The following is a 72,089-nucleotide window of genomic DNA, read 5'->3' as shown; positions in this document are numbered from 1 at the left end:
CAGCGACAATGAAGGGTCGGCGATATACTTCCAAGTCAGGATGGTGTGTGACTTGGAGGGGAACTTGGATGCAGCCAGTGAGTAGCTGAGCCCTACAAAGAGAAAGGCTGTGGGCCCAATCCCTAGCCTGTTCTGAGTTAGCTGATCTTAGTGCTGCGATGGTGAAGGCACGACAATCGGTTCCAGTATTGCCAAGCTAGGAAGGGAAAAATCATTCCTCAGAAGTCTGCGCTGGTGCAGGGTAACCGGATTTAACAGCATAAACATCAGTAGCCAGTTTACAGACACCCAGCTCCCCTAATCACAATTAAAAGACGACACGTGGAAAAACAGCATAACGGCAGGTTTAATCCTGACCACCATACAGCGACCCCTGCTGGCTGTATGGACTTCAGCTGAGGGCGGCATTCAGGTGATGCCTCCTTGGTGCAATCACAGACAGGCACATATGAGGAGATTTTCCTAATTCTGTGCCCAGGCGGACTGAATATTGGGCAATTAGGTAGGTCTGAACACACACCTACAAAGGAACCCACTCGATTTACCTGCATTCATTTACATGGAAAGAAAATCGGGTGGGTTCCTTTACAGGCGTGCACTCCACCGACCTGATTTCCCGATATGTGCCATGCCCGGAGGATACATCTCCTGTACAGAGTCCCCGGAAAATCTCCCCTCCACGGTCCAAGCTCACACAGAGAGGTATGTGGGCAAAGTACCAGAGGGCTGACAGCATCCCCTGCAATTGTACCCCAGTGTAAGTCACTGCATTAGGGAGCGGGGAGAATGTTTGTTTAATGAAAAGCTTAACTGCACAACTGCCTAAGATCAACGGCCGACCTGACTGTAATAAACAATTACTGGAAACTTTTGATTAACCGGCCCCTAAATAACCGGAACGCTCTATCCACCGGCAAAATTCAGGAGTCGGTTCAGGTAACTTTTAGTTACTTTTTTTACTCCATTTGTTGCTGTGCAAGGGTGTAGCTGAAGCTGTTGCTAAGCTACAGAGACGCTTGCAACTTGTGCCGATTGTTTTGAAGTTTGTTGCTTTATACGGAGCTCTGAGCTCCGTACTTTTTACTATAGCGTTCGGTTATCCGGCATTGTTGATGAACCGGCAACATGTCGGTCCCGTCCGTGCTGGATACCAGAAAGTTTCCTGTATATGATAGGTGTATAGGAAAGGGATAAACCGTTGGCCCAGTCAAGCCCAGAATCTATCAGCAACATTGTGCCAGTACAGTTGTGCTGTCAAGCCACAAAGAGTCTTGATCGGAACTGCGCCATAAGAGCAATGCTGACATTCTGCATTAATCTGAATAAATCTCTCTGGAATACTAATCAGCTTATTTCTCCTATCTGAGTAATACTGTGCCAGACAGCGTTATTACATGAAACATGCTCTTTGAATGCACAAGTTTTTTTTTAAAGCAGTTTTGACTATCAGTTGCTACACATGGTTACTGGAGGACATTAGGCCATTGGGAGATGCTAAACTCCTTTGTTGGCACCACAGCACACATTCCCCAGACTGTTGAGTGCTCTCAGCAATCACCACAATTTGTGAGATGTATGTGCCTATTAGAGCTGGCTTCATTTATGTTATGCCATGTGTTGTAGAGATCTCTCAGCCTTGGGGTCACAGCCGCCAGAGTTCTGATAGCCCAGCCCTCAAAACCAAGGGTAACTCAGTCTTATTCACGCTTATACTGCTTATCAGCTGGTTTGTTGTTTGAATTCAGTGGGTCTGGAGGTTATTTTTTTTTTAGCATTATTGCTTCACAGAATCACAGAATCACAGAAACTCCACAGTGCAGATAGAGGCCATTTCGGCCCATCGAGCCTGCACCGACACATATCCCACCCGATCCCCGTAACCCCTATACCAACACATATCCCACCCTATCCCCGTAACCCCACGTATTTAATCCCCCTAACACTAAGGGTCAATTTATCATAGCCAATCAACCTAACCCGCACATCTTTGGACTGTGGGAGGAAACCGGAGCACCCGGAGGAAACCCACGCAAACACGGGGAGAATGTGCAAACTCCACACAGACAGTCGCCTGAGGCCGGATTCGAACCCGGGTCCCTGGCGCTGTGAGGCAACAGTGCTAACCACTATGCCACCGTGCTGCCCACATTGGTGAATAAATCCCAAATCAGAACAACAGAGTCTGTCAGCTTCAGCAAACTGAGATATGCACAGATTAATGGGCTGTCACATTGTGGTTTTGGGCTTGGAGGAATGTTGCTCTTAAGTTACATTCCGCTCACAAAGAAGTCATTCCGGGGTTGCAAATTAAAGCCAATCAAAGAATCTGTTGAGGGTAATAAAAACTGAAAATGCTGGAAATACTCAGCAGGTCAGGCAGCATCTGTGGAGAGAGAGAAACAGAGTTAACGTTTCAGGTCAATGACCTTTCGTCTGTTGAGGGTGGTGTTTCTTGCATACCACGTCAGTTTGAAATAATGAGGTCCATTGATGCATTCCAGAGAGGGAATTGGGTGTTATTTTAGAACAGCTTCATACATATGAGCACAGAGAGGATTAGCCAAGAAAACCCATTGCTAACTCTTTTATGCCAATTGCCAATTAGGATGACCTTGTCATCGTCAATAAGGGTTAACAAGTGCCCCACTTTTAAAGAGGCACAAACAATAAACTGTAAATTATAAGTAAATTAAAGGAAACTTAACAAAATAAATCAAGAAATAAAAACAGAAAATACTGGAAATACTCAGCAGGTCAGGCAGCATCTGTGGAGAGAGAAACAGAGTTAACGTTTCAGGTCAATGACCTTTCGTCAGAACTGGAAAAAGTTCGAGCTGTAATAGGTTTTAAGCAAGTACAGAGGCAGGGAAAGGAGGGAGGGGAGGAAAGAACAAAAGGGAAGGGGCCGGATATTCCGATCCCTGCGGCTGGGTACGCGCTGTGTGCCCACCCGTAGAGACATCGGAAATGCCGGTTTCAAGCAGGCACAGCGCATGCTCTGAAAACCGGCATTTCCGATCTGTCAAGAATGCTCTTGACAAATCGGACGCCTGCCCTGGAGAAGGGCCTCTGCAGGCGGACAGTTCTGCTTTCTGGAGACCCTCCGCCCGCTGAAAACCCTTAGAAATCTTACACCTGGTAAAAGCAAGCGCAAGGCCAGCTTTTACCAGCATAAGAGTTGAAAAAAGTTTTTTTTTTAAATTTCACTCATTTATCATTTTAAAATAAGGCACGATTATTTTTAGCCCTGTAAATAATTATTTTTTCAAAAAATTAAATTTTTGTTTAAAATATTTAATTTATTGTAATTTCAACTAATTTTAAAAATGTGATTTAAAAAAAAATTTATTTAATGTTTTAAAGTGTTTTTGCGGTGATCTCCATTCATGCTTTTGACAGGTCTATCTGTCAAGTGTATGAAGGGGATTCCCTTCTTTGATTGGCTCCCCATGGCCCACGTGATCCCAGGGACGCTTGCAAACCGCCTGCGCCTCTGGGATACCTGGGCCCTGTGCACTTGGAGTTGGAGAGGTCCAGGATCGGAACTATACGCACCTCAGGTAAGTGCGTAGATTTTTCCAGATCGGAGGCCTCCGCACGCGGGAAGCCTCCGATCGGAAAATACGGCCCAAGGTCTTTTCCTCTCGGTGGAAGGGAAGGGTGGAAGGCAGGAGAGATTAAATGACAAAAGCTTTAATTTGCTTTTAAATTAAATCAAGATGTGGTCAGAGGTGTCAATCATGCACTCCAGTCCCTGCGGTGTCCACCTGTCGCGGAAGGCCTCAAGTGTACCGGCGGACACCGCGTGCTCCCTCTCCAGGGACACCCAGGCGCGGACATAGCCACGGAAGAGAGGCAGGCAGTCGGGTCGAACGACCCCCCCGAAAACCCATTGCTAGGAGGGGAATAGTTGGTTTCATTGGCAGCTCAAATGGTAAAGCCCCTTATGCGGAGCGCTGGGGGGGGGACGGTCTGAGGTCAACGACTGGATTCTCCTCTTCTGGATGGAGGAGTTACGGGATAGGACTTCTGCCCAGCACTAAAGCTTCGCCTTGAATATGCATGGTGGGCTCCCAAAAGGATTCCCTCCACCAAGGGGGAGCCTGTTGGTGCCTGGCAAAAAATCAATGGCTGAAGATCAATTGGGTTCTATAGTGAGTGGCCGATCCATTCCACCAGATTACCGCCCGTGCTGTGAGGACCGAATTTGCCCCAATATATATCCCCCGAGGCTCCATGGTACACACCTATGTGGGCTGCAAAATACAAGACACGGGCACCTCTGGCATAATACAGGAAACTTTCGATTAACCGATACCTAAATAACCGGAAATCTCGGTTAATCGGCAAAATTCAGGAGTAGGTTCAGGTAAGTTTTACTTCATATTCTACTTGCCTTCCTCCATCTGTTGCTGTGCAAGGGTGTGGCTGCAGCTGTTGCTAAGCTACAGAGACGCTTGGAACTTGTGGCCATTATTCTGCACTTGCAACAGGGTTTGTTGCTTTATACAGAGCTGTCAGCTCTCCGTACCTTTTACTATAGCGTTCGGTTATCCGGAATTTTTGATGAACCAGCACCACGTTGGTGCCAGATAAAAAAAAGTTTCCTGTATATGAAAAAAGAGACAAAAAAAAGAAACTGCAAATGTTGGAAATCGGAAATAAAAGAAAATGCTGGGAATACACAGCAGCGCAGACAACATTTGGAAAGCGAAAAACACAGGTTACTGTTTCCTGCAGAGGCCATTCATTAGCACCCAAGAGTTCACTCACTTTATCTGATATATATAAAAAAAGACAAACCTAAAAAGTACTGCTAGGGATATCAGCGCACAGGTGCTTAATGCATTTGTGTAGCATTCCTCGCCGTTACTTGAACAGATGCATTAGCCCATTTATCTTAAACGGGTTAACAAGCCATTTAAGTGGAGGACAGACCAATGTTGCACAAACGGGTTAAGCATTCATGCACTAATATCTCAAACAGTAGTTTCTCGGCTATAAGTATCAAAAAGCACGTGTAAGGTTTTTTGAGAATGTTGTATGAAAGAAAAAGAAATACTTGCCTTTATATCGCGTTTTTCACGACCACTGGATGTCCCAAGGCACTTTACAGCCAATAAAGTACTTTTATTTTAGAAGTGTAATCACTGTTGTAGTGTAGGAAACACAGCAGCCAATTAGCACTCAGCAAACTCCCACAAACAGCAATGTGATAATGACCAGATAATCTGTTTTTAGTGATGTTGATTGAGGGATAATTATTGGCCAGGACACTAGGGATAACTCCCCTGCTCTTCTGCGACAATAGCACCATGGGATCTTTTATGTCCACCTGAGAGAGCAGGTGGGGCCTCAGTTTAACATCTCATCTGAAAGACAGCACAGCACTCCACTGGAGTGTCAGACTAGATTTTTGTGCTTAAGGCTCTGGAGTGGGACTTGAACCCACAAACCTTCCAGAAACTCAGAGGCAAGAGGTGCTACCCACTGAGCCACGGCTGACACTATGAGCAAGATCAAGCATGCATCAAGATAAAGCTGCTCAGCAATGGAACACTACACCTGATGAAAGGTGATCAACCTGAAACGTTAACTCTGTTTCTCTCTCCACAGATGCTGCCTGACCTGCTGAGTATTTCCAGCATTTTCTGCTTTTATTTCAGATTTCCAGCATCCGCAGAATTTTGCTTTCCTATTTTTACCTAGTCTGAGACCAAACGCTTCCTGTGGAGAGTACAGCTATATAGTCTACACTTAATTCGAAGATCCTTACTTTGAATGATCCCTTAATTCAAATTAAAGGTTGCAAAAATGACTCGTGATGTGTTTTAGTTTAAATTGCTTAATTTGAACTATTGACACTGTAATTTTAATTTTTCCAAGCATAAAACAACATCCAAATGAACAGGAGTAGACTGCAGTTAGAGGGTAAACCACATTCCACACTGTCTCAACATGAATTATATCACAGGAGAAAAAGCCAATTCACAGATAGATGTGGGAGGTGTGAAACCACTCACCACATTTATAATAACACAGGCTGAAACAAGTAATTCAGAAAACTTTCTTTCACCGTATTTAATACTGCATTTATGATCTTACAGAAAAATCGATGGTATGATGTTGAACATAAACATTACTGCACTTGTAACCATGATTGTGTAACCCAATAATGTCTGGGTGCTCTTATTTATTCTCACTTACTCTTGGAATAAGTTCTGGTGTCAATCAATTACCATTGAATATCCTCTATTCTCCCTCCCAGCCACCCTCATGGTTTCCCTAAATAATATTACTGATTTGTTTTATTAGAATCACAGAAAGTTACAGCACGGAAGGAGGCCATTTTGGCCCATCGTGTCCGCGCCGGCCAACAAAGAGCTATCCAGCTTAATCCCACTTCCCAGCTCTTGGTCCGTAGCCCTGCAGGTTAGAGCATCCCAAGTGCACATCCAAGTACTTTTTAAATGTGGTTAGGGTTCCTGCCTCTACCACCCTTTCAGGCAGAGAGTTCCAGACCCCCACAACCCTCTGGGTGAAGAAATTTCCCCTCAAATCCCCTCTAAACCTTCCCCCAATTACTTTAAATCTGTGCCCCCTGGTTTTTGACCCCTCTGCTAAGGGAAATAGGTCCTTTCTATCCACTTCATCTATGCCCCTCATAATTTTATACACCTCAATAAGGTCTCCCCTCAGCCTCCTCTGTTCCAAGGAAAACAGACCCAGCCTATCCAGTCTTTCCTCATAGCTAAGATTCTCCACTCCCGGCAACATCCTTGTAAATCTCCTCTGTACCCTCTCTAGTGTAATCACATCTTTCCTGTAATGTGATGACCAGAACTGCATGCAGTACTCTAGCTGAGGCCTAACTAGTGTTTTATACAGTTGAAGCATAATCCCCCTGCTCTTGTATTCTATGCCACGGCTAATAAAGACAAACATTCCGTATGCCTTCTTAACCGCCTTATCTACCTGGCCTGCTACCTTCAGGGATCTGTGGACATGCACTCCAAGGTCCCTTTGTTCCTCTACTCAGTGTCCTACCATTTCATGTGTATTCCCTTTCCTTGTTTTGTGATCGAGTGTCTATAGGGACCTAGCTAATTGCTCAAAGAAATCTGAGTAACACTAAGTAATGATGTTGATTACATTCAACAGAGTATTTAATGACAAGGTGAGAAGTTCAATTAACCATGAAGGAGACAGCATTATATTACAACACTGCTTTCACCTATGGGACTCGGATGAAGCAGATGAAGATCTAAGTATAATTGTGTCTGAACTGGGCCAATTCGGTTCCAAGTAAAAATGCCTACAGTACAAAGTCACCTAAATTTAGCACTAATGAGCCAATTGTGTTGTGAATGGCCACAAATAGAGAAATATTGAACAGGCTTACTCTGGAGGCTGGAGTCAGGTGTTTTGTCAGGATACTGGAGACTTGCATTGTAATTCAACCATTAACCTCAGTTAAAATTGATCGGGGGACTTACCCACTCCATTCCCACCTGGTCTGGCTGACTGCAATTACACCCACCGGAAGCCGGCAGGGTCCTTCTTTAAATATGCAGACCGGTCCCGGGTGACGTTATCGGGGTCTGAATGCCATCTTTACCTGAGGCGTAAGCATTTTCCCCACTACCGATGTCAGGCTTACCAGTCTATAATTCCCCGTTTTCTCTCTACCACCTTTTTTGAATAGTGGGGTTACATTAGCTACCCTCCAATCCATGGGAACTGTGCCCGAGTCTATAAAATTTTGGAAGATGACCAGCAATGCATCTACTATTTCTAGGGCCACTTCCTTAAGTACCCTAGGATGTAGATTAGCAGGCCCTGGGGATTTATCGGCCTTCAATGCCGTCAATTTCCCTAACACCATTTCCCTACATATACTGATTTCATTCAATTCCTCCCTCTCATTAGACCCTATGTCCCCTGACATCTCTGGAAGGTTATTTGTGTCCTCCTTTGTGAAGACAGAACCAAAGTATGTATTTAATTGGTCAGCCATTTCTTTGTTCCCCATTATAAATTCCCCTGATTCTGACTGCGAGGGACCTACGCTTGACTTCACCAATCCTTTTTTCTTCACATATCTATAGAAGCTTTTACAGTCAGTTTTTATGTTCCCTGCAAGCTTACTCTCATACTCTGTTATCCCCCTCTTAATTAGTCCCTTTGTCCTCCTTTGCTGAATCCTAAACTGCTCCCAATCCTCAGTTTTGCTGCTTTTTCTGGCCAATTTATATGTCCTCTCCTTGGATCTTATGCTATCCCTAATTTCCCTTGTTAGCTACGATTGAGTCACCTTTTTTGTTTTATTTTTATGCCAAACAGGGTTGAACAAATTCTGTAGTTCATCCATGCAATCTTTAAATGTTTGCCATTGCCTATCCACCGTCAACCCTTTAAGTAACGTTCCCCAATCCATCCTAGCCAACTCGCGCCTCATACCATCGTAGTTTCCTTTATTTAAATTCAGGACCCTAGTCTCTGAGTCAACTACTTCACTCTTCATCTTAATGAAGAATTCTACCATATTATGATTGCTCTTCCCCAAGGGGCCTCGCACAACAACATTGCTAATTAATCCTTTCTCATTACATAATACCCAGTCTAAGATGGCCTGATCTTTAGTTGGTTCCTCAACATATTGGTCTAGGAAACCATACACTCTAGGAATTCCTCCTCCACAGTATTGTTACTAATTTAGTTAGCCCAATCTATATGTAGATTAAAGTCACCCATGATAACTGCTGTGCCCTTATTGCACGCGTCTCTAATTTCCCATTGAATGCCATCCCCAACCTCAGCATTACTGTTTGGGGGTCTGTATACAACTCCCACTAACGTTTTCTGCCCCTTGTATTTCTCAGCTCTACCCATACAGATTCCACATCATCAGAGGTAATATCCTTCCTTACTATTGTGTTAATCACCTCTTTAACCAGCCATGCTACCCCACCTCCTTTTCCTTTCTGCCTGTCCTTCCTGAATATTGAATACCCCTGGATGTTGAATTCCCAGCCTTGGTCACCCTGGAGCCAGGTCTCCGTAATTCCAATTATATCATATCCGTTTACATCTATTTGCGCAGCTAATTCAATTTAAGAGGGAAAGGAAGTTATACAGGAGTGGTGACAAAACAAATAATTGATTCAAAGCATGAAAATAGTCAGCCAGATTTGCGTAAATCAGATATGGGAGGGAGATCCCAAGTAAAGCACTGTGGGATGTTTTACTGTGTTAAAGGCGCTATATAAATGCAAGTTGTTGTTGCTGTTTTGAGACTAAAGCCACTTTTACAAATGTGAGACCCATGTTAGCGCCGTCAGGTGGCAGTGCGGCCAGATGCAACCTGCCTTTTACCAGATCTTGGTGTCCACCTAATCGAATCCAGCAGGTTTACCTTTGAGTTGCAGCTGGGTGCATGTGACCCACGGCCATGTTTAGGCTAAAGAAATGAATTCAAATACCTTTCAATGTCTCAAAAATAAGGATAAGACATGGCAAGGTGTTTATTTTGTTAGCATTGCAGAAACATTATCTACAAGCCGAAGATGGAACTAAGGAAATACAAAAGGTTTTGCAAAAACAAACCTGCAAAGCGAAGTAAAGAGCAGCAATAGTGGTAGAAGTTTGGAACTCTTCCACAAACAGCAGTTGACGCTGGGTTAATTGTTAACTTTAAATCTGAGATTGATAGCTTTTGGTTAACCAAAGGTATTAAGGGATATGGGGCAAAGGCGGGTCTATTGAGTTAGGTCACAGCCCAACCATGATCTGATTGAATGGCGGAACAGGCTCGAGGGGCTGAATGGCCTGCTCCTGCTCCTATTGTTACTAATAGTGGTAATGAATGAGAAAGCAACTATTGAAAGGATGGATTTAACAGCAGAGGACAAGGCAGCAGAAGCAATCCCAATAGAAATTGGCAACAATCAGGGCAACAAAGTAATACTGTAAAACGAAACAGCTTAACAACCACCAGCTCGAGTTGAACAGGAAGACAGCGCACGCTTCTGCAAGTAAAGGCAGCTGCAGAGAATCACAATATAAAAATCTTGGGCAATCACTGTATCCCAGGTGGAAAGATTAAGGATAGCTGAAAGGGAGAAGTGAAAGTCCAGGCGATTTTGTAGAGGGAATAAAGTGGCTGCTTCTTAACACAACATATGGAGCAGGCTACTTGTACAGATGGTGAGTTATACTTAAATGCTTTGCAGCCCACTAGTAATCTGGGAGAACACGTGGGATCCTGTGGTCACTATATGGTTGAACTTGATATTGTAACAAAAGACAAATATAGCAGGGCAAATGTGGAAGTCATTATTTGGGGTTGTGAAAATAATTCTAGGAAGATTAAACAGGGAGCAGAGCCAATAAATAAAAGGGCAGAATGAAATTGAATTTTTAAAGACTATTTTTTAAGGATCATGGAAAGTGAATCCCCATGAGAAAAGTGAGAATCATAGAAGACCAGGACACTGTAGTTGAATAAGGAGGTCAAAAATAATTTAAACTTTAAAAGCATCTTTTAAAAGCTGAAAGAAACTAAAAAGTAATGAAGACTGGGAATAATACAAAGCCTTGGTAAAGTTTGCTAATATGTGTACTAGAAGGGGTAAGAGGACAATATGAAGGCCAGTTGTAAATAAGAGCAAGAGTGAGCCAAATAAATGTTTTAGCTGTTTGAGAAGCAGATAAAATGTTAAAACACTAGATAGATCATTTAAGTGATATGGTGGATAGTAATATTATGGAGGACCAGGAAATGGCAGACACATTAAAGGAATTCTTCACATCAGTCGTCACAAGTGAAGAAAGACTATGGATAAAATACAGAGCCAGTCCATCTGGTTTGAGAATCTGTGACTAACACAAAGTCAGTAATGTGTTATGAAGAAACTCAATGCAATAAAGATTTTCAGGCACCTGGATCAGACGGGATACACCCTGCAATCCTTAGGGAAATGACTGAGGAAACAAGGGGGCTCTGGTTAGCTTGACTCTGGCTAGTGGGTAGGGGCTTTTTCTCGTCCTAATTACATAACACAGCATGAATGCAGAGGCTGCTTCTGAGAACTAGAAGAAATCGCGGGGGTTATTTTCCGGCTCTGTGCTCTCTTATTGAAAATTCAGGTACGTACTGTATGTGGTTGCTGACCATTTAAAACAAGAGTTGCCAAATCCCATGCAGCATGAGCCTCGATTTACGATATGTACTCGCAGTGGGCAAGGCTTCCCACAGGCATCAGGGTTTATCTAAAGGGTACAGATGCCATGAGGAATACCAACATGTTTTTACAAGCAATATGACATGCATAAAATGATTTGAGGAGCTGCTTAAAATTAACCATTAGAGGGCCAGTAGGTCCAGAGAATTCCAGCCATTTTTTTTCAGGCCATACACTGAAACAGATCCTAATATTATAGTAATACATCTCAAAAGGTGAAGAAAACCTTCATTGCTACACTCTATATTACATCTTTAAATTTAAAAAAATTGAACACCTCTCCCCATTTTGTAGTCCCTTCTCACCCATTCTCTAGTCCTTTTTTCTCTCTCTTATTTTTATTATGTTAACTTTACTTTTACTTTATTTCTAGGTAGTATATCTTCATATCCTATATTTTTTTCTTGAAAAGATAACTTTACCTCTTTTCCTCTGCTTCCCAAAATCCCAAGCTCCAATATCCACATCATAAAATTGAGCTCCAATTAGTTGAAAATGTTTTTAAGAACATAAGAAATAGGAGCAGAAGTAGGCAATTTGGCCCTTTGAGCCTGCTCCGCCATTAAATAAGATCAAGACTGATCTTTTACCTCATCTCCACTTTCCTGCACTATCCCCATATCCCTTGACTCCCTTAATATTCAAAACTCTATCGATCTCTGTCTTGAACATACTCAACGACTGAGCCTCCACAGCCCTCGAAGGCTTGGTGTAGAGTTTGACATTGTTCACTTTTAGGCATGGAAGCAGCGAGTGCCACCTCAAAGAGTTCTCTGTGCATTAGACCCGGATGCCCAATCGCAACCCAGCGAGCTAACTCATTGGCCTCACACCAAGGGTTAATGGATGCGAGTTCCCATTGGTTCCAATTTACCTGCCGTTTCAGCGGTTGGATTGCCATTTTTATCATTTAATTAATTTCTTATTGGGACCAGGAGGTTGTTTTCCTGATGTTAAGCTGTTGAGCTGCAATTGTCACAACTGAGCTCTGATCCGGTGGCCTAAATTCCTGCACTGTTGGTATCGCGGTGCTGCTGACAACTGATGCTTTCCTTTGTGCTTAAAAACTAAGCAGCTTATACAAAGAATTCCTCTGTTGAGGCTCCTAATGAACAACACCCAGAAACACACCCTCCGCGACGTGCTGTGTCCATAAAAGGACACTGGCTGTCTCCCCACAACATTTCGAAAGTGCTCTCAGTTTTGTAAGAAAAAAAAAATTATTCTTATGATGTGTAAGGAATCATTTTCAAGCATTATTGCATAACCAGAGTCTCGTATGTTACATGGAAGTGGTTTGAAGCATTGAGTTTCACTTTGTTTCCTGAAACTGACAAAAAATAACATCTGTCTTTTATCAAACAGTATTAGGATCGTGATGGATTGGATTACCTAAATGTATCCGCATTCCCATAGAAACAAATTAATTTGTCAAAGTCGCTTTAAAAGACTGCAAAACAATTCATAGGTGAAGTGCACCATTTCTTAGACAATGGTATCATGGCAACTTGGTAATAAAATCACATGGCAGATATGGTTGAGGAAAGCCATTCGGCCCATCCTGGCTTCTCCATCCAAAAATTACCTCCAGTCCTCCTTTAGCGTGCAACTATTTCTTAAATGAAACCAGAGCTTTTGCCTCCACTACCCTACCTGGAAGTCCATTATATAGCGTTGATCGCTCTTTGTATGAGGAAGGACTTTCTGATATCAGTCCTAACCTTGCTTTTCGCTACCTTGAACCTCTCTCTGCCCCTTGTAATACTGTCACAGCTTAACTTGATTATTATTCCGGATTTATCTTTTCTATACCATTTAGTATTTCATATACCTCTAGCAGAGCCCCTCTTAGTCACCTTCTTTCCAGGTTGAATAATCCATGTATCTCAAGTCTTTACTGATAACTCATTCCTGTGAATCAGTCCCATGGTTCTTCTCTGTACTGCCTCAAGGACATAAGTATCTCCCTTGTGCTTCAGTGACCAGAAGTGGACACAGTACTCAAGGTGTGGTCTAACCAGAGTACTGAATAGTTGAAGCATAACTGACTGTCACTCTACTGTTTTGGCTGTATAGCTCAGCATTGTATTGGTCTTGTTGATTGCTGCCCTACTGTGAGTAGATAGGTTAATCACCAAGTGTGTGTGGATGGGAGTGGTGAGTTGCAGAGGGACATGTAGGATTGGGTGAGGAGACGGGACAGTGGCAGACGGAGTGCAATGTGAGGAGGCCATCCACTTTGGATCCAGGAATGACAAATCAGAATATATTCTTAACAGCGAGAGACTGGGTACTTTGGAGGAAGAAAGGGATTTGGGTGTCCAGGTACACGAATCACTAGAAGCTAGTGCACAGTTGTCAAAAAGGCTAGTGTAATGTTTTTTTTTATCTCAGGGGGCTGGCAATGCAAGGGGGAGGAAGTAATGCTTCGGTTGTACAGAGCCTTGGCCAGACCCCATCTGGAGTGCTGTGTTCAGTTTTGGGCACTGCACCTCAAGAAGGATATATTGGCTGTGTACATCGCAGATTCACCAGAAAGATACCAAGGCCGGAAATTTCTGTACCTGGGCGGGTCGGGTGAGGGCAGTCGGCGGGCAGGTCACAGCCCCATTCCTCATTTCATCCCACTCCTGGGATTGATTTTCCTTTAATGGCGCCTATTAAAGCAGCCCTGTGCGTTACCCGGCCCTATTAAATGGTGCGGGTCTGATGAGGTCATCGATGACGCGTTTTTAGCCGGGATATTTAAAGGAGCCATGGCCACATTGCATTTGAAGGTTCATCTAGGATTGTGCAGGCACTGTATTAGAGCTTTTGAGTGTTGCTAAGCCTTGAAAACATGACTGCACAATAGGCAGAGGGCTGCACCCAGGTTCTCAGATGATTCCTCCATATGCTTGTGGAGGGAGTAAGAGCACGCAGGGAGGTCCTCTTCCCTTCTGATGGGCAGAAGAGACCTCCCCAGGAGAGCAAATGAGCCTAGCTCGAGATAGCGGCGGAGGTGAACAACAGAGACGTGGTCAGGAGGACCTGGGTGCAGTGCTGGAAACGCTTCAATTATCTCATTAGATCAGGAAAGCCACCCTCAAATTCATTCTGCTGTGCCTCTCATCACATCCCCATCACTCTGTCTTCCCAACCCTGCTACTGCACGTCCTTACTCACACCGACATATCTTACACGTCCATCCCTCCCTCCCTATCTACATTATCACATCCCCACCTGATTAGCCAGCCCTCACACTCACCCTCATCCTAATGCAATCATACCAACTAACAACACACAAGGAGGCCATTTGGCATTGGCACCCCACTCCATCATAATCTCCCTCTAAAGATGTAACCCATCCATTCCTTACACTCACTCCATCACTCTCACTCAAACTTCTCTTCTTTCCCTCCTTGCAGAAGGAGGCCAAAATAAGAGGGAATGGAAGAGAACTGGAGGTGGGCCTCCATCATTTGCGACCCTCACAATAGCAGAGGAGTCCGCGTTGGAAGTATCAGGAGTCACAGATGGGAGACAGAGAGAGGGGGACATCTCAGCAACCTGGTGACAGAATTACATCTCATACAGCTGTAATGATATCAGCAAATAGTGATGGTATTTGCCTGTTTGATTATGATGCCTTACCAGCATGTTTGCCTGATTGATTACTTATGCCTGACCAGCAGAGGGCATGTGAGAGACAAGCAGTTTAGTTTTACTTTTGTTTTAGATGGATCTGAAAGATGGTGTCTCCTGAAATGCTGTTAACTGAGTTGAAATACTTTAGATAAAAAGTCATTCTCTTTCATAAATGTCTCGTCATTGAACCCACATACAAGTCGATACATGGTGTCAGAAGTGATTGAAAGAGATGAAGAGGAAAAATCTGAAGTTAAATCAGCTCTCCACATATTAGCAAGCCAAAAGAGAACATCGTTACTTACCATTAGAGAAGAGCTAACGAAGTGAAAAAATGGTAGGATTACACCCACCGGCGAAGCTTCAGTTGACAGGTAATGTGGCTGAAAATTGGAGAAGGTTCAAACAACGTTTGGAATTGTATTTAGCGGCAATAGGAGCTGACGAGAAAAGTGATAAAATGAAAGCGTCAGTGTTCTTACATGTCGTGGGTGATGAAGCGCTGGAGGTGTATAATAACTTCACATTCACTGCTGATGGAGACAAAATGAAGCTAGATAAAATAATGGAACAGTTTGAGGCCTACTGCATACCTAAACGTAACGTGATGTTTGAGAGGCACAGATTTTTCACGTGTACAGAAAACGGGTGAGACTATTGATCAGTATGTGACTGAATTGAGAAACCGAAGCAAAACATGTGAATTTGGGGGACTGACAGACTCGCTGATAAAAGACAGACTGGTGTGTGGTATTCCAGATAATGGTCTAAGGGAAAGACTGCTAAGAGAGCAAAATCTAGACCTGGGAAAAGCCATAGCACTGTGTAGGGTTACAGAGACTGTGAAGTTGCAGGCAAAGGAGCTGTTCAGTGACAGTAGCTGCAACGTGGATGCAGTGAGAAACAACGGACACAAACCGTTTAACAAAAAGAGCGCCAATGTGAAAAAAGAGGCGTGGCCAGCGAACAAAAATGAAAGGGGCAATCGAAAGTCATGTGGTCGATGCGGAACACAGCATACACCAAAAAAGTGTCCAGCGTATGGTAAAAAATGCAATAGTTGCAACAAAAACAACCATTATGCCCGTTGCTGTAAGAACCAAGTGCAACAAAGCAAGGTCCATGCAGTAGATGAAAGCGAGATAGAGGAGTTCTATGTAGATGTTGTGTCTGAAAACAAAAAAGAAAAAAGAGACTGGATGTTGACACTAAAAGTGAATGACATACATATTCCATTTAAATTGGATACTGGAGCACAAGTTAATGTGATATCAGAGACTGATTTTAAGAAAATTAGACCCAGACCAAAGATACATGGAATAAAAGTGAAAGTGACAGGATACTCAGGTACTGATATACCAGTGAAAGGAAGATGCATTGTCAAAGTAACACACAAGGACAGAGAGCACACACTAGCATTAATCGTGATGCCAAAGGATGTGCAAGCCATACTAGGTTTAAAAGCCTGTGAGAGACTGAACCTGGTAAAGAGAGTCCTCATTGTGGAAAGCGAAGGAGAGAGAGTCTATGATGAACTCATGAAAGAGTACAACGACCTATTTAAGGGTCTAGGCTGCATTCCAGGAGAACACATGATCAGAGTAGATAAAAGTATGCCAACGGTCATACATCAATGCAGAAAAGTTCCGTTTGCTCTTCAAAAGCAACTGAAGGCAGAGTTGGACAGGATGGAAAGCCTGTACGTGATTCAGAAGATAGATGAGCCAACTGAGTGGGTGAGTTCCCTCGTCATTGTGGACAAAAAGAATGGAAAGCTCAGAATTTGCCTGGATCCAAGAGATCTAAACAGAGCAATAAAGAGAGAGCACTTCAAGCTTCCTACACATGAGGAAATCATGTCACAGTTTGCAAATGCAAAGTATTTCAGCAAGTTAGATGCATCATCAGGATTTTGGCAGATGAAGCTGGACGAAGCAAGTTCAAAACTGTGCACGTTCAACAGTCCATTTGGCAGATACAGATTCCTAAGGTTACCATTTGGCATTGCCTCAGCTCCTGAAGTGTATCACAAAACTATCCATATGATCTATGAGCATCTGGAGGGAGTTGATACATCAATGGATGACATCATAGTGTGGGGAACCACGAGAACTGAGCATGACGAGAGACTGAAAAATGTGCTGGAAGCAACAAGGAAAACAAACCTGAAGCTGAATAGAGAGAAATGCCAGCTCGGGGTGACAGAACTGACATTCGTGGGAGATATCCTTAGCAGTGAGGGCATCAGACCAGATCCCAGAAAGGTGTCCGCCATTGAGAATATGCCAAAGCCACAATGCAAAAAGGATGTGCAGAGGTTTAATGGAATGATCAACTACATGGGTAAATTCATATCCAACCTCTCAGAAAAGATGGCGCCACTGAGACGACTAACTGAAAAGAACATAGAATGGGAATGGAATCATGAGCATGAGAAGTCATGGAGCGATCTAAAGAAACTGCTCACAGAGGAACCAGTTCTGAGGTTTTATGACCCAGCGAGACCCATCAAGATATCATCAGATGCATCACAGAGTGGGCTCGGTGCCGTTCTTCTGCAAAAATATGACTACTGGCAACCTATTGCATATGCATCGCGCTCAATGACAGACGCGGAGACGCGATATGCTCAAATAGAAAAGGAGCTGCTCAGCATCACATACGCCTGTGAAAGATTTCACCAGTTTGTGGCAGGACAAGCAATCAGTGTAGAGACTGACCATAAGCCCTTGATTGCATTGTTCCAAAAGCCACTAAATAGCTGTCCGCTTAGAATACAAAGAATGATGATCAGGCTGCAACGCTATACACTGAATGTTGCGTACACACCGGGTAAGCTGATGTATACAGCAGACACGTTGTCCAGGGCTGTTGACCCAAGTGAGCCCGCAAACACCAAAATGGATGAAAAAGTGAACGCCTACGTGGACATGATCACAAGTGCACTGCCCATAGCAGATGCAAAAATGGAGCTCATAAAGAATGAGACAAACAAAGATGAAACAATGAGACGACTGAGGAAAAGCATCTTGGATGGATGGCCCAACATGAAGCAAGACTGCTCACCTGACATGGCAGAGTACTGGAACTGCAGGGTGGAACTATCACTGGTCGAAGACATCATCTACAAAGGAAGTAAAATAGTTATCCCAAAGAGTCTGAGAAAAGAGATGCTAAAAAGGATCCATGGAGGACATCTGGGAATCGAAAAGTGTAAGAAAAGAGCACGAGAGGTGATGTACTGGCCACGAATCAACCAAGATGTGACAAATGAGGTGTCAAACTGCACAATATGCCTGAAATATCGAGCAAGCAATCCGGTAGAACCACTAAAGCCACACCCAGCGCCAGACAGACCTTACCAGAAGGTAGGCGCTGACCTATTCGTATGTCAAGGGAAGGACTATCTTGTAGTCACAGACTATTACTCCCTGTATCCAGAGGTTTGTAGACTGTACACCACCACTGCAGATGCTGTGATAACATGTATGAAAGCCATATTCTCCAGACATGGCGTGGCAAGCGAGGTCTTCACAGACAACGGACCCCAGTTTTACAATGCAAGTTTCCGACACTTTGCCAAAGAGTAGGACTTTGTCCACACAACGTCAAGTCCTCACTATCCACAGTCCAATGGACTAGTGGAAAAAGCGGTCCAGACAGTGAAAAGACTGATGTACAAGGCAAAAGACAGTGGAACTGACTTCTACCAAAGCATGCTTGTATACCGCACAACGCCGCTCGAGTGTGGTATGTCACCAGCCCAACTCCTTATGGGACATCGGCTAAGGTCAAACCTACCCATCCCGGAGAACCTCCTGAAAACAAAAGAGGGGGAGAAAGTGAGGAAGTTCAAAGAACAACAGAAAGAAAAGCAAAAGTACTACTATGACAGAGGAACACAAAACCTACCTGAACTCCACACTGGTGACCAAGTAAGGTTCAAAGGCAAAACAAACATATGGACTCAGAAGGGAACTGTCCTGAGTGAAGTTCAACCAAGATCATACACCATTCAGACAGATGAGGGTGCTGTTCTGCGAAGAAATCGTCGAGATCTTCTCATGGGACCAGCCACAGCAAGTCAAAAGACTGATACTGTTGAACAACCTGATCACACAGCTGAGAAACCATCATCGGAGGCAACAACTCAGATTCAAGGACAATCAATCAGAAAATCCTCAAGACACATGAAGCCTCCTGAGAGACTCATTGAGCAAATTTAAGGACTCTTGTTATAGAAGGAGGTAATGTTATCTTATTCTTTCTTCAAGTTCTAGTGTATTTACATATTTCATGTGAACACACAAAGCAAGGTTAAAAAACCTTGATAATGATAATGTAAGTTCATTAAGTGTTACAGTTAAAATGCAGATTAATACAAAGAAAACATGTTGTTAGTTAAAAGTAAAATACTTTTGTTTTAAGAAAGGGAGATGTAATGATATCAGCAAATAGTGATGGTATTTGCCTGTTTGATTATGATGCCTTACCAGCATGTTTGCCTGATTGATTACTTATGCCTGACCAGCAGAGGGCATGTGAGAGACAAGCAGTTTAGTTTTACTTTCGTTTTAGATGGATCTGAAAGATGGTGTCTCCTGAAATGCTGTTAACTGAGTTGTAATACTTTAGATAAAAAGTCATTCTCTTTCATAAATGTCTCGTCATTGAACCCACATACAAGTCGATACAACAGCCACATGGCATACATCAGTCACTCACATGGGGACTGATGTCAGCAGCCAGTGAAGATTCATCATGTGCATAATGGTATTATTATCCATTCTTAATATGACATTTCTAACTCATCTCTTTTCTGTCCCACAGGTCCATCAACAGCCCATCACCACTGTCCAGGAGGAAGAGGAAGATGACTCCTCAGAGGAGCCTCCAGCCTCTGAGGACACACCGTCAGCAGACATAAGCGCCCAGCACCAGCGCAGATACGCACATCTCGGTGGGTCCCACGTGAGATAGAGTAATGTTGTCACCTGGTGTCTCAAGTCACAAGTGAGCAAGAGGAGATGGTGGAGACAGGGACAGCAGTGGAGACTCCTCACCGGGGGGGGAAGTGGGGGGGGATGCAGATGCTCCCAGCTCTGCTCAGCTGCATGCAGACGCTGACCCTCGGGGACCATCTAGAAAGAGGGCGATCCTGGAGGGGCAGCAAGAAGTGCAGGAGGCTCTGGCAGGTTTTACGACTGCAATGTCTGCAAATGTGCAGAGAATGGAGGAGTCCATCTCCAACATGAGCACCACTGTGTCGCAGGCAATGGCGACTGTAGGCTCTTCCATAGAAAGGATGGCCACCTGCATGGAGCAGCTAATGCGCCACTCACAGGAGCACATGGTCTCTATGGAGAATAGATGGCAGAGGCTCATAGACCTCCTGTTTAGGAGGGATGTCAATGTAGACGTGGGTCCTCATGGCCACACTGCTGTGCCGCAAGGTGCTCTCCAGCTCCTTGCTAGCAGGGAAGTGCAGGTGGCCCATGAGAGGGATGATGGTGAGAAGGGACAAGGAAGTGGGGGCTCCTCGCAAAGCACTTCACAGTTCTCCCCCATTGCATCCCCCTCAGTCAGAGCCCCACATGCCTCCTGGGATTGTGATGGCCGAGTCTGCCCCTGCACAGTTGCAGGAGGAGCAGACTTTGGCAGGGCCCTCACAGGCTCCAAGGCCCAGAGGATGTCCGCCAAAAGTGTCTGTGCAGTCACAGCAGGGAAGTGAGCAGGCTGCCTCTACCTCTGCTGAAGCCACAGGGGTAGCACCTCATAGAAGCACATGTAAGAGAAAGATGACACACAAGTAGACACACAAGGGTAAGCGCTTGGGTGTTTTAGTAACTGTTTGTGTAAAGTTTCCATTACTGTGATGTCACAGATAAAAATATTTATTTTCGCCACTTTCCAGTCATGGGCAATTTTGTCTGCAACTTTGAAAGTGGCTTAGTGAGTTGGAGTGAATGGTGAGACATAACGTTACCTCCAGCAATGGTGGTCAGTGTGAAAGGAATGGTTTGGTCATTGTAGGGATGCTTTACGGTGTTGCTGTGGGGTGGTGCCAACCTGGCGCATCATGTGGCAGCCATATGGGTGTAATGCCTGAAGTTAAGTAAATCTGGCCATGATGAGCCCATTCCTGGCCTCCTGGGCAGCAATGTGCTCAGGTGCTGGTGGCATCTGAACCGCAGGTTCCTCCCGCTCCTCCTCCTCCTCAGCTTCCATCTGATGCTCCTCCTCCTCCTCTTCCTCTGAAGAGGCTGTGCGCTCAGAACCTTGCTCCTCATGCAGCGTTAATCCTCACTGCTGCTCTATGTTGTGCAGGGCGCAGCAGACCACGATGATTCTGGAGACCCTGGCTGGTGCTTACTGAAGGACTCCTCCAGATCTGTCAAAGCATCTGAAGCGTATTTTCAGCAGGCCTATTGTCTGCTCTATGACACATCTGGTGGAAATGTGGCTTTCATTATATCTCTTTCAACGGCCTCAGTACTTGGCCTCCTCAAGGGCATCATGAGCCCCGTCTTCAGTGGATAGCACTTATCTCCAATCAGCCAGTATGTTTGGAGGTGTGAAGAGCTGAGGGAGGGTGGACTGGCACAGGACGAATGAGTCATGGCAGCTGCAAGGGAATTAGGCGCACACATACATGATGATCTTCCTATGGTTGAAGACGAGTTGCACATTGAGGGAGTGGAAGCCCTTGCGGTTGACAAAGACTCCTGGGTGATGTGGGGGGTACCCTTATGGTCACATGTGTGCAGTCGATGATGCCCTGCACCTATGGGAAGCCAGCCAGAGCGGCAAAGCCGAGTGACCGCTCAGTAACACTGGCTTCATCAGTGGCAAAGTTGATTTAAAAAAAAATTAGTTTATGGGATGTGGGCGTCACTGGCAAGGCCATCATTTATTGCCCATCCCTAATTGCCCTTGAGAAGGTGATGGTGAACCGCCTTCTTGAACTGCTGCAGTCCGTGTGGTGAAGGTACTCCCACAGTGCTGTTAGGGAGGGAGTTCCAGGATTTTGACCCAGCGACGATGAAGGATCGGCGATATACTTCTAAGTCAGGATAGTGTGTGACTTGGAGGGGAATTTGGAGGTGGTGGTGTTCCCATGCACCTGCTGTCCTTGTCCTTCTAGGTTGAAGAGGTCGCGGGTTTGGGAGGTGCTGCCGAAGAAGCCTTGGCGAGTTTCTGCAGTGCATCTTGTAGATGGTACACACGGTATGCCAAGGCTGCAGTGTGTACCATCTACAAGATGCACTGGGGTGGGGTGCCAATCCATATGATTGGCTGACTTGTCAAACAGGGCATCGGTGACCTGTGTGATGCTTCTGTGGGCGGCCAACTGTGAAATGCCGCAAATGTCTACTGCAGATCCCTGGAAGGAGCCGGAAGCAAATAAGGTGAGGGCGCAGGTGACTTTGACAGCCACTGGTAAGGCTTGTCCACCCACTCCTCTGGGTTGCAGGTCTTGCTCCAGCAATCTGCAAATGTCTGCGATGACCTGGCATGATAGCCTGAGCCTCCTTTGGCACTGCTGCTCAGTCATGTTGAGGAAACTCTTCCTCTGTCTGTATACCCTGTGTTGGGGATATCGCCTTCAGCATGGAGCAGCCCTGCACTGATGCCCTCTGTCCTATGGAGTATTAAGTGGTTGAGGAGAAGGTTGGTGGTGTTGTTGTTGGTGCTGCTGGTGTGTCTGCTGCTGCTGATGTTGGGATTCATCGTGGTCCGATTCTGAGGACCAAGGTGAGACAGTATAAACAGCACCTATGCTGGTGTAATAGATGGCATGACAGAATAGAGATGACAGAAGCAATCTGTCAATGGCATGATAGGTTCTACCAATGAGGAGACAGTGGTGTAAACACTTGCAACCTCTAGAAAGCTACATCTGTGCTGACAATGCACTCAGCAACAGCATCTGCCTTAGGAAAGTAGCCAGTTATCAGGTGGGAGTATTTATTGTGCTTTCCATACTGTGCACTAATGAGTTCCATCAATGGCCACCGAATCCGCCACAGTTTCACAGACGTGGTTCCCGAGCTGTGTGATTCCCGTGGTCATCCAGTGAAATTGGAAAGTTAGGGTTAAAAAGACGCTTAAGGGTCTGACAAGGATCTAAATTAGCTCGGCCGCCTCTACTGTTTCTGGTTGCAGCAGCGCTGGCAAGCTCGCCCGAGTGAAAGGCGCGTGGAGGCGGGATGACGGCGGGATCCCGACCCGCTCTGAGGTCAAATCAAATCAAATCAACTTTTATTGTCATTGTTAGTGCACAAGTGCAGTACAACTAAATGTAGGCTTGCGGCTCCCGAGAGTGTACATTTAGATTAAGACATTTAGACATTCAACATACATTTGGCTTGTAATACATTAACATAAACATAACCATAATAAAGTGCATTGGCAGATGTGCAGGCTTTAGAGTTTATTTGTGGAGTTCAGTAGGATGACAGCCCTGGGAAAGAAGCTGTTCCTAAATCTGGTCGTACGGGTGCGAATGCATCTGTAGCGTCTCCCAGATGGCAGGAGGGTGAACAGACTGTGGCTGGGGTGGGTAGGGTCTTTGATGATGGACCGTGACCTCCGTAAACAGCGTTTCTGGTATATGTGCTCTATGGTCGGTAGCCGGGTGCCGGTAATGCATTGGGCAGTTTTGACTACCCGCTGCAGGGCTTTCCGGTCATAGTAGCTACAGCTGCCATACCATACTGTGATACAGTTCGTCAGGATGCTCTCTATTGTGCAGCGGTAAAAGTTGGAGAGGATCAGGGGTGACAGGTTACATCCCTTCAGCCTCCTTAGGAAATATAGGCACTGCTGGGCCTTCTTCACCAGAGAGGAGGTATTGAGGGATCAGGAGAGGTCTTCCGTGATTTGGACTCCGAGGAACTTAAAGCTGTCCACCCTTTCCACCACAGCCCCATTGATGTGGATGGGGGTGTGACTTCCGCCTTTAGACTTCCTGAAGTCCACAATGATTTCTTTGGTTTTCTTGATGTTAAGGGCCAGGTTGTTATCGGCGCACCACCTCACGAGATGCTGGACCTCCTCCCTGTAGGCTGACTCATCGTTGTTGGTGATCTGGCCTACTACCGTGGTATCATCCGTAAACTTGATGATGGTGTTGGAACCATGAACAGCCACACGGCCGTGGGTGAAGAGGGAGTAGAGGAGGGGGCTCAGCACACATCCTTGTGGGGCCCCCGTGTTCAGGGTCAGGGGGGGGAGGTGTGGTTACCTAATTTGACAGACTGGGGTCTGTTTGTTAGGAAGTCCAGGGTCCAGTTGCAGAGGGAAGTGTTCAGGCCAAGAGTTTGGAGTTTGGTGGCCAGCTTGTTGGAGACGATAGTGTTGAATGCTGAGCTGTAGTCTATGAACAGCATTCTGATGTAGGTCTCCTTACCATCTAAGTGATTCAGTGCCGAGTGTAGAGCAGTTGTGATTGCATCCTCCGTTGATCTGTTTGCACGATAGGCAAACTGGTGTTGGTCAAGAGAGGTGGGAACACTGGCTTTGATGTGAGCCAGGACCAGTCTCTCTCAACACTTCATTATGATGGGTGTGAGTGCAACAGGTCGATAGTCGTTCAGGCACGTCACAGCCATTTGTTTTGGCACAGGAATAATGGTAGCGGTCTTGAAGCATGTAGGGACTACTGCCTGGGCCAATGACAGATTGAAGATGGCGGTGAAGACGTCAGCCAGCTGATCAGCACATTCCTTGAGTACCCGTCCAGGGATGCTATCCGGTCCAGCAGCCTTTCGTGTGTTCACTCCGCGTAGAACACCCCTTACATCGGAGGTCGACAGAGTGAGCACCTGGTCTTCCGGGGGTGGCAAGGCTTTGGTAGCCGGCTCCCTGTTGTCCCTGTCGAAGCGAGCGTAGAAGTTGTTAAGCTCCTCCAGAAGGGAGGCATCGCTAACCGGGGGGCCGGTGTTTTTGCCCTTGTAGTCAGTGATGGACTGGATGCCTTGCCACATGCGCCGGGGGTCTGAGTTGTTGTGGAAATGATCCTCTATCCGCAGTGTCTGTTTCCTTTTGGCAGTCCTGATACCCTTTTTTAGGTTGGTCCTAGCTGCACTGTAAGCCACCGCGTCGCCAGATTTAAATGCTGCGTCGCGTGCTTTCAACAGTGAGCGAACCTCTCTGTTCATCCAGGGTTTCTGGTTGGGGTATGTCCTGATATTTTTATGGGTCGTGACGACCTCGACGCAGCTGTTAATGTAGAATAGCACTGTGGATGCGTATTCCTTGATGTCATTATGGGCAAACATGCCCCAATCAGTGCGTTCGAAGCAATCCTGAAGCTCCGATACTGCCCCCTCTGGCCATACTTTCACTGCTCTCATTGATGTTCTCCCTCTTTTGATGAGTGGTTTGTATGCCGGGGCTAGAAACAGGGAGAGGTGGTCAGACTTCCCAAGGTGGGGGCAGGCAATGGCCTTATAAGCGTCTACAATGCTCGTGTAGACTTGATCCAGTGTGTTCTCCCCTCTTGTGGGGCAGGAAACATTCTGGTGGAATTTCGGTAGTACAGTTTTTAGGTTTATGTGATTGAAGTCCCCCGCGACGATAAAAGCTCCGTCTGGGTGCGCAGTTTGTTGTTCGTTGATGGCCCTGTAGAGGTCCTTCAGTGCTAGTTTGGCATTAGCGTGTGGTGGGATGTACACCGCAGTGATGATAACAGCCGTGAATTCCCGAGGCAGGTAGAAGGGTCTGCACCTTACCATGAGGAATTCCAAATCAGCCGAGCAGGATCTATCGATTATGTCCGTGTTAGCGCACCAGGCATTGTTAGTGTAAATGCACAAACCGCCTCCCTTGCTCTTACCAGAGTCTGCAGTTCTGTCGGCGCGGAAGACCGTGCGTCCTTCTAGTTGGATGGTGGTGTCAGGGATGCCGTTGTTCAACCAGGTCTCTGTGAAGATCATGGCGCAGCATTCCTTTGTCCTTTTCTGTGAGGAAAGATCAAGTTTGATCTCATCCATTTTTTCTAGTGACCTGACGTTGGCCAGGAAAATACTTGGGAGGGAGGGTTTGTGTGGGGCCCTCTTCAGCCTGTTTTGGATACCGGCCCTCTTACCCCGCTTCTGCTTGCGTTCCCTGCGCAGTCTGCGCCGACTCCCGGCTGGGGAAGGACGCCACGCTGGTCCCGGGGGTCGGGCGATGTCGGGAGGCAGATCGATGTCGCCGAGTGTGAGCCGCACGCAGTCGGCCCCGATGTCTAGGAGCGTCTGCCGGCTGTACAGTAGGTCTGCCCTCAATTCCCGTATCAGCAGAGTCCAGAAGAGACTCAGAAGGAGGGTGAAAACGCTCAGTCTCGGGAGAGACAAAGCCGCTGCGTCCATGCGCGCCGTCATGTATTTCAACATTCACTGCTGACCCGCACCGAATCCCGCCCACACAGAAAATTCCGGCCCGATGATTAAAGGGTTAAGTTATGAGGGCAGGTTGCATAGACTAGGCTTATATTCCCTTGAGTTTAGCAGGTGGATGCTGATTTAATTGAAGTGTGTAAAATGATAAAGGCATTCAGTGAGTTAGATACAGAGAAACTATTTCCTCTGGTTGAGGAATCCAGAAGAAGTGGGCGCCATCTTAAAATTAGAGCCGGGCCATTCAGGAGTGAAATCAGGAAGCACTGTTTCACACAGAGTAGGGAAAATCTGGAATTCGCTCCCCCAAAATGATGTGCTTGTTGAGTCAACTGAAATGTTCAAGACTGTGATGGGCAGGTTTTTATTGGGTAGGGGTATCGAAGGATATGGATCAAAGACGGGTGGATAGGATTGAGGTACAGATCAACTATGTGCTCCTGCTGGGGTCTGACCAAGGCCCTGAACAAATGAAGCATCAATTCCTCATTCTGAATTCCAATCCCCTTGAGAGAAAGGGGAACATTTTGTGAGCCTTTTTGGTTACTTTTTGTACCTGTGCACTACCTTTGTATACATGGACACCCAAATCCCTTCCTAGCCTCTCACCATTAAGAACTAGAATTAAATACTAATTGTAGCTCTCTGTGCTACAGCAGGGCTTTTTAAACTAGGGTGGGCTCCACTGAACTGCTGCTGCTGTGACTCTGATTTTCTATCAGGTTGCTTAAGTTTCAAGGTAACTTTGTCTAGCCCAGAGACCATCCCCCCGCCGCTGCTGTTACCTGCTGAGCATATGACTGTCCTACTGGTCCTACTGGTTTTTTTTCCAGATTTATTTTGCTACTGTGTGGGTCCTGGCCAGAATTTCACTCTCCGACGCTTCTAGACCTCCAACTTCACCATCGTTTTTCTGCACAACTCCCGGCTCTTCATTCCCATGGAACTACCTCCAGCAGTGCATCCTCTGATAATCTACCCTTCGAATAGCTTCTGGACTCACTCGCCCTCCACATCTGTAGCCAGAGAATCACCTGCAATGGCTTCTCTTCCTGCTCCCACACCATTGCCTCTGGAGTTCCCCTGAGGATCTGTCCTTGGTCCCCTCCTATTGCTCTTCTACATGCTGCCCCTAGGCGACATCATCCGAAAACGTAACATTAGGTTCCACATGTACGCTGCCAACACCCAGCTCTACCTCACCACCACCTCTCTCGACCCCTCCATTGTCTCTGATTTGTCATGCTGCTTGTCCAACATCCCGTACTAGATGAGCAGAAATTTCCTCCAACTAAATATTGGGAAGACCGAATCGATTGTCTTTGGTTCCTGCCACAAACTCTGTTCCCTACCCATCAGCTCCATCCCTGTCCCTGGCCACTGTCTGAAGCTGAACCAGACCGTTTGCACCCTTGGTGTCCTATTTGACCCTGAGATGAGTTTCCGACCCCATATCTGCTCCATCACCAAGACCTCTACATCCACCTCCATAACTTCACCGGTTTCCGACCCTGCCTCAGCTCATCTGCTGCTGAAACCCTCATCCATGCCTTTGTTACCTCCAGACTTGACTATTCCAATGCTCTCTTGGCCGGTCTCCTATCTTCCACCCTCCATAAACTTAAGCTCATCCAAAACTCTGCTGCCCGTGTCCTAACTCACACCAAGTCCCGTTCACTCATTACATCTGAGCTCGCTTACCAACATTGGCCCCCAGTCTAGCAACCCCTCGATTTTAAAATTCTCATTGTTTTTAAATCCCTCCATGGCCTCACCCTCCCTATCTCTGAAATCTCCTCCAGCCCTACAACCTACCATGAAATCTGTGCTCCTCCAATTCTGGCCTCTTCCGCATCCTCGATTTTTATTGCTCCACCATTGGCAGCCGTGCCTTCAACTGCCTAGGCCCTAAGCTCTGAAATACCCTCCCTAAACCTTTCCACCTCTCTACCTCTCTCTCCTCCTTTAAGATATTCCTTAAAACCGACCTCTTTGACCAAGCTTTTGGTCACCGGTCCTAATATCTCCTTATGTGGCTCAGTGTCAAATTTTGTTTGATAACACTCCTGTGAAGTGCCTTGGGATGTGTTACTATGTCAACGGTGCTATATAAATGCAAGTAGTTGTTGTGTCTGGACACTGAGGAATTCACAAGGGAATCCTGCGGGTCTCCAGGACTATTTGATTATCAGATTTCTGAACATTTCTGCATTTATTGTCCAATTTGTACATTTTTTTTCTATTGCTGTAAACTAATAATATATTTTTTAATCTTCCGCAATAACAGAATTGTTTCCTTTTAGATAACTAACTGGTCTTTTGGAAATTGCAGCAGAGGTCCCTGGGAGTGTGCCAATACTTGCCGAGGTTTCCTGACACACATTCGTTATAAAACCACAGTGCTTCAATGAGTCGAGTGAAATATTTAGACTGGTTATTGGTGGAAATCACAGCACATTCAGGAAGCTTTACAGCCATTATTAGTATTTCATATATACACATTTCTAGACATACTCAGATTCCTCACCATCTTCAAATATGTTGTAGTTGGGATATTGCAGCACAGGAATTGCATTACTGCCTTACTCACTGTGGGGTAAGAATTCCTATGGTAATTACATTGTAAAGAGGCATGGAATATAAGAGTAGGGAGGTTATGCTTGAACTGTATAAAACACTAGTAGGCCACAGCTCGAGTACTGCGTACAGTTCTGGTCACCACAATACAGGAAAGATGTGATCGCACTAGAGAGGGTACAGAGGAGATTTACAAGGATGTTGCCAGGACTGGAGAATTTTAGCTATAAGGAAAGATTGGCTAGGCTGGGGTTGTTTTCTTTGGAACAGAGGAGAACATAAGAAATAGGAGCAGAAGTAGGCCATTCGGCCCCTCGAGCCTGCTCCACCATTCGGCCCCTCGAGCCTGCTCCGCCATTCAATAAGCTCATGGCTGATCTTCTACCTCAACTCCACTATCCCCATACCTCTTGATTCCCTTAATGTACAAATATCTATTGACCTCTGTCTTAAATATACTCAACAACTGAGCCTACTCAGCCCTCTAGGGTAGGGAATTCCAAAGATTCACCACCCTCTGAGTGAAGAAATTTCTCCTCATCTCAGTCCTAAATGGCCGACCCCTTATTCTGAGACTGTGACCCCTGGTTCTAGACTTCCAACCAGGGGAAACATCCTCCCTGCATCTACCCTGTCAAGCCCTGCAAAAAATGTTGTATGTTTCAGGAGGCTGAGGGGAGACTTAATTGAGATGTATAAAATTATGAGGGGCCTAGATAGAGTGGATAGGAAGGACCTATTTCCCTTAGCAGAGGCCAATAACCAGGGGGCATTGATTTAAAGTAAGTGGGAGAAGGATTAAGAGGGGAGTTGAGGAGATCATCTTTCACCCAGAGGGTGGGAGGGGTCTGGAACTCACTGCCTGACAGGGTGGTAGAGGCAGAAACCCTCATTGCAGTTAAAAAGGACTTGGATATGCACTTGAATGCCATAACCTACGGGACTACAGAAAGTGGGATTAGGCTCTTTTTCGGCCGGCACAGACACAATGGGCCGAATGGCCTCCTTCTGGGCTGTAAATTTCTAAGATTTTATGAAATACATTTGTGAAGATTTCTCTGTTCGGTACATCTAACGAAAATTGCTAAATTATTCCAAAAGATGGATTTCCAGTTTTGCTAGAAATACTGAACTGAAGAAATTTTTACAAGCACACTTACAATCTCACTACAGATAGTTACAATTATTCGATGTCTAATATTTCAAATTCTGGACAAATTAGTGTGATCAAAGAGGAAAAAACTTTAAGAAGCTCCTTTGGTGTTGAAAGGGAATGTTAGCATAGTCGTTATGTAGGCCTGGACTAATGATCCAGGGAGATGAGTGCAAATCCCCCCATGGCTGCTGAGTAATTTAATTTCAGTTAATAAATAAATCTGGAATAAAAAAACTAGCTTCAGTAATGGTGACCATGTAGCTACCATTTTGTCGTAAAAACCCATCTGGTTCACTAATGTCCTTTAGGGAAGGAAATCGTCCGTCCTTACCCGGTCTGGCCTATATGTGACTCCAGACCCACAGCAATGTGGTTAACTCTTAACAGCCCTCTGAAATGGCTTAGCAAGCCACTCTGTTAAGGGCAGTTAGGGATGGGCAATAATTGCTGGCCTTGCCAGCGACGCCCACATCCCGTGAATGAATAATTTAAAAAAATTAATCCTGCAAACATTTTTTTAACAGTTCTGTTTAAAATGTGTTGAAACATTATTATTCTTGTACATCTTTACATTCTGACCTTTTCCTAGTCGATGGGTTGGTACATCTGGCCAGGAAAGATTCTCCCTTCATCATTTACCATATTCTTTATAGTACTTAAATAAAAGTAAAACTACTGTTACTGCAAAAACTGACTTTGTCAGTAAAGCTGCAGCAAGCTGAAGGAACAGTTGTGCCAAAAGCAGCTTCCTTCATTTAACAGTACAATTTTTTATACTGTGCTGCTTATATAACATTAATGCTCCCATATCCCAGTAAACCATGACAGTCGCCCCACTGTGAGTAAGTGAGGTAACTACAAGTGGAGTACAGCCAAGGCAAACCACAGAGGAACATTCAATGGAACGGTCAGGCTTGACTACATTATAACATAATTAATCCGTGCTCTACCAATTATCTGTTCAATATCCGATGTAAGTTTAAATATATAATTGGGCCAGGAGAGGGTTGTGTATTGTGAATGAGGGGGAATTTATTCATTGGGTGTGAATCAAAATCCATCTGTATGTGTACCTGTACTTTACCTATTATTTGAACCTTAATCTGTCCTTCCAAGACTTGAATGCTGCTTCTATATTTGGGAAGGGGGTGGGGTGTCTCTTGCCCTCTTGGACAGATATTAGAAAGGGTTAGCACATGATAGGTGATCTCTCTCTCTCACTGTCACCTTTAACCTCTAACTTTTCTGGCATAATCTTTCTTAACTCTCCATTTTTAATACTTCTATGGTCAGTACTCCTCTTAATCTTCCTCTTTCATAGAAATATAGAACATAGAAGATAGGAGCAGGAGTAGGCCATTCGGCCCCTCGAGCCTGCTCCGCCATTTAATGAGATCATGGCTGATCATCCAAATTCAGTACCCGGTCCCTGCCTTCTCCCCATATCCCTTGATCCCTTTAGCCTTACGAAATATATCCAACTCCTTCTTGAATATATTTAATGAATTGGCCTCAACTGCCTTTTGTGGTAGAGAATTCCACAGGTTCACCACTCTCTAGGTGAAGAAATTCCTCCTCATCTCTGTCCTAAATGGCTTACCCCTTATCCTTAGACTGTGACCCCTGGTTCTGGACTCCCCTGCCATCAGGAACATCCTTCCTGCATCTAGTCTGTCTAGTCCTGTTAGAATTTTATAAGTTTCAATGAGATCCCCTCTCATTCTTCTAAACTCCAGCGAGTATAAGCCCAATCGACCCAATCTCTCCTCATACGTCATTCCTGCCATCCCAGGTTTCATTCCTCCTAAGCTGTAACTACATTACCGTGCACACTGCTCCTTCTCACTGTGTTGAAATCAGGCCTCGTGCACCAACTCCCATTCGAATCCATTCTTTCCTAAGAGCTCAAACTATAGAACTGTTATCTCCCCCAGTCTGTCTTTCCTCCACAATCTTCCAGATTATAAGAAACAAGCATGGAATCGCCTAAACACGACCTCTTGATTTAGCAGGTCTTTTCTTCTCTGCTTTCACCTTGATGGTCTCCCACACAAAAGGCCTTGGACTGTCACCTATCATAAAATGGATATACTCCCAAAAAAACTTAGGTGTTCAAATATATAAATCTTTGAAAGCTGGAGGACATGATAAAGCTATAACAAAAAATGTATGAGATCCTTGGCTTTAGAGTACAAAGCAAAGAACTACTGCTAAAACTGTACAAATCATTGGTTGGAGCACAGTTTTGGGCACCCTATTTTAGGGAGGATGTCAAGATCGTGGAGAAGGTACTGAAGGAAGTTGATACAAGACATGAGACGCTTTAGTTATGAGGAGAAACTTACACAAACTGTGGGTCTTTTCACAGAGAAATTTAAAAGAAGACCTAATAGAGGTGTTCAAGATTATGAGTGGTTTTGATAGGATGTATAGGGAAGAATTGTTTCTGCTGGATAATGATCATCACCAAAATGCAAAAAGAGAGGTTAGGAGAATTTTGTACACAGGGGTTTGTTGGGACAGTGGTATAAGCAGCACCCATAATAGGTTTTTAAAAAGTAGATTCCAACATTACAACAGTGACTACACTTCAAAAGTACTTCATTGGCTGAAAAGCGCTTTGGGACGCTATATAAATGCAAATCTGTCTTTTCTCATTATAAATGATTATGGGATAGGGCAGAGGAATGAGACGAAATGGCTACAGAGAGCCAAGTTGGACTGAATTCTGGGCTTACAGATTCAAAGTTACATATTCATAAAGAAATTATTGAAAGTCTGCCAAACATGTTAATTTTCCTGTAGGTCCATTTCTTTTTTCCCCCAAAATGTACAATTCCTTTTAATCCCCCCCCCCCCAACCACCAAATCGTGATGTCAAGCCCCTCTGCTGTTATCTGATTCTTGAGTAAGTAAACGTATGTTTCATCTTGACGACCTGCCTTATTTCCTGAAAGTGCCCAGGTGTGCTGGGCTGCCTTCGGTCTGTGCTGTCTTGTGAAATTGTCTTGTCTGTCTGTCTGTCTGTGTGTGGGGAGGGGAAGGGCGAGGGTTGGCAGAGGCCAAGCCTCAGGATGCGAATCTCTGCTTCTATTGGTTATACTGAGAGAGGGGGCAGCCCTCGGCTTTGGGAGCGCTGGGTTTTTATTCGTGGGTCGCTTGGAATGGGAAGGAGGACCAGGACTGCCGGCGTCAAACCTGTGCAAGTGAAGCTCGGAGGCTCGATTGTCGCCGAGTGTACTTCGCACACGGTCAGGAGGAAGGGTCACCGGGAGCTGGGGCTGCCTGACACCGAGAGGGAATCGAGACTGCATCTGTTTAACTTTAACGGCGCCTTTTCTGTCCCTCCCTTTAAACATGGGCTCTGGTACTAACTTTGCCATCACTTTGGGATTTGCCATTATTTGTCTTCATTGTGGAGTAGCTTCAGGTAAATGAGTTCGGTTCGATTGCTCTTATCACCGGCGCCGTATAATAATTTAATCATTTTATATATTAATCAACACGGTTTCAAAATAATATATTAAATCAAAGCCCCAATAGATCGAACAGAAACGGTTTGAGACAGTATAATTCATATATGATTTATAACCACTTTGCAGCAAATCCAACTTTCCATTTTTAATAACCAGTTAGTTGGCTCCCGGCTAACCTGTAATCTGACGGAGTGCTCGCATTTCCTCCGATTGCAAGTACAGGACCGAGTGTGAAATCCTCGAGAGTTCGATCCAGTCCCTCCGTGTCCGCTCTGCTGCTATTTCACATCAAGCGCAGTCCTTCCTGAAAATGTGCCAGTGTCCACGTCCTGTGAGATAATGGCCCAGCCAGTAAGTGACAGATCACAGACTGATGTATTATCTAATGCGCTGTGCCTCTCGAGTCTTACAGTATAGTGATACCCTACCTATCTATGGCAGGCTGGTGTACATGCTTAACGTTCAAGTTACCTTTATCAGTGTGACCCTGGAAGGCAATGAAAAGCCCTTCTGGGTTCGACACAAAGCAGAATTTATCTGAAAATTCTTCCTCAAGTATCTCTGACTTTAAATATTTGCGATTTATGAGTTCTTACACCAATGTCATAAAGTTAAACAGTTGCTCCTCCAGGAGATGTTAAGAGAACATTTGCTGCTTTGCAAAAGGTGTTCTTGGAGAATGGCTGGATGGAAATGTAAGTTTTTTTTAAAAATCTTCAGATACTCCGCTGAAACCTGTTACCAACGTGAAGTGGAAATCCTTCAATTTCCGCACCACACTACAATGGGAAACGACTTCCGAAGACTCGGTGTACACCGTGCGAGTGACTGGGTAAGTAACTCCTCGGTATCTCTTCTGGAGGAGGTAGCAGGGAAATATGCCCTGAATTCAGAAATTTGAATGACGACCAAAAACTCCCATACCTACTAGGGGAACAGAGAAATTGTGTAACCTTAGCCACACTATGTTACAGCTTGCCATAAACAGAGGGACAACCATTAAATCTAAGAAAAGAGTATATACAAATTATATGAATGTATATTTATACACTCGGATATATCTGTTTATACACTGTATGGATAGACCTGCGTTTATGTGTTCAACCATAAATGTTTTTCGATGCTTTGGCAACATAAGATGTACCTTGTCATCATGCCAATAAAGCGATTTGAATTGAATTGAATTGAAATTGAGTGCGGCCGAGTTACTGGGCGGCACAGTGCCGTCAGGTGGAGGAAGGTTTCTGGTGATTTGCACGTTATGTTCCTAAACCTAGTGAAGATGAGCGCCAACATTGTGGCAAGCGAACTGTTCCAAAAAGGATTCAAAGAGAAGCGTAATTCGGTGGATTGTAACCCCCTCCCCCAAATTTTTGGATTTTTAAAAATACATTAGCAATCTGGAGTGAGTGCAGTCCTAGAGCCCACATAAATCTAGGCTTTGAATGTTGTGCCCTGAACTGATGGTGTAAAGACAGCTCACCCCTGGAATGGGTTTCAGGGCAGTCCAGAGGGGCTACAGTGAAAAATCATAGAAACATAGAAACATAGAAGATAGGAGCAGAAGTAGGCCATTCGGCCCCTCGAGCCTGCTCCGCCATTCAATGAGATCATGGCTGATCATCCAAACTCAGTACCCTGTCCCTGCCTTCTCCCCATATCCCTTGATCCCTTTAGCCTTAAGAAATATATCTAACTCCTTCTTGAATATATTTAATGAATTGGCCTCAACTGCCTTGTGTGGTAGAGAATTCCACAGGTTCACCACTCTCTGGGTGAAGAAATTCCTCCTCATCTCAGTCCTAAATGGCTTACCCCTTATCCTTAGACTGTGACCCCTGGTTCTGGACTCCCCCGCCATCGGGAACATCCTTCCTGCATCCAGTCTGTCTAGTCCTGTTAGAATTTTATAAGTTTCAATGAGAAAATCAATGTGGATTCTGAGTTATAAACTGACTACATTCCACATACTGGCTTGACTGGGCTTTATCTCTCTATTTGGCTAGATATACAGCTATGTTTAGCAATCACTGAAGTCCTTCATAAAACCCCCCATCTTTTATGGCGCAGATAGCCTCTATCTGTTTCAATTTATTGCATTCATGGTTAATGACAAATAGGATGTTCTGGCAGGCGTGGCTGGGCAGAAGTTGTGCGCAATTAACAGTCACACCTGATGGGCTGGATTTGCTGTAAAAAAGTTATTAAAGTGTAAATTAGTCAGCAACTTTCAGTGATCATACGTGCGCAGTTAAACGTGGAAAGCAGGAAGTTACTGTCCGAGCTGCCCTGCTCCTCCAGAAGCTTCGCTATACCGCAAGACTCAGCGTTGAAACACATGCAAGGGTGTGAAGTTGCGGTACTTACGTAAAAGATACCCACTGAACTCGCCAGAAAAGGTTAGGGCTTGTCTATTCCAGTGTAAGTACATTTTTAATGGCATGATAGGCTTAATTACTGCCAAACAACCTCGCTGGCACTGAAAATTAATTTACAATTGTGGCATCTCATTCCTTCAGATTTTAATTATTGTCGGAGATTTTTTTTAAATATAATTTTTAAAACTTTTTCTTTGTCTCTTTTATCTCTCTCTTAATCCCATCTTTCGTTCCTTCTCATTATTTCATGCTCTGTACCTGACTTGACATTGAATTCAATATTCTAACTGACACTTACTGGTTCAGACTCTCTGCTGCTCATTAACTATTCTTCAATCTGATTGGTTAAGGAGATACGCAGTTGCTTGCTCTGTTCACACAGATCCCAGATGCTCTGTAGAGGGTGCTGTGCTTTTTGGACATTTGGCTGACAGCAATTTCCAGTGCAAAAGTCTATGGGCAAGGGCAAGTGTAACGAACGGCACTGCTGACTGCAAAACCCAGCCCCATGTGTTACCCAAGTTCAAATGAGGACAGGTGACCCAGTGGCACTTTCTATAGTGTAAATAAGCAAACCTATTATAGTCAGAACAGGAAGCCCCAATTCCTAACGCATGTTAAGGTACTGGGCCATTAGCATAAACAACATTGCATAAAATTGAGAGGAATCCTACAACACACTAATCAAAAATACTTTGAATGCCATCTGTTACAGGTTTTACGTTAGCCTTTATTTTGGCCTCTGTACTTGTAAGTTGCTGCCCCAGTTGCCTGGCTAACCTTCTCCCAACACCACAATGACAGACACACAAAATGACTTGAGGTAATTTTCAGTGGCACTGAATCATGTGGCTGCTGAGCTCACCCAGTGTTACTGTAGCAGTTCCACTAATTTGCCCTAAGCACTTCCATATAAGGTGCTTTCTTATTGACTCTGCGCTATTGGCAACAGGCCCCGATATTCTTCTTGCTGCTGGTGCACTATAATGTAATGGGACAGCAGACTGTATGTTGGTGAGCAGGTAGAAGGAACTAGCTGTGGTCTGATAGTGCAGTAGAAGCCCCAAAGGTTCTGTAACATGCTTCTGAACAGGTGCCCGAAGACACCTTTACATTTGGTACGTCAGTAGCTCAGGTCATTTAGTGCATCTTAGTTCATCCATCCTGAAAGACTCTACTGTTTTTCTGTCCCACCCATTGCAGCATATCATTATTTCTTAAATGATGCCCAGGTTTCTTTGCCTCCACTACCTGATCTTGAAGTCTGTGCAATGATCACTTTTTGTGTGAGGAAGAACTTCCTGATATCAGTCCTAAATTTACCTTTTACTAGTTTGAATCTGTGTCTCCTTGCCCAACTCACCCAAAAATCGAACTCACCCCAAAATCGTCCGGATTTACTTTTACATTCCTTTATCTTAGATACAGTACTTCTGTAAGATCACCTCTGGTGCCTTTTTCCAGTCTTTCTTCATAGCTCAGACCTGTGACACTGCTGACCACCTATTGGCTCTTGTTTGCATTGTGCTTCAGTGCTTGAATGACTCCCTTGTTTCTTGGCAACCAGAATTGGACACTACTCAAAATGTGATTGAACTAGAACATTGTGCAACTTGATCACTGTTTCCCTTGACTGGGGTTCTACTGGTTTGGCAATGTAGTTCAACATTCTATTGGCTTTGTTGATTGCTACTTTGCATTGGTCGGACATGTTGAGCATCAAGTCTGTGGAGAATCCCAGGTCTATTTCAACCTCAACTTTAGCTATTTCAACAACACTATGCTGCACATTCTTCCTTACTATGTGTAGGTCACTGGAGATCAATATTTATATTCTGAATCTTTGTTTTGTATTGCTAGAACTGACTCCCTTCTCCCAACAGCAGAATGACAGGCACACAGAATGACATGGTAATTTATAGTAGCACTGAATCATGTGGATGCTGAGCTCACCTAGTGTTACTGTAGCAGCTCCACTAATCTGCCCTAAACACTTACATATAAGGCGCCTTCTTATTGACTGTGCACCATTGGCAGTAATGTAATGGAGTCGGACTCTGCATCTTCAGTGTCCAGGACCCGACTTTTACTAGACTGTGGAAAATGTTAGCCTCATGCATAGAACTGGTCCTCCAACAGGGATTGGCAACACGCAGATACAACAGTGCTCACCTGAAGCTCCAGCATCGATATAAAAGGGCAGATAGTGAGTCTGCAGAAAGGCATCAGGTGCCAGTTTAACAGGAGAGGTGGCAGTGAGTAGCTAATAAATAGAGCAGGAACCCCCAGCAACAACAGTTTAAAAGGAGAGGCGGCTGTGAGCAGCAGCTGATACCAGACAAACAGACGGGAAAAAATTAAAAGGGGTGTCACAATCAGAGCAAAGTGAGGAGCGGCAGACCTGAGGAATTAGAGCCAAGTGTTTAATTTATCATTTAGCTTAAGTATTAAGAGGATCATATCCTTCAGGTAAACAAATAGATCTAAGGAGACAAAATAAACTAAGTAGAGGAGACCGACATTAAAGGGATTGCATTAAATAAGTATCGGCTATACATAAATAATAAATAATCAGAGTAATTAATTGATAATTAATTTCAATTCAAACTAATCCATCAGCTAATTAATACTAGACCTCAAGCAATTCTATTAGTTCTAGAAATAAATTACTGCTAATTAACAAATAAATAAAGATTAGAGATGGCAGCACAGGCAGTGTGCACGGTGGCATAGTGGTTAGCACTGTTGCCTCACAGCGCCAGGGACCCGGGTTCGAATCCAGCCTCGGGCGACTGTCTGTGTGGAGTTTGCACATTCTCCCCGTGTTTGCGTGGGTTTACTCCGGGTGCTCCGGTTTCCTCCCACAGTCCAAAGATGTGCGGGTTAGGTTGATTGGCTATGATAAATTGACCCTTAGTGTTAGGGGGATTGAATACGTGGGGTTACGGGGATAGGGTGGGATATGTGTTGGTGTAGGGGTTACGGGGATCGGGTGGGATATGTGTCGGTGCAGGCTCGATGGGCCGAAATGGCCTCTATCTGCACTGTGTGGTTTCTGTGATTTCTGTGATTTCTGTGTAGTTTGTCGGGACTGTAGTGAGACTGTCCCGGATTGCCATATTTGCAGGAAATATCTCTACCTTGAGTCACTCCGGCTCAGAGTCATTGAGCTGGAGTGCGAGTTAGAGACACTCTGACACATTAGGGAGGGGAGAAATTTCCGGATAGTTTTCTCCAGACTACAGTAAACCTCAGAGGAAAGCACAGGTGTAGGAGAGTGTTATTGTCAGTCAGCAGGGTAAGGGGAATAGAGGGGATATAGAGGAGGAGGTCCCGCAGACACTTATCCTATCCAACGGGTAAATGTACTTGCTACCTGTGAGGATAATAATAATAATAATAATAATCAACTTTATTGTCATTGTTAGTGCACAAGTGCAGTACAACAAAATGCAAGCTTGCGGCTCCCGAGAGTGTACACTTTGACCAAGACATTTAACATACATTTGGCCTGCAACACAACATAAACATAGTAAAGTGCATTGACAGATGTGCAGGCTTTAGAGTTTATTAGCAGAGTTCAGTAGGATGACAGCCCTGGGAAAGAAGCTGTTCCTAAATCTGGTCGTGCGGGTGCGAATACATCTGTAGCGTCTCCCAGATGGCAGGGGGGCGAACAAACTGTGGCTGGGGTGGGTAGGGTCTTTGATGATGGTCAATTACCTCCATAGACAGCGTTTCTGGTAGATGTTCTCAATGGTCGGTAGCCGGGTGCCGGTAATGCGTTGGGCAGTTTTGACTACCCGCTGCAGGGCTTTCCGGTCATAGGAGGTACAGCTGCTATACCACACTGTGATACAGTTTGTCATAAGGATGAAGACTGCAGGGCGGATGGCCAGAATGCTAACCGTGGCACTGTGGAGCAGGAAGCTGAACAAGGGGAAGGTGCGGAATTGCAAGATAGCGTCCTCTGCATTGCGATTGAGGGTCCAGTAGGGTGTGTTGCCGACCTGGTGCAATGGTAAAGGATATCTTGGACCAACTGAAAAGGAACTTGGAAAGGAAGAGGGATCATTCAGTTGTTGCGGTTCATGTCAGGACCAATGAGATAGGGAAGAAAAAGGAAGAGGTCCTACTAAGGGAATATCAGAAGTTAGGAACTAAATTAAAACAAGGAGCTCACAGGTGGCAATCTCGGGATTACTACCCGAGCCACATGCTAATTGGCATAGGGATAGGCTGATCAGGAAGGTGAATGTGTGGCTGAAAGACCGGTTTGGGCAGGAGGGGTTTCATTTCATGGCACACTGGCACCAGTACTGGGACAGGAAGGAGCTGCACCACTGGAATAGGCTTCACCTGAACCGGAATGGGACCAGTGTCCTAGCGGAAAGGATAAATAGGGCTGTGGATCGGACTTTAAGTTTAGACATTAAGAAGGGGAGCGATCTAATGACCATTGCATAAGACTGAAAATAAAAGAAATAAGAGATGAGAGTAAAGGTCAGACCAAGGTAAAGAATAAGGGCAACATAAAAGGTTAGGGAACAGATACAGTTATAGAACTTAAGTATAAAATTATTGTTAAAAATAAAGTTAGTGGAATAATTAATAAAAGCAAATTAAATTCCCTGTACGCAGCATCCAAAGGAGCTGGAGGCAATAATTCATAACAAGAAGCTAGATGCGGTAGGGATAACTGAAACATGGCTTAATAAAGAACCGTTAAATATTGCAGGATATAACATATTTAGAAAGGATAGGGAAGGAAGGGGGTGGGGTAGCTGTACTAATTAGAGATAACATAATGCAGTAGAAAAAAGGGCTATAACTAACATTAAGATAGAAACATAAGGATTGAGACAAAGGATAAGAAGAGATCGATCACACTAATAGGGATATACTACAGACCACCTAATAATGGAAGGGCGGTGGAGGGAGAAATATATAGGCAAATCTATGAAATGAGTAAAAGACCTAGAATAATAATCATGGAAGATTTCAACTACCCCCGGATAAACTGGCAACAAGAGGTAGGGAAAGGGGAAAAGGGAATTAAGTTTTTACAGTGTGTTCAGGACTCCTTTCTTACCTAGTACATAAAAAGCCCAATAAGAGAGGAATCGCTGCTGGATACAGTTTTGGTGTCCATACTTAAGAAAAGACATACTTGCTCTCGAGTCAGTACAAAGAAGGTTCACTCGGTTAATCCCGGGGATGAGGGGGTGGTCATATGAGGAGAGGTTGAGTAGATTGGGACTCTACTCATTGGAGTTCAGAAGAATGAGAGGCGATCTTATTGAAACATATAAGATTGTGAAGGGGCTTGATCGGGTGGATGCGGTGAGGATGTTCCCAATGATGGGTGAAACTAGAACTAGGGGGCATAATCTTAAAATAAGGGGCTGCTCATTCAAAACTGAGATGAGGAGAAACTTCTTCACTCAGAGGGTGGTAGGTTTGTGGAATTTGCTGCCCCAGAAAGCTGTGGAAGCTACATCATTAAATAAATTTAAAACAGAAATAGATAGTTTCCTAGAAGTAAAGGGAATAAAGGGTTACGGGGAGCGGGCAGGAAATTGGACATGAGTCTGGGTTCGGAATGGTCATGGCCCTGTGGGTAGTGGAGCGGGCCCAGGGGCCGTGTAGCCTTGTTCTGCTCCTACTGTGTTCTAATTCTGTTAGATTTCAGGAGATGGTTTTATTCCTGTTCCTGGCTGGGGTGGAGATCGCCTTTACAGAAGGTAAGTACTGTAGAAAATATAGGGACAGCGTGATCTCCTGGAAGAATTTCGATCGCCTAGATGGGTCGGAGAGGAATTTCCCAGATTTTTTTCTCCCAAATTGGCCATTGGGTCTTTATCTGGTTTTTCGCCTCTCCCGGGAGATCACATGGGTTCGGGTGGATGCAGAGTGATAGAAGATTTGAGGTTAGGATCAGATCAGCCATGATCTTATTGAATGGTGGAGCAGGCTCGAGGGGCCGATTGGCCTACTCCTGCTCCTATTTCTTATGTTCTTATGTTCTTATGTAAATGGGAAATGAACCAGAGCAGATAAAAGAAGTAAGCGTAGGGGAACATCTAGGTAAAGCGATCATAACAAAACAAGGTTTGAAATAATGATTGAGAAAGACATAAGTAAGACAAAGACCAAAGTAACAGATTGGAAAAAAAACAAAAACAATGTTGACAAAGAAATACTGTAGAACAGCAGTGGGACATATATAAAACGGTGATCAATAGAGTTCAGGAGAAATATATTCCGCAAAAAAAAACTAGCCAATAATGAACCAGCATGGCTGAATAAAGTGCGAAGGGTAAGACTGAAACGAAAGTAAAAGGCATACACTAAGTACATGGACGATAAAGGAGGATGACAAAAGGGAATAGGAAGAAGTTAGGAAAGAAGTGAATAAACAATTAGGAAAGCAAAAAGGAACTACAAAATTAAATTATCGAGGAAAATAAAAAGAAGTAGTAAAGTATTCTACAGACACATAAATAACAAAAGAAAATTCAGGATAGGAATAGGGCCACTAAGGGATACACAAGATAAATTCACAGGAAATGACAGCGAAATGGCAGAAATATTGAATAGTTACTTTGCCTCAGTATTTACCAGGGAGACTAACAAGGTGAGCGTGACATTGCAAAAGGAGATCAAAAAAGATATTAAAACATTTAAGATAGAAAGGGGGGGAGATAATTGATGAACTAATCAAAGTTAGAGAGGATAAAGCCCCTGGTCCGTATGGATTGTATCCGTGTATATTAAAAGAAGTTAGGGAAGAGATATCAGAGGCACTATTACATATATATATAAATAAATTCATTAGTAAAGGGAATAGTGCCAGAGGACTGGCGGACAGTTAATGTGATTCCAGTATTTAAAAAATGAAATAGAACAAATCCAGGCAACGATAGACCAGTTAGCTTAACGTCGGTGGTAGGAAAGATAATGGAATCTTTACTCAAAGATGTAATAGATAAACAAATAGCAACTGAAAATATAATAAAGAGTAGTAAGCACAGATTTCAAAAGGGAAGGTCATGCTTGACTAACCGTATTGAATTCTTTGAAGAAGTAACAGAAAGAGTAGATAAAGCTAATGTAGTAGATGTAATTTTATTGGATTTTCAAAAGGCCTTCGATAAGGTACCGCATAGTAGACTCAAGACTAAGGTCAGAGCATGTAGAGTCAGGGGACGGGTAACAGAATGGATAGCAAGCTGGTTACAAAACAGAAAACAGAGAGTAGGGGTTAAGGGTAGCTACTCAGACTGGCAGAAGGTGAGAAGTGGTGTTCCACAGGGATCGGTGCTGGGACCACTATTGTTCACAATTTACATTAATGATTTGGACTCTGGAATCGACAGTACAATTTCAAACTTTAAGGACGACGTCAATTGAAAGGTGTAGTTAATAGAGGAGGATTGTGACAAAATACAGAAAGACATGAATAAACTTGCAGAATGGGTGTGTAATTGGCAAATTAATTTCAATATAGATAAGTTTGAGGTGGTGCATTTTGGTAGGAAGAATAAGGCGGCCACATACTGCTTGGATAATAAGAGTCTGAATGGAGTTGAGGAGCAAATGGATCCAGGGGTACAGATACACAAATCACTAAAAGTATCGACGCAGGTTAATAAGGCCATAAAAAAGCAAACCAAGCACTGGGGTTCATTTCTAGAGGGATAGAATTGAAATGCAGAGAAGTTCTGTTAAACTTGTATTGAACTTTGGTTAGACCAAGGTCCTCCGATCTATCTTTTCTTTCCAGTTTTGAAGAAGGGTTCGACCCGAAACGTCAACTCAAATTTCTGTCCACGGATGTTGCCTGACCTGCTGAGTTTTTCCAGCATTTTCTGTTGTTATTTTTGATACAAGTTTCCTGAAGGAAAAAAATTTGCAGGGCTGTGGGGAAAAGGCGAGGGAGTGGGACTAGCTGAAGTGCTCTTGTAGAGAGCCAGCATGGGCTCGATGGGCTGAATGACCTCCTTCTGTGCTGTAACCATTCTATGATTCTATGACCACACTCGGAGTACTGTGTACAGTTTTTGTCTCCATATTACAAAAAGGATATAGAGACACTGGAGGAGGTGCAAAAAAGATTTACAAGGTTGATACCAGAACTGAGAGGATATACTTATCAGGAAATGCTGAACAGGCTGGGGCTCTTTTCTCTAGAAAAGAGAAAAGCTGAGGGGTGACCTGATAGAGGTCTTTAAGATAATGAAAGGGTTTGATAGGGTCGACGTAGAGAAAATGTTTCCACTTGTGGGGGTGTCCAAAACTAGAGGTCATAAACATAAGATAGTCACTAATAAATCCAATAGTGAATTCAGGAGAAGCTTCTTTACCCAAAGAGTGGCAAGAATGTGGAATGCGCTACCACAAGGAGTAGTTGAGGCAAATAGCATCGATGCATTTAAGGGGAGATTAGATAAGCACATGAGGAAGAAAGGAATAGAAGGATATGCTGAATATGTTAGATGAAGTAGGGCGGGAGGAGGCTCGTGTGGAGCATAAACACCAACGCAGACCAGTTGAGCTGAATGGCCTGTTTCTGTGCTGTAGACTCTATGGAACTCTAACAGCTTGTTCATTTACTGTTGTAAGGGAAAGTGATTTGTGCTACTCTTAGTCCTTGCATGGACCATTGTTATATAAACCATTTACTGTAAAAATATACAGCCTTCTCAGTACATTTGTTCTAAAAAGAACCACAGCAGCTTGCAATTAATATTTTCTGACATCAATATTCCAGCAGTTCCTCATCCGTTCAGTGGTTCCTCAGCAAAAGTCCCTTTTCCCGCCAGGAGTTATGGATCAATCGATTGTGATGGTCCTGTCCAAATATGTGTAACATTTAACCACTAGATCAGAAGCTGGTTGAGTAGGCACCATATTTACATAGTAAAGCCTGAAAGATCAGTTATAAACATATAGATCCTTCCTCTCTATCCAGGCAGCCCCTTTACCCTATTTTTTTCACTCTAGATTTATGCATGCCTTCATGAAGTCAGATGTGTATGACTAGTTGATAATTTTCTTTTAAATTGAGAAGCCTAAGTAAAGGCCCAAAGCCCAGAGTGCAGTATGTCAATATGGTTGAAAAGAATAGGGGAGAGATTAATCAAGAAGGAGTGGTTTAAAAGCCTGTAGATAGATTGCAGGTCCATAAATAATTGTGTGGGTTTTTTTTTTAGAAATCTTACCATGAAAGCCTGTTTAAAGAATGATTTCAGCAGCCATCATTTCAACGAACAGTTTTGAAACTAAAGCTATATATCTTATCTGTCTTCTGCCCTTATGAGGGAAGCACTCCTGATTCTCCAAGTTCACATACAAATGCTTAATGTGCTTGCACTACAGTCCATGTGGGTTATTTTTATGCAGGTATTACATCGTTTATTTCAAATGGGTTCATGCCTGTGTACCAGCATAGACAGGAGTGTAAGAGCCTGTACATGAACTTTGTCTATCAGAAGTTTTACTCCGTTGAGTAATTGCCGGGTGCAGATGTGAATCAACATGATGTTTCTTTACTTTGTGTTGAATTATGGAACTAACAATACGTGTCGGGGCAGAGGGGCAGGCAATTTTAAGAGATTAGTACAAGATTGTAGTCTAATTATAAAAACATTTTTGGTCTTGTAATAAGAATAAGCATTTATGTAGACGTATGAGGAGCAAACCTTTCCATCAAATAAACTGCACTTATAGAACAGCTGTTGTATAATTTTGTATAGGCATGTATGCTCAAGTATCTTTATGTAAAGGCTTGAAGATAAATAAAAAGAAAGAAAGACGTGCATTAATGTAGAGCCTTTCATGATCTCAGGCCGTCCCAAAATGCTTTACAGCCAATTAAGTACTCTTGAAGTGTAGTCACTGTTGTAATGTAGGAAACGCGGCAGCCAATTTGCGCACAGCAAGCTCCCACAAACAGCAATGAGATAATGACTAGACAATCTGTTATGGTTATGTTGATTGAGCGATAAATATTAGCCAGGACATAGGTGAATATACCACAAATAAGTATGGTTAATACCGTCGCTGCAGCTGTAAATCAAGCAGGAACAGAAACTACAACTGTTAGCATGGGATTAATAGAAAAATTCTTTTCAAAGTGAAAGAATTTGGGAGGGTAATTGTGAAAGGTCATTTCTACTGGTCAGAGAACCAGTAACACAAGCTCAGCATTAGTCCTAAAATCCTAAAGGAAGAGCTTAGAAGAATCTTTTTTCAAGCGTACGATTATTGGAACATGGAATGCATTACAGGTAGACTACCCTTTATCCGGACTTCCGAAAACCGAAACCCTCTAAAAACCGAAGGTTTTTTCGGTCAGCGTAAGTCGTGCGCACGACATGACCAGAGTGGCGCACGACTTACAGGCCTAGCCGGATAAGGGATAGTGTAGCATTTTTCCGCACTTCTGAAAACCGAAATCGCTCAGCGTAAGTGTACCAGCCTTTATCCGCACATCCGAAACCAGAAAACCTCTGAAAGCCGAAAGTGGAGCAAAGCATGACTTCTGAAAACCGAAATGCGCACGACCACGACCCCCGCCGACCCCCACCCCCGACCGAACCCGACCCCCACCAACCCCCGACCCCCCCGCCGTACCCCACCCCCGCCGACCCCCACCCCATTTCGGATAAGAGATAGTGTACCAGCCTTTATCCGCACATCCGAAACCAGAAAACCTCTGAAAGCCGAAAGTGGCGCAAAGCATGACCCGACGCTGCCGATGCTTGACCCACGCAGGTGTTATGCTGCTCTGTGTGATATTTGCTGCTCTCTTAGATATTTGCTGCTATTTGCTGCTCTCTTAGATATTTGCTGCTCTCTTAGATATTTGCAGCTCTCTTAGATATTTGCAGCTCTCTTAGATATTTGCTGCTCTCTTAGATATTTGCTGGCTTTTAACAATTTGTGAAAATGCTAAAAAGAGCTGCAGATACCCCAATGGGTAACAGTGAGAAGCAGAGAAGGAAGCATCGCTCATTATCGATATCGCAGAAAGTGGAGTTATTGCAGAAGCTTGATCGTGGTGTGTCTGTGCGACATCTTACTGAAGAATATGGTGTGGGAACTACCACCATATATGACTTAAAGAAACAGAAAAACAAGTTGTTGAAATTTTACACTGACAGTGATGACCATAAACTAATGAAAATTAGGAAAACATTGCATAGGGCAAAAAATGAAGATCTTGACCGTGTGCTGATTGAGTGGATTCGACAACGCAGAGGTGAACGTGTGCCACTGACTGGTTTGATGGTCATGAAGCAAGCTAGAATATACCATGAAGAACTGAACATTGAAGTTGAGTGTGAATATTCAGAAGGTTGGCTGCATAAATTTAAGAAGCGTCATGGTATAAAATATCTGAAAAGCTGTGGTGAAAAAGCTTCTGCTGATCATGAAGCAGCTGAAAATTACATAGATGAGTTTGCAAAAATAATATCGGATGAAAACCTCGGTCCTGAACAAATTTACAATGCTGATGAAACAGCTCTGTTCTGGCGCTACGTTCCTAGAAAAACATTAGCAACGGCTGATGAGAGTGCACCAGCAGGTTTTAAGGATGCTAAGGACAGGTTGACTGTTCTTGGGTGTGCCAATGCTGCAGGCACACACAAGTTAAAGTTGGTAGTGATTGGAAAAAGCCAACATCCGAGATGTTTGAAAGGTGTATGCAATTTACCTGTGCATTATTATGCGAGCAGGAAAGCATGGGTAACCAGAGGAATATTTTCTCACTGGTTCAATAACCACTTCGTACCAGCGACACGAGCTCATTGCAGGCAAGTTGGACTGGAAGAAAACTGCAAAATTTTCGGATAAGGGATAGTGTATCCTTTATCCGCACTCCCGAAAACCGAATTACCTCTGAAAACCGAAGTGTTTTCGCGCACCTTCCGAAATCCGAAATTTTCCTAAAACCGAAACACGGCTGGTCCCGAGGTTTTCGGATAAAGGATAGTCTACCTGTACCACAATTACATACTGAAGGTGAGTCAATCACAACGTTTAGATAAACACTTGAATGGAAAATATTAAAGGATACAAAGGAAAGAACAGAGAAATGGGGTTAGGGTGGATAAGGCGGGTGGTGAACTAGCAAGGCCTGATGGTCATCTCCTGCACCAATTTCTATAATTAGCGTAAGTAAGGAATCTTTGAATAATTCCTCGAAAGTGGATTTAAATGCAGTACTTAATCCCAAATCCTAATGATGTGAAACCTAAGGGGAGGCTAGATAAGTATATGAGGGAGAAGGGAATAGAGGGTTATGCTGATAGAGTTAGATGAGGAAAGAAGCTGGCATGGACTGGTTGGGCCGAATGGCCTGTTTCTGTGCCATATATCCTATGAAACCTATATCCCATGAAAAATCTTTGGTAAAGACTCACTTTTATTTCATGTATAGTAATGTGTTGAATAACAAACAATAATGTTTAAATCATTCAATATGTACAAGTTGTAACACAAACAGTGGGAGTAGGCTGCACAAACACTATGTAAATAATCTTGTGCCCCCACATTGGCATGATCTTTTGGAACAGTGCATGGATGCCACTTCACTGTTACACAAACACTGTTTCATAAATCTTAGCCACAACTTAAAAGGCTCAAAGTGAAGTGTATTGCAAGATACTTGCCATTATTGGTAATTAGACAGATGGATGATGCTGTAAATGATGAGTATGGTTCTGCCGTTTCCTCCAGTTAAACATTGGGAAGACCAAAGTCATCACCTTCAGTCCCTGCCACAAACTCTATACCCTCACCACCGACTCCATTCCCCTCCCTGGCCACAGTCTCGGGCTGAACCAGACTGTTCACAACCTTGGCATTCTATTTGACCCCGAGTGGCGCTTCTGACCCCATATTCTCTCCATCACAAAGACCGCCTACTTCCAGCTCTGCATAACATTGTCGCCCTCTGCCCCAGCTTAGCTCATCTGCTGCCAAAACCATCATCCATGCCTTTGTTACCAACAGACTCGACTTTTCCAATGTTCTCTTGGCCAGCCTCCCATCTTCCACTTTCCATAAACTTCAGCTCATCCAAATCAGCTCACTTATGACTGCTGTCCCCACACTTGGCTGTAGGTCTCCCAATGCCTCAAACTTAACATTCCAAATCCTTGTGTTTAAATCACTTCACACCACCCTCCCCCAGCCCCCCATCTCTGTAACCTCCTCCAACCCCATCCCCCGATATCTCCGTTCCTCCGACTATAGCTTGGTGTGCATTGCCCAAACCCCTCACCCCACCATTGTTGGCCATGCTTTAATTTGCCTAGGGCCCTGCACTTTGGAATTCTCTCCCAAAATACCTATGTCTCTTAATCTCCCTCTCCAATATAAGTCCCTTCTTAAAACCCAACTCTTTGACCAAGCCTTTGGCCACCCCTCCTAAAATTTGTGACCCCCCCATACCTGTGACTTGGCATTTTTTGTTCTGATTACACTTCTGTGAAGTGGCTTGGCATGTTTTTCTACATCAAAGACATTAAATACAAGTTGTTGTTTTGTTGTAATTATATTATCAATTAACTGCTGCTAGATTTTTTATTAATTACTGCTAAGGTTGATCTGTCGAGAGGTAAAATTTCTGCTTCTCAGAAGCACATACCAAAATGGTGGTAAGATTGATCCACAGTAGCTGCTCTCAACCAAGGCAATAGTAGGGTTATTATTGGCTGCAGTGCCCCATGGGAAATGAAAACTGGCCAAGCTACCTGTCCTAATGTCTATACAGCAACATGAAAGTGTTGGATGAACTGCCGAGACTTACTGTCAAAGCTTACCCATCCAGAATGGCCATGTGGGTGAGGTACCAGAGATTCACCATTTCTCAAGCAACTGCATGTACGTGAGGAAATTCATAGGAGAGCAGCAGAGTGGAGGAAGGGAGTTGAAGGGAAAAAATTATGCAGAGTGAACATCTGTACTCTGAGTAGAATGGGCCTTTACTTACTGGAGTTTAGAAGAATGAGAGGTGATCTCATTGAAACATATACGATTCTGAAGGGGATTGACAGGGTAGATGCTGAGAAGTTGTTTCCCCTGGCTGGAGAGTGTAGAACTAGGGGGTTTAGTCTCAGGATAAGGGGTCGGCCATTTAAGACCGAGATGAGGAGGAATTTCTTCACTCAGAGGGTTGTGAATCTTTGGAATTCTCTACCCCAAAGGGCTGTGGATGCTGAATCGAGAGTATATTCAAGGCTGAGATCGATAGATTTTTGGACTCTAAGGGTATCAAGGGATATGGAGATCGGGTGGGAAAGTGGAGTTGAGGCTGAAGGTCTGCCATGATTTTATTGAATGGCGGAGCAGGCTCGAGGGGCCGTATGGCGGAGCAGGCTCGAGGGGGCGTATGACGGAGCAGGCTCGAGGGGCCTTATGGCGGAGCAGGCTCGAGGGGCCGTATGGCGGAGCAGGCTCGAGGGGCCGTATGGTGGAGCAGGCTTGAGGGACCTTATGGCGGAGCAGGCTCGAGGGGCTGTACGGCGGAGCAGGCTCGAGGGGCCTTATGGCGGAGCACACTCGAGGGGCCTTATGGTGGAGCAGGCTCGATGGGCCGTATGGCGGAGCAGGCTCGAGGGGCCTTATGGCGGAGCAGGCTCGAGGGGCCTTATGGCGGAGCAGGCTCGAGGCGCTGCAACTGAATTTCTGGCGGGCGCTACGGGAATTCGGGTGAGCGCTAAATTTCGGGCGCTAAAGACCTGGCGCGGCGATAGCGAAATTCTAGGCCTTAGAATTTCCATTACTCATAGCCCAAAGAGGATGTTGTTAAACAGTGATATAAAGATACAAGACAACTTTATATAATTTTTCGGCTTGCCTGTTCATGGTACCAGGGATGAGGTACTTCAGTTATGTTGCAAGACTAGAGAAGCTGGGATTGTTCTCCTTACAGCAGAGAAGATTAAGGAGAGATTTGATCGAGGTGTTCAAAATTATGAAGGGTCTTGATAGAGTAGATAGGAAGAAACTTTTTCCACTGATAGGAGGGTCGATAACCAGAGAGCACAGATTTAAGATAATTGGCAAAAAAGCTAGGGGGGAGGGGGGGGATGAGGAGAATTTTTTTTACTCGGCGAGTTGTTATGATCGGGAATGCACTGCCTGAGAGGGTGGTGGCAGCAGATTCAATAGTAACTTTCAAAAGGGAATTGGATAAATACTTAAAAAGGAAACATTGGCAGGGCTATGGGGAAAGAGCGGGGGAGTGGGTCTAATTGGACAGCTCTTTCAAAGAGCCGGCATGGGCGCGATGGGTTGAATGGCCTCCTTCTGTGCTCTGTGAGTCTATAAATTGACAATAGAAAACAGAGTAAAATCAATTCCTGCCTCAGTTATTTTCACTTCACGTGAACTTTGCCTAAGGTAACATTGGAGAGCTAAGTTGGAAAGTTTTGATGATAATGCAATGTGCACAGCATGGTTAATTTTCAGGGCTAATACATGACCAAGTGTTAATACAGGTAATCTGTGTTAGATCAGTATTTAGCATGGAAATATTCAGGCTATCTCTTGATCTGAACTTCTGTGCATGCATAAGATAAAATTCTGGCAAGAGGTGCAGAATAACCAGTTTTTCTATGTACCAGCAACACAATTTAATAGTGTTGCCAAAGGTTGCCTTGGGCACAATTTCGTGTGAGGTGCGGTGGGAATGTTAAAGAGCAGCTCATTTTACATCCTGTTTCTGTTGTTAGGTTCACAGAATCACAGAAACCCCACAGTGCAGATAGAGGCCATTTCGGCCCATCGAGCCTGCACCGACACATATCCCACCCGATCCCCGTAACTCCTACACCAACACATATCCCACCCTGTCCCCGTAACCCCATGTATTTAATCCCCCTAACACTAAGGGTCAATTTATCATAGCCAATCAACCTAACCTGCACATCTTTGGACTGTGGGAGGAAACCGGAGCACCCGGAGGAAACCCACGCAAACACGGGGAGAATGTGCAAACTCCACACAGACAGTCGCCCGAGGCCGGATTCGAACCCGGGTCCCTGGCGCTGTGAGGCAACAGTGCTAACCACTATGCCACCGTGCTGAAATATTAGCAAACCATCCGGCAGAAATGGTGGAAACTTATCAACCTTGGGAGTAAAAAAAACCCTTTCCATCTCTGACGTAAGTGGGTAAGATGAAAGCATCAACCCACGTATTTTTTGAAAGCCTCAGCAGATATCCTGGTGAGTGATGTTAGTGAGGACAGTGCTATCTGCTGTATAAATTCGGGAGGAATACCAATCTATTTCAGTCAGCCTCAACCAAACTGATGGGGCTGGAATTAATTGGAAAATCGGAGCTGCAAAACAGATTCATTTTTACTTAAATCCTACCCTTCCTCTCCTATTAGCATCGAGCCCTGGTGCTATAGGGTTCCACAGGAGCCAGTAGCTCTGCGGTACCTCCCCCAAATAGCCATTCTTCATTGTGAGCCTAGCCAGTGTTGGCAGGTTATTCAACCATGACGGGCATCACCACTCGCTCCAATCCCGCCCTTAAAGTCCACACAGGTGCATGTTGTCCAGCTTGAGTTATGGGATAGTGGTCAGGTGTAGGAACTCTGACAAGTTTTCCTCCCTTTCTATTCCCCTCCCACCCCCCCCGCACCTAGGGGTGCTGCTGAGCCCAATTGTAGCACCTTTGCCATTCTCCAGCTTATCCCTGTACATGGCAACCTAGAAAAATATTCAAAAAAAGCTGACCATTCAAGTAACAGCCGACAAATCAAATAGCCTTGGAATGTAGTCCTATAGCTGGGGCCACTGCTTTATTACACGGGATTCAAGGAATTTCACCAGTCTATTAAGGAGTTAGATATATTTCTTAAGGCTAAAGGGATCAAGGGAGATGGGGAGAAGGCAGGGACAGGGTACTGAATTTGGATGATCAGCCATGATCGCATTGAATGGCGGAGCAGGCTCGAGGGGCCGAATGGCCTACTCCTGCTCCTATCTTCTATGTTTCTATGTTTCTTCCATGAAGCTCTTACTATCCAATTTGATTCAACACCACCTCAATATAATACACTTTATCTCCACCTGGTAAGTCTAATGATATTGTTAAAGAAAGCAACAAAGAAAGACTTGCATTTATATAGCGCCTTTCACGACCACCGGACGTCTCAAAGCGTTTTACACCCAATTAAGTACTTTTGGAGTGTAGTCACTGTTGTAATGTAGGAAACGCAGCAGCCAATTTGCACACAGCAAGCTCCCACAAACAGCAATGTGATAATGACCAGATAATTTGCTTTTGTTCTGTTGATTGAGGGACTGATTGGCCAGGACACTGGGGATATCTCCCTTGCTCTTCTTCGAAATAGTGCCATGGGATCTTTTACATCCATCTGAGAGAGCAGACGTCGGTTTAATGTGTCATCCGAAAGACGGCCTCTCCGACAGTGCAGCACTCCCTCAGTACTGCACTGGAGAGTCAGCCTGGATTTTGTGCTCAAGTCCCTGGAGTGGGACTTGAACCCACAACCTTCTGGCTCAGAGGCGAGGGTGCTACCCACTGAGCCACTGGCTAAACAACAACAACAACTTGCATTTATATGGTGCCTTTAACATAGTAAAACTTCCCAAGGTGCTTCACAGGAGCGATTATCAGGACAAAATTAAACAAGGGATCTGAAGGTAGAGAGTCTTGCTCACAACTTTTAGGTAATGAAAATCTGAAAAAACCTTGCACTGAAAGTGCTGTTCCTTCTCCTTTGAGTGAAAGTATTTGAGCTTCTATCAAATTTTGCAATTCGGTCCCACTTTTTGTGAAGACCGAAACCTAAAGGCCAGGAATGGTAAACTATTAAATTGTTCTAATGACTTCCAAAATATTTTTCTGTGGTTACCAAGTAGAGGCCTTACTTTCCCCCCCGAAAAAAATGTTTAATTCCCTTTACCAGTCTGCTATCAAATGCCAGGCTGAGCTAACGCAGAGGCTCACGTGTTCCAGCAGTCCCTGCAGGGGCGCACAATTGTGCCGCCCTTGTGCACACGCACATAATCACTTGGGCTTTGCACAGTGAGAAAAACTCTGCACACGAGCATTTGAAACTTGGCCGATTGACGAAGAAGTGCCGGAATCAGTAGAAGGCTGTCGGGGCTGAGGAGAAATGCTGGCTGTCAGTGGGGAAGCGCTAACGGTTGGCTTGCTTGTATCTGAGACTAGGGATCAAACCTGCGATCTTCTCGACAGCAGATACCCCACTGAGCTATTTCCCCAGAGTTTCGTATTTACCTTCCAAAGTGTAACAGTTACTTTTAACAAGCTTGAATGTCTGGTAATGAAAGTAGAATTGTCAAACTCCATGAAATGTCTTTATTTCTGTACTTGACAAGTAGATTACTTATATAAACAATACACTGTCAGAATTAAGTATGTTGTCAGATAACTAAACATCAATGGCAAGAAGACATCTGGGCAACTGTAACAAGGTTTATTCAAATTCTTTGATGAGTTAACCCATTGTATACTGAAGGAGAATTTCATTATCTCCATTAAAAATATAACCAGCTCATAGATTTGTCATTGACTCTGAATTTAAGTCTGTGGCTCATGGTTTATATGCAAGTATTCCTTGGTTGCCCTTTTTGAAGAAATATTTAACTTTAGAATTCTGATTGTCCCGTTCACCTTTGCTTTGGTGATGCTGGGAGAGCCCTCCCACATCAGGAGTCAGAACAAAGGGCCAAGTCCAGTGCTGCTAACACCCTATCAGTGACCCCCAACATTATCCAACCCAAAGAAAGAAAGACTTGCCTTTATATAGCACCTTTCACGACCACCGGACGTCCCAAAGCACTTTACAGCCAATGAGGTACTTTTTGAAGTGTGGTCACTGTTGTAATGTAGGAAACGTGACAGCCAATTTGCGCACAACAAGCTCCCACAAACAGCAATGAAATAAATGACCAGATAATATGTTTTTTAGTGGTGTTGATTAAGGGATAAATATTGGCCAGGTCACCGGGGATAACTTCCCTGCTGTTCTTCGAAATAGTGCCATAGGATCTTTTACGTCCACCTGAGAGAGCAGACGGGGCCTCGGTTTAACTTCTCATCTGAAAGACGGCACTTCTGACAGTGCAGCACTCCCTCGGTACTGTACTGGAGTGTCAGCCTAGAATTTTGTGCTCAAGACTCTGGAGTGGGACTTGTACCCACAACCTTGCGACTCAGAGGCGAGGGTGCTGCCCACTGAGCCACGGCAACTGGAAAAGCCACAGAGATACTTCCAATTTCTTTGACGTAAGAAGGGAAAGTGGTCTCACTAAATTTCCCTCATGGATACAGTCCTTTTTTGGGGTACATTGATTGGTTCCACTTTAATTCCACAACACAATTGTCTTGCTTTGGTCAGGGTTTACTGATCCGACCTATTGCCATAGCCAATAGTTCATAACCTTGGTGTTGTATTTGACTCTGTGATGAGCTTCTGACCACATATGGGATGTTTTACTATGTTAAAGGTGCTATATAATTGTTGTTGTCAAGCTTTCTCCCTGACCTGGCATTTTATAATGTGGGGAAGGTGAGATCGTACCATGAAACTGGGAAAGGGGGTGAGAAAGGCCCTTGAAAGTACAGGACTATGACAGGGAGAACCTATGTGATGGGGAGGAAACTCCCTCTTGCATATTTTTTTAGGACTCAAATTTCCTGGGGAGCATGGGGAAACTATGGTGGGAGTGTTGGAGCTGAGTGCCTTTTATTTTCAGCTTACTAGATTATTTGGAAGGGAGATGCAAAAGCCTAAAGGTCTTGTTGGAATTTTATTGGAAGATTTGTACCATGCTTTTGATCCATTTTTCAAAAAATGTTTGAGTGTATTTATGCTGCTTAGTGTTTCTTTTTTAAACTTGTGGTTCAGTTTGAAAAATCTTGCTCATATTCAGTACATTTTTTAATTTTATTAATTTATGAAAGAGGCTTTGTTTAGGCAGAGTCAACATGGTTTTATGAAAGGGAAATCGCGTTTGACTAATCTGTTAGAGTTTTTTGAAGATGTAACTAGTAGGATGGATAAGGGGGAACCAGTGGATGTGGTGTATTTGGATTTTCAGAAGGCATTCGAAAAGGTGCCACACAAGAGGTTATTACACAAAATTAGGACTCATGGGAATGGGGGTAATATATTGAGGATTGGTTAAAGGACAGAAAACAGAGAGTAGGAATAAACGGGACTTTTTCAGGTTGGCTGGCTGTAACTAGCAGGGTACTGCAAGGATCAGTGCTTGGGCCTCAGCTATTTACAATCTATATTAATGACTTAGATGAAGGGACTGAGTGTAACGTATCCAAGTTTGCTGATGATGCGCAAAGAGGCTGCAGAGAGTTAGACAGGTTGACTGAGTGGGCAAAAACATGGCAAATGGAATACAATGTGAGGAAGTGTGAAGTTATCCACTTTGGTAGGAAAAACAAAACAGCAGAATATTTTTTGAATGGTGAGAGACTGGGAAATGTTTGCACTCAGAGAGACCTGGATGTCCTTGTACATGAATCACAGAAAGTTAACATGCAGGTACAGCAAGTAATTAGGAACGCAAATGAAATGTTAACTTTTGTTACAAAGGGATTAGAGTATAAGAGTAAAGAAGTCTTACTACAATTATACAATTGATGAGGCCACACCTGGAATACTGTGTACAGTTCTGGTCTCCTTACCTAAGGAAAGACATACTTGCCTGAGAGTCTCACTAGACTGGTTCCTGGGATGAGGGAATTGTCCTATGAGGAGAGATTGAGTAGTCTAGGCCTATATTCCCTAGAGTTTAGAAGAATGAGAGGTGATCTAATTGAAACATCTAAAATTCTTAAGGGGCTTGACAGACTTAATGCTAAGAAAATGTTTCCCCTGGCTGGGGAATCTAGAACACAGGTCACAGTCTCAGAATAAGGGGTCAGCCATTTAGGACTAAGATGAGGAGAAATTTCTTCACTCAAAGGATTATGAATCTTTGGAATTCTCTAGCCCAGAGAGCTGTGGATGCTCAGCCCCTGGAATCACATGGGCCGGCCCAACCAATGAAAGAAGGGGATCCCCATACTTATGGAATCCCCATTCATACTTATTTGTGCTGTCAGGCTCTCCCCCCACCCCACCCCCCCCCCGCCTCATCCCTTCACTCCCATGCCATTACCATGCCTGCGCCCACCTGGGACAATGTAAAAATGGCAGAGTCCCGGTGTCCATAGTGTCCACCCTTGTGTCTGGCAACTGAGCGCTTCTCAGGTTCAAAGGAGAAGCACATTGGGGCCACTGCCTCAGTTTTTATGGCTGTCACTTGCTTGCTGCTGCAAAGGAAGGTTTTATGTTTTAAAGTGGTGACAGTACAGTTTAATGGGGTTTGTACGAAATCTGGAAATAAACCTGTCCGCACATTTACGGCCTGCCGAGACTATTTGGTCCCATGATCACCAAAACAATGTCAACGGCAGCTTATTTTTCTTAAGTAAATGAGACGTTTTCTCAGAATGATAAACCGTTGCCTTCTAAGTTGTTTTTAAAGGTAAATAGATGAATCTCTTAATTTTAAAATAGCATTGTTTTTTTTTTATGTAGTGAGAGGTCTGACTGGAAGAAAAAGCCCGAATGCACCCGGACCAAAACCACGAGCTGTGACCTGACCAGTCTGATGCAGAATGTAACAGACTTGTACACTGCTGAGGTGTTAACCTACAGTGCCACAATCCCAGACGAAATTGAGGAGCCTCCTTTTACCAAATCTGAGCCATTCGAGCTCTTAAAGCAGAGTGAGTGTCGCTAACATTCCTGGAACACAGGAGTCCTTGTATCATGAAGCTTACAACAACTTCTACAACTTACATTTATATAGCGCTATGAAGGTAGTAAAACATCCCAAGGCGCTTCATAGGAGCGTTATCAGACAAAATTTGACCGTGCCATATAAAGAGATATTAGGACAAAAGCTTGGTTGAGGTTTTAAGTAGTATTTTAAAGGTGGACAGAAAGGTAGAGAGGTGGAAACATTTCAGGAGGGAATTCTAGAACTTAGGGCCTAGGTAGCTGAAAGCACGGCCACCAATGGTGTGGTGATTGAAATCGGGGTTGCACAAGAGGCCAGAATTGGAGGAGCGCAGATATCTCGGAGGGTTGTGGGGCTGGAGGAGATTACAGAGATAGGGAGGGGCGAGGCCATGGAGAGATTTGAACACAAGTATGGGAATTTTAAACTCGAGGCATTGCCGGACTGGGAGCCAATGTAGGTCAGCAAGCACAGGGGTGATGGGTGAACGGGACTTGGTGCGAGTTAGGAGACGGGCGGCAGAGCTTTAGATGAGCTCTGATGGAGGGTGGAAGATGGGATAGCAGCCAGGAGAGCGTTGGAATAGTCTTACCGTTAACTTTGATCTGCCATTCCTGTTATAAATCTCATCATCATAAAGAAACTACTCATGAAATAACGCTGGACGGCCAGCTGGTGGCGCCGTCCAAGGAGTTTAAATACTCGGGCGTGGGCCTAGCTTGCCCAGGGATATTTTGTAAGACAGGAACTAGTGAAGTACAACTAGACCTCCATGTTCTGAAACAAGTTGATTAAAGCCTTGCTTTATACTTAAACCAAGTGCGTAGTGAGTTTTATTACGTCAATCCCTTCTTCCTTTCTTATCACAGAAATACAAAGCAGGTCTGTCAGTAGCTGTAAAGAGAAAAGGCAATATTTCTGCTGAAGGGTTAAACCAGAAATGTTACCCTGTCTTTTCTCTTTACTGATGCTGACGGACCCACTGTGGACTTTTCTTTTGCTCTTGTACTTTTAAAATAGCTTATCCTCTGATTTACCATCAGCAACACCACAGGAGATCTGCTAGTTTGGCTGTAAAAGGACACATTATCTAAAAAAAATATATATATAATGGAATGAACCAAGTTTAAGAGTCACAGAAAGTGTGTCCAAGAAGAGGAAAAACCAAAGTGAACTACTACAAAATATAGTGCCTGGCGCTGCGATGTCTTGTTATACCCATTATAGTCAAGCTTTAAACTTATATTCTTGTCCAAATATGCTACATTATATCATATTGCAACATAAACGCAATAAAAGAATATACTTAGTAGAAGTGGTTTGCTTCTGTTTAATATGCTGTGGTTTCTTTGCATTCCAGCAACCATCGGACAAGCAACCTTTGAACTCGTTGAAAAGAATAAAACTGTAGTTCAGTTGACAATAAAAGATCCACCTACCAACATCAAATTTTCAAATAACACTTCAAAAACACTGCGTGATATCTACGGACCCAACCTCGAGTACAACGTGTTTTACTGGAAAGACCGCTCAAGTGGCAAGGTGCGTTCGGTCACTGTGCTGAATTTGTATTTTCTATTTGAAAAATACTCATGGGATGTATTGCTGACAGAAACAGCAATATTTAAAAGTTACTTTTTTTTTACAGAAAACTGCAATTGCAAGAGATCAAGTTATACTAATTGATGTCGACGAGGGAGTCACTTACTGCTTCTCCATTCAACCCCATATTAGATCACCATTTAAAGTTGGCCAAAAAAGTTTGAACAAATGCACACACTCTCAAGGAGATTTTGCTTCAGGTATGTCCTTTTTTTGAAACTGTCTGTTTATAAGGGATGTCCATCCTTCAAGCGCACCAGTGGATCTGTGAGGGAGTACCATTACTGATAGTTACTTGTCCAGAGAATTCTCTTCAATTTGTTTTAAGAAGAGAAAGTCAAAATAATCTTGGTTCCAAAGGGCCCCCGGTACCCTGTAACATCCACTCCCTCTAGCGGCTCTTGAAAGTGATGGGCATGAGTAATATCAGGTGGCGAATCCCCTCAGTAGGTCTGCTGAACGGAGAGGGTGCGGAAGAGATTTACTAGAATGGTGCCAGGGATGAGGGACTTCAGTTGTGTGGAGAGACTGGAAAAGCTGGGGTTGTTCGCCTTAGAGCAGAGAAGGTTAAGGGGAAATTTGATAGAGGTGTTCAAAGTCATGAAGGGTTTTGTTAGAGTAAATAAGGAGAAACTGTTTCCAGTGGCAGAAGGGTCGGTAACCAGAGGACACAGATTTAAGGTGATTGGCAAAAGAACCAGAGACGACTTGAGGAAAGCAGCGAGTTGTTATGATCTGGAATGCACTGCCTGAAAAGGTGGTGGAAGCAGATTCAATAGTAAAATTACAGGGCTACGGGGAGAGAGCAGGGGAGTGGGACTAATCGGATAGCTCTACTAAAGAGCAGACACAGGCACAATGGGCCAAATGGCCTCCTTCTGTTGTGTATCATTCTGTGAATAGGGATCTCCCTTACCAGTCTTGTAGACTTTATAGGGGTGTGGGTTGACACCTCTGCCAAGTACTGGCCAAAACCAGAAACCATTCTATTAATGGCTAATTATGACCTTGTTTAACACTTGTAAGAAATCACACAACACCAGGTTATAGTCCAACAGCTTTATTTGAAATCACAAGCTTTCGGAGCTTGTGATTTCAAATAAAGCTGTTGGACTATAACCTGGTGTTGTGTGATTTCTTACATTTGTCCACCCCAGTCCAACACCGGCATCTCCACACCTTGTTTAACACTGGCATAATCTCACGATCACTTGCAGTATTAGCAGGTAGTCACTGTGTATAGTTTGGAGATTAACATGTTTAAGTGGATATAATTTTACTCTCTGCAGCAGGTTATTCAGTTTATTTGGCCCCTAATTCAGTACCAGGTTAACTTTCTCAATTCACATTTTACCAAATGTCAGTCATTGGGAGTTCCACTTGCTGGAAGTGTCAGAGAGCGGTGATAACAGATGGTTTAATGGTAAATCCTTCCATTACTCATTTAAAAACCAATCACAACTGTAGTCTCTTAATTCTCCTATGACTTAATTTTTGGCTTTGCTCTCCTGTTGGAAGTTCAATTGCAGCCATCACATTTGGCCAATTCTCTCGCTAGTACAAATTTGCTTCAGTATTTCTCCACCAGTAAGTCACATTACACAAGGTGAGTCGGTGACGATATTACCATAACCTTTCTTGGTAGAAATATTTGTCCTCCACTTTAAGCGAATCTCAGAAATCTAGTTTATCCAGCTAAAGGGTTTAATTTCCTCTGCTAACATGTTCCTGGGATTTCCGCAGGGGTTATCCTATTTGCTGCTGTAACTTCGACAGAAATCCCTGAGAAAGGGTATAAGCAGCAGTTTCTCAGCAGTTATCGTCAATCTTCCACCAAAGTTACAGTGGGAGATCAAAAGAACCTCTGTGGAAATTCTTCCCTATTTAAAATAAGCTGTTATAAATGGTGCACAAAGGAATTTAACAAAAATGCATTAAGCAATGTGCTGAGAATTAAATGGCTGAATTGCCGTTCCATTTAAACCGCATTTAAACAATGGCAACCAAATTACAAGATCCATCATCCCTTTGTGAATGTGCAGTATTAGAGACCAAAACATATATACAATAATGTGGGATGTTGTGAAAGATTACCCATTTGTGATTCAGCAGATATGTTCATCTTGAAGGACCACTCCATGATAAGGCTTTACAATATCCTTTTTATTAATTAATTCACATTTTATTGCCCATCCCTAATTGCCCTTGAGAAGGTAGAATCATAGAATCATAGAATGGTTACAGCACAGAAGGAGGCCACTCGACCCATTGAGTCCGTGCCAGCTCTCTGCAAGAGCAATTCAGCTAGTCCCACTCCCCCGCCCTTTCCCCGTAGCCCTGCAAATTTTTTCTTTCAGGTACTTATCCAATTCCCTTTTGAAAGCCGTGATTGAATCTGCCTCCACCACCCTTTCAGGCAGTGCATTCCAGATCATAACCACTCGCTGCGTAAACAAGTTTTTTCTCACGTCGACTTTGGTTCTTCTGCCAATCACCTTAAATCTGTGTCCTCTGGTTCTCAAAACTTCTGCCAATGGGAACAGTTTCTATCTACTCTGTCTAGACCCCTCATGATTTTGAACACCTCTATCAAATCTCCTCTCAACATTCTCTGCTCTAAGGAGAACAACCTCAGCTTCTCCAATCTACCCATGTAACTGAAGTCCCTCATCCCTGGAACCATTCTTGTAAATCTTTTCTGCACCCTCTCTAAGGCCTTCACATCCTTCCTAAAGTGTGGTGCCCAGAATTGGACACAATACTCCAGTTGAGGCCGAACCAGTGTTTTATAAAGGTTCATCATACTTTCTTGCTTTTGTACTCTATACCTCTATTTATGAAGCCCAGGATCCCATATGATTTTTTAACTGCTTTCTCAACCTGCCCTGTCACCTTCAACGATTTGTGCACATATACCCCCAGGTGGTGTAGGTACTGGTGAGCAGCCTCCTTGAACCACTGCAGTCCATGTGGTGAAGGTACTCCCACAGTGCTGTTAGGTAGGGAGTTCCAGGGTTTTGACCCAGCGACGATGAAGGAGCAGGTATATACTTCCAAGTCAGGATGGTGCGTGACTTGGAGGGGAACTTGGAGGTGGTGGTGTTCCCATGTGGCTGCTGCCCTTGTCCCTCTAGGTGGTAGAGGTCGTGGGTTTGGGAGATGCTGCCAAAAAAGCTTTGGCGAGTTGCTGCAGTGCATCTTGTAGATGGTACACACTGCAGCCAGGGTGCACCGGTGGTGGAGGGAGTGAATGTTTAAGGTGGTGGATGGGGGTCCAATCAAGCAGGTTGCTTTGTCCTGATAGATATGTTATTTAAAGGGATACTCAAGATCAATTCCCATACAAGCTTCTACAATGGCTGTTTAAGTAGTCATCTGAAAAATATCAACACCCGTGAATAAAATACACGTTGTAATTACAATTTGTTTTTTAAAAGTTTAACTTACCAGACAATATGTAGCTGGGGTGCTAGCAGCTGATGCTTAGCAGCTGAACATCAGGTTTCTGTAACAGGGCCTTGGAAATGGTGGGAGGATGAGAGCCCCGCCTGTGCCCCACCTAGCAATCTCGGTACCTTTTGTTAAATTTCTTCACATTAAACCTTGACGGCAGGGTAAGGAGACACAGATACAAACTGGAAAAAGACGGGTGCAGCACTGGTTTTCACTAAGCGTTTCTTCACGCAGAGTGATCACTGCCTGAAGTGGCTCGCTGGGTAGGCAAAATCTCAAGAGCTAGTTGGCTGCTGTGAGGGGAAATACAAGTTTCTTTGGCAGGATGAATGGCTTCCCTCATCTGTGCTTACTTTCGTGGCATTTGTTAAAAGTTTTGTTTTAGTATCAGCCACAGGGCTGTATTTTTCAGACGAATACGTGAAGGCAAGGTCATTGTAAGGGCTATCCTGCCGTATCCCATTTAAACACAATGGGGGAGAAATTCATTTGGCTGCGCCACCCGTTAGCGCCTTAAGAGGGCGCTAAGTGGGTCGCAAGCCACTGCCCACGCCTCCCACTAAATTCAGCGGGACGCTAGTGGTGGCGCTAGCCGTTAGCGCTGCGCCGCTACCGATGACGTCATCGGTGTGCGCAACGCCCCGTTGACGCCCCAGCCACGATATTTGGAAGCACCCCCGATTTACCGCCGGACGCTATGTGCGACCGGTTCAGGGGGGCCTACCTGCGGCGGTGGAGGTGCAAATTAAAGGAGGTGCGGGGCGGCCATTTTTGTTGCTGGCCGCCTGCCAGCACCTCTCTGCGCTGCCGTCCCCGGCCTCCTGAACCCCCCCGCGGAGTGCTGGCTGCGTTCCAAGAGCCCGGCACTTCTCCTCGGTGCCGGGCTCTTTTGCCGGCACTCGCGATCCTCGGGGGCCCAGCTGGGCCCCAGATCGCACTGAACAAGGCCCCTCCCCTTTAAGAAGGGGAGGAAGGCCTGCAGTACCGCAGCGCGACGTGCCGCAGCATGTGGCGCTGCGCCACGATCTTCAGTCGCAGCGCCCCAAGAGGGATGCGGGGCGCCTCCAGTAGCGCCGCGCTTCCCTTTGGGGCGCTACCACTGAATTTCCGGCGGGCGGCCGCGAATGCTTCCGGGGCGCTACTTTTAGTGCCCTGGCGAGGCTGGCACCCCAAATGGGGCGATACTGAATTTCTAGGCCAATATCTATCAAGGTGGCCCTCTGTGCAGCTTTTTAGATAGGGTACCAGTATTCATTGGGATAAGTTTGCAAAATGGTACGCTCATTTATGTAATAAAAAACGTAAGTGCTGGAGATGCACAGAAGGTGCAGCAGCATCTGAAGAGACAAGGCAGGTTAATGATGTGGGGAGACCGTTTGTCAGAACAGTTCCGACTCCCCACCTGAAATGTTAACCTGTCTGTCCTCGTCTCAGATGCTGATGGAGCTGTTGCGTATTTCCAGCATTTTCTATTGTTATTTGACTTCCAGTATTTACAATTATTATATATTTTTTCTCTTTTCTTCCCCCCTCTAGAGTATGGCATCGGTGCCTATGCTTTAATAATAGTGGGAGTATTGGTGGTCATCTGCATTATTATTGGGGTGATGGTGTGTTTGTGCAGACGCAAGACCGCTCACAACAATGCTGAAACAAACCCTCTGAAGATGGTTTCAGCATAATTTCGAAGAATTGTGTGTTTAGCAGTCGGCCCTGTCCCCAACTGCTGTATTGGGTTCTGGAACATCTCTTCACTGACAATAGGAAGTGAATTATTCCTGTACACGTGTACCTCACAGTCATGGCTTACCATTCACTGGTGGATGGTGAAAAGAAAGATTTGTTTCTGTGAAACGCTGGGATTTGTCCACATATCAAGCGAGTGAGGACTGGTTTCTGTTGATCTCTAAAGCACTAATTGGGAAAACCTCTCATTGATTGATAAGGCACTTTCACATATTTTTTTCTGCTATTGGTTTCTAAGGGTAGTATGTTAATGCTGTGAAAGCACAAATATTATAAATGTATTCTATTTATTTAATGACTAAGTCTTAACTATTTTTCTTTTCAATGATGTGCACCTTAAGGAATCTTTTGTATATTGGGTGTTTATTTTTCTTGATTGTCTTTCAAAGGGGAATATATCTTTTTTAATGAGTATTTTTAAACTTTTGTAATAAAATAAACTGACACTATGATAAATGGCTTAATAAATGGCGGTGATTGGGAACAAAGAAAATGTTATGGCTTTTTTTGAATTGTGTCGCACATTGTTGTATGGGATGTGTGTAATAGTTGCTCTATGATCCACCGAACTACTTGTTATGTTCTTCCAGAGACTTGGGTATTGCTGTACCAGTAACTTAATACAGGAAACTCTTTTTTATCCGGCACCGTCGTGGTGCCGGTTTATCAAAAAGTCCGGATTACAGAGAGTTATAGTTAAAAGGTACGAGAGCTCCGTACACAGCAACAAATCCAGGCTTCCCTGTTGCTTAGCGATAGGTGCAAGAAGCCCGGCCACAGACCAAGCGTCCCTGTTGTTTAGCAACAAGTGCAGGAACCCCAGTTACACAGCCAAGAATCAAGAAACGGCCACTAATATGAAGAAAAACTTAACTGAACCTACTCCTGAATTTTGCCGGTTAACCGAGATTTCCGGTTGTTTGGGTGCCGGTAAATCGAGAGTTTCCTGTACCACACCTTTTCAGTGTCACCTTTTTCTTTCTCTCTGTTGCTGCCAATTTTCTCCCTTCCACTTCTCCCTCTGCGGGTGTTTTGTTTCCTTCACTGGTTCAGTATTTTATGTGGGCCCAGTTTTGGTTGCCCCCCACATGGTGGGCGATATAGTGGCTTTGGCAAAGGTCCAGGGGAGAGCTACAAGAATGGTTCCTAGACTGAAGAACCTCAGCTACTCGGATAGACTCAAGGGCCGTGGTCTATTTACTTTACAGCAGCGGAGGCTTAAAGGTGACCTGATAGAGGTCTATAAAATAATTAAGGGGCTGGATTGTGTGTCTATTGATAGATTATTCCAGTTTAAGACTGGGGAGGACCAGGGGACAAGAGTTGGAACTATGTGAGAGTAGGAATAGACTGGATGTTAGGCGGTTCTTCTCTTCCCAGAGATTAGTGAGCCTCTGGAGTACATTGTCGGCTGGTGTGGTGGGTGCTGACTCTCTGTACCCCTTCAAGAGGGAGCTGGATCAGTTCTTGACTGGGGCAGAAATCGCAGCATTACAAAAGCAAAATACTGCGGATGCTGGAAATCGGAAATAAAAACAGAAAATGCTGGAAATATTCAGCAGGTCAGGCAGCATCTGTGGAGAGAGAAACAGAGTTAACGTTTCAGGTCAGTGACCTTTCATCAGAACTGGGAAAAGCTGGAGATGGAAAAGGTTTTTAAGCAAGTGGGGGGGCGGAGGGGGGAGGGGAGGAAAGAACAAAAGGGAAGGTCTGTGATAGGCAGGAAGGCAGAAGAGATTAAAAGACAAAAGGGATGATGGTGCAAGGCAAAATGAGGTGGTAATGGGACATGTTAAGAAACAAAAGATGACTCGAGATGAAGTGTAAATATAGAAGTTAAGTGTCTTTATAGATTTGGTCCATGTGATCTCCTGGACTGGTTTTGATCACCTGAGGAGGGTCGGAGAGGAATTTTCCCAGGTATATTTTCCCTTATTAGCTCTATTTTTCCCTCTCTCAGAAGCTGACATGGCTGCGGAGGGAGAGAGGAAGTGTTTAGTCATGATGCTGCAGCCATCATGAGCGTGGGGCTGGCTTGATGGAGCAGCTGCTCTTTGCCTGCCCGTCAATTTCATACGTTCTTATGTACTGAGGTTGCAATGAGGTACTGACAAATTTCCCTTTTATTTAAATGAAGATTGCTCAATGACATGCATCACACCAACATTATGCAGTTGAGAGGGAGGAGCTATACTGGACCGAGGTACAGTGAACCTCGGTGAGCCCGAATAGTGGTTGAGGATATTGGTTACAAAGTGTGTGGCTGTCTGTGAATGGCACGCACCCTGTTGATAAACCATCTGTATGGGTCATCTTGGCTGTGAGTAATCAGCCATATAACTAAAACACTAAGCAAGTCACTCGTTGGTTTTGGCATTTCATGAGCCCACAGGATCTCCAGCAGAGACACAGACCCATTTTCAAATGATTTGCATAAATTTGGTTTACATGCATACACCACTCCCCTCACTTGCCTGGACATTTTCATAGTTTAATTTTATAGCAATGACACCCTTTCCCCAGGATCGTTGATTTTTACCAACATGCATAACAGCTTCTTTCATCTGGTCTGCCCAAATAGTCCACAGTCTCACTATCGAGGCCATAGCTGTAACCAGAATTGGGATATTCAAGGTGATTGTCACATCAAACACGTTTGTACCTCTAGCAGTTCAGTTCTTGCAGAGAAAAAAATTGGTTCTCATAATTAAAACATTTCCTGAGAACAATTCAACGACATGTCCAACCATGTAAAGTTACCGAAATATTTGCTAGGTCATTCTTTATGGAGCTGACAAGCTACTTGAGATCCGTAGTCCTGCTGCACATGGAATGCTGATGCCCCACAGTGTGGAGTACCAGGGCTGGTGCCCTGCCCAGAGGCTGATGCAAGGGCATATAGCATAGCCCAGCTCATTAGAGCAACTTCAGGAGCTATCTGCCAAATCTCGCCAACACGCAGTTCATGGTCCCGGCTGTTTTGTTTGCCTGGACCAATCAATGCATCTATTTCCCAGTGGGAAAGAGGAGTAGCCTGCACTTGACCTGTACGGCTGGATTTTCCCACAGTGCAGGGTGTGGTTGGCACACCCATAGGGCCGCCTATCCCCAGTGTCATGCCTTCACGACCAGAAACGGGTTCCAGCTCCGAGAATGGGCAGGTGGTCTCCGCTCAGAGGTGCTCGCCCGCCATCGCTTCGGCGGACGAGCCGCGGACAAAAAAGAAACAGCAGGAATGCCGTTTAGACCTTCTCCACTGAGGTTAGACTGGACAAGCGGGAGATCCCCGCAGAAATCCCCCCCCCCCCAACAATGCTTATGAATGCCCACTGCCCTCGCCATTCCCAAGATTCATGGTGTTGTCGTTATTTGAAGGGGTTGGAAGACTGAACAGAAAGAAGGCTGCCTGTGAACCGCTGCATTGTTGGCTGTTTACACTATTCAGGAACTGAACCACAATGTAAAGAGGGGCACGATTCTATCAGGATCTCAGTGGAACAGGCCCCTAGCAGCTTGAAGCAAAGGTGTGGCTGCCTGGCCCAACTGGGGGGCGCAGTACTGCCTTGCCAAGATATCCAAAAGGAGTGAGAAACAGAGTTAACGTTTCAGGTCGATGACCCTTCCTCATAACTCAGTTCTGATCTATTTCCCAGTGGGAACTGAGTTCTGACGAAGGGTCATCGACCTGAAACACTGACTCTGTTTCTCTCTCCACGGATGCTACCTGACCTGCTGAGTGTTTCCAGCATTTTTCTGTTGCTGTTTCAGATTTCCAGCATCCGCACTATTTTGCTGTTGTATCCAAAGGGAGCGTTGTCTGTTGTGTCCTGCACAGGGTCCTTGCTGTGGCTCAGGCAAGCGAAGGCAGGCAGCAACATCCCGAGGCAGGAGGTGATGGCAACCACGAGACACAAGACTTGTCTGCACAAGGCACCAGCCGTAAGGCAGTCTCTAATAGAGGAGACATTTCGTTATGAGCCTGAAAGATCCAACGCACAGCAGTCATTTCCACATGTGCCCAATGCCCTTGTCAAATCCAGTATTCATGGTGTGGAGATGCCGGAGTTGGACTGGGGTGGACAAATGTAAAAAGTCACACAACACCAGGTTATAGTCCAACTATAGAAGGAGCAGCGCTCCGAAAGCTTGTGATTTCAAATAAAGCTGTTGGACTATAACCTGGTGTTGTGTGACTTTTTACACAAATCCAGTATTGGCTCTATTCGCCCCATCCATACATCAAGACCCATGACTACCACGGCATTTCTCCACCACTAACTCATTCCTCCCCAAACCAAATTCATTCTCATGACACATTAAGGTACCATATAGTCAAATTCTATTTGTCCTGACAGTGTGTGGTGCAGATGTGTTTTGCTTCCCCCTTGGTGTAGCTTTGAGTTTTCCAGTTCCTAACTGTGTGCTCCTTCAAAGTGGTTCCTCTGTGGGAGGAAGCAGATTCCGCCCTCCTGTCTGCGTGTGGTGCCACAGTTTATGTGCAGCCTTCTGCAAACAGATAAAAGAGGGGTGTGTGTTGGAACAATCAGGGAAGACGTGCGTCAGTGAAATGCCCAGACCAGTAGTCACCTTATGTGAACATATGGGGAGAAAGCAGGGACAGGGTACTGAGTTTGGATGATCAGCCATGATCTCATTAAATGGCGGAGCAGGCTCGAGGAGCCGAATGGCCTACTCCTGCTCCTATCTTCTATGTTTCTAACATGCAGTTTGCAAGTTCCTTGTGTGGGCAGCGTGCTTGGTGTTTGCTGTTTGCAACATTTCATGAGCCACTGGCCAAATACATTGTAATGGAAGCAATGTCAGGTGTCCTGGCTAAGCATGGGCACACCTATGGGCACACCCATGGGCACACCCATGGGCACACCCATGGGCACACCTATGGGCACACCCATGGGCACACCTATGGGCACACCCATGGGCACACCTATGGGCACACCTATAGGCACACCTATGGGCACACCTATGGGCACACCCATGGGCACACCTATGGGCACACCTATGGGCACACCCATGGGCACACCCATGGGCACACCTATGGGCACACCTATGGGCACACCTATGCTATTTGAAAATTAGATAAAGCTGCTCAAGTCGCTCTCTATTAACATTGTTTAATTATGCAACATGTGAGTAAACTTACCGTGGCAAATCCAGCAAATTGATTTCTCAAAAGCAAAATACTGCAGATGCTGGAAATCTGAAATAAAAACAGAAAATGCTGGAAATACTCAGCAGGTCAGGCAGCATCTGTGAAGAGTGCCTGACACTTTAATTCTCCGCTCCACTCCCGCTCTGACTGCTCTGTCCTCGGCCTCCTACACTGTTCCAATGAAGCTCAATGTAAGCTCGAGGAACAGCACCTCATCTTTCGATTAGGCACTTTACAGCCTTCCGGACTCAACACTGAGTTCAATAATTTCAGATCATAACCTCGGCCCCAGTTTCTCTGATTATTCCCATTTACACTTCCTCTAGAACCATCTTTTGTTACTTTACTTGTTCCATTACCATCTCCTTTCGCCTTGCACCATCATCCCTTTTGTCATTCAATCTCTCCTGCCTTCCACCCTATCACAGACCTTCCCTTTTGTTCTTTCCTTCTTTCCCCCCTTTCCCTGCCTCTGTACTTACTTAAAATCTGTTACATCTCTGAGATTTTCCAGTTCTGACGAAAGGTCATCGACCTGAAACTTTAACTCTGTTTCTCACCCCGCAGATGCTGGCTAAATTGCTTTCACACCCGGTCCCAGTTTCAGTGCACACACGAGACCTCACTAACTCGCTCAGCAACCTCCATCCAGGCTGCTCTGTCCTCACTCTTGGCTAGAGTGTGTTTCTCTACTCCAAAAACAAATCCACCTTTTCTGTAACACCTCCCACGGTAACACTTCCAAAGCAACGTCTTGGAATGGTCCTGTTCTGACTCAGTGCCTTGCTTCTGATATTTTGTAAATTTGGAGGCATTTATTTACTTTAAGGGCCATCGGCAGGCCTCTAAATAAAAAATGTTCGGACCTCTTGCACACTTCCAGGCACTCTGCACGGTACGATAGCAAAATACTGCAGATGCTGGAAATCCGAAATAACAACAGAAAATGCTGGAAAAACTCAGCAGGCCAGGCAGCATCCATGGAGAGAAAATAGAGTCAACGTTTTGGGTCAAACCCTTTGTCAAGACTGGAAAAGCACAGGAAATGAAATAGATTAAAAGGCCAGGCTGGGAGAGAACAAAAGAGAAGTTGTAATGTATATACCTTTAAGTGGGGAACTATCTTTTACAGCTCATGTATACTGCAGTACCGGCAGTGACCACACCTGTATATAACCCTGAGTAGTAATCTGTACAGATCAGTTCCACTGTGAGCCACGTTGAGTAAACACCTGTTGTACCGTTCTCCGCAGTCTGTGTCTTATTATACACGGACACAACATTGGCAACAAGGCAAGTTCAAACTTACCTGCAACTCTGCATCACCTCCCGGGGATTCGTTCCTGGAGAGCAGTGGATTGGAGGTCAAGGCCAGAGACTCGGGCGTCGACCACGGGCAACCGCCCAGTCATCCAGCAGAGACTCGAGAATTGCGGGGGAGGCTGTCGAGAGCCAGGCTTGGCTTTCCAGTCGAGGTGGTCCAGCGAAACAGGCTGGCAACAGGTAGTGCGCAGACCCTTCCCGGACAGCGGCGGGCTAGAGCCCGACCGAGCGGCACAGCAAAGGGCTGAGCAGCGTCGACGGGGGAGAGAGAGAGGGCAGAGCGCACAGGGCGCAGCCGGTGTTCAGGGGCCGAGCAGCGTCGGAGAGAGGGAGAGAGAGACGCGCAGAAACCCGCGAGGCGCTGCCATTGCCACGAGGACCGCCGAGTGCGGCGTTGGCAGCAGCGGGGGAGGAAGGAAAGCGCGGGAGACGCCATTTTAAGCCATTGGGAGATGCCATTTTAAACCACACCCAAAATGCCGAAGAGTGGCAGTATCACCGCATTTGACAATGAAGTCGAAGATTGGACTACATATGTCGAACAAATAGAGGTGCACTGCAAGGCAAATGAGGTGTCAGATGACAAGAAAGCATCGGTATTGTTAAATTTAATGGGTGCAAAGATGTATGGTTTATTACGAAATCTAGTAACCCCAACGAAGCCAATGGAAAAGAGTTTTGAAGACATAGTAATGATACTAAAGGAACATTTAAACCCCACACCGCTGCTGATAGCAGAAAGATTCAAGTTTCACAAACGGAACCAGCATAAGGATGAAAGCAATGCTGATTATTTAACAGAACTGCGCAAACTATCGAAACACTGCCAGTTTGGAGCGGGACTGGCAGATACCTTAAGGGACAAGTTTGTGTGTGGGCTTCAAAGTGAAGGAACCCAGAAACGGCTTTTATCTGAAAAGGACCTTACGCTGGAAAAGGCTTTCAGCATTGCGGTATCATATGAAGCAGCAGCATGGGGCGCTGCAGAGATACAACAGAGACCGCAAGAATATGGCACAAACGAAATGTCATATGGAACAGAGAAGTGCTATCGCTGCGGCAGAACAACACACGACCAGAATGATTGCTGGTTGAAAGACAAAGTGTGCAGACAGTGTGGAAAA

At 44.7% G+C, this 72,089-nt stretch overlaps 1 protein-coding gene across 1 annotated transcript; it reads left to right on the top strand.

Moving 5' to 3' along the window:
- The first annotated feature begins 33,087 nt into the window (after window positions 1-33,087).
- Window positions 33,088-64,965, top strand: f3a (coagulation factor III, tissue factor a). The gene is made up of 6 exons (XM_085983284.1): window positions 33,088-33,417; window positions 34,184-34,295; window positions 57,467-57,657; window positions 59,032-59,213; window positions 59,320-59,473; window positions 64,263-64,965. The coding sequence occupies exons 1-6, from the start codon at window positions 33,345-33,347 to the stop codon at window positions 64,406-64,408; spliced, it is 858 nt and encodes a 285-aa protein (XP_085839410.1). The 5' UTR covers window positions 33,088-33,344; the 3' UTR covers window positions 64,409-64,965.
- Window positions 64,966-72,089: the final 7,124 nt, after the last annotated feature.

The sequence above is a fragment of the Somniosus microcephalus genome, chromosome 3, assembly GCF_052327205.1.
Source record: "Somniosus microcephalus isolate GS21.2 chromosome 3, FLI_Smic_1.0, whole genome shotgun sequence".
NCBI classification, from domain to species: Eukaryota; Metazoa; Chordata; class Chondrichthyes; order Squaliformes; family Somniosidae; genus Somniosus; species Somniosus microcephalus.
Note: the sequence above shows the minus strand (reverse complement) of the source record. Positions and strands in the feature narration are given on the sequence as shown.

Bases quoted from the DNA above. Each gene is read 5' to 3' on its own strand.
- f3a (XM_085983284.1), top strand. From the start codon at position 33,345: ATGGGCTCTGGTACTAACTTTGCCATCACTTTGGGATTTGCCATTATT. The intron at 34,296-57,466 runs GTAAGTAACTCC...TTTTTTATGTAG, and splicing joins TACACCGTGCGAGTGACTGG to TGAGAGGTCTGACTGGAAGA. The intron at 59,474-64,262 runs GTATGTCCTTTT...TCCCCCCTCTAG, and splicing joins TCAAGGAGATTTTGCTTCAG to AGTATGGCATCGGTGCCTAT.